This window comes from Amphibalanus amphitrite, unplaced genomic scaffold, assembly GCF_019059575.1.
Source record: "Amphibalanus amphitrite isolate SeventyFive unplaced genomic scaffold, NRLGWU_Aamphi_draft 001747F_arrow, whole genome shotgun sequence".
In the NCBI taxonomy this organism is placed as follows: domain Eukaryota; kingdom Metazoa; phylum Arthropoda; class Thecostraca; order Balanomorpha; family Balanidae; genus Amphibalanus; species Amphibalanus amphitrite.
The window spans coordinates 42,693-113,402 of record NW_024883240.1 but is presented as its reverse complement, the minus strand read 5'-3'; the positions used below and the strand labels follow the sequence as shown (position 1 = coordinate 113,402).

Here is a 70,710-nt window from a genome sequence, read left to right as displayed (position 1 = left end):
AAATAACCGGCATATCACAACAGCCACATGTATGCCGAATGGGATGATCTGCCACGAACCGAGTGTAAACATTTGCTGTGTTCCCTGTGAGTGTGCTGAGCCGCTGTGTTCTCAGTGAGTGTGCTGAACCGCTGTGTTCCCAGTGAGTGTGATGAGCCGCTGTGTTCCCAGTGAGTCGAGATGAGCCGCTGTGTTCCCTGTGAGTGTGTTGAGCCGCTGTGTACTGTGTAGTGCACAATTTTTGTCTGACTCCAGATAGGTGAAGGCGGCGTAGGAACGTGGTTCCAGTTTCAGAAAATGTGTGTCCGATGTCCGTTCACAATGTCCGATATTTTCGTCGACTACCCGTCCAAAAATGTCAACAGTCAAAGCAAGCCATCTGTCCAAAGATGCTGGAAAATTTGCAATAATTTACACTTAACACCGTTGTTTTCTTTCGTTTAAAAGTATTTTTACTTTCAATGTAGCCCAAAAGTGTTAATCATATGGAGAGCTGAGCTTTCTACAGCTTTGTATTCGACAATCCATGCTATACACGATTACTTACTTAATGAAAATGCTGAGATGTAGCAAGGGAGTGTCCAATGTTGTTCAAATTCTGCTGCCTTTGACCAGCCGAATTTCGCACTGGACATTGGACAAAATAGGGATTCCGAAAGTCCAAGTTCCGATTGGCACCACCAGTGACGACGTAGGAAGTAACTCGTACCGTGTGCCGTTCGGCAGACGGTACGAGCCACCAGTTCCCTCACCGGTAGACCCGCCGGGTGACCTGCCACACTGCGGCCGGAGAGTGGGGCTGCACAGTCCACCGGCGGGGAATTTCCAGGCGCCGTTTCGCCACCTCTGGCCGGCGCCGTTCTGTGTGCCCACAGCCGGCGGCCGGTGGGCGCTCGGAACGGGCACTCGCGGCGACCCTGGCCCCAGCCGAGGCCCGCTTCCCGGTCATCCCAGCAGCCATTGTGTCCGTCATCACCTTCGCACCCGCAGGGCGCCTGCATTAGCATTCACATTACATACTGCACACTGCGCGAGCCGTGCACGAGCGAGGGCTGCGCTCAGGAGACTGCGGTCGGCCACCTCAACTGTGAATCACCGGCGCCGCTCGGGCAGGGCTCCTTGGGGACGGGGAGCTCCGGCGCCGCTCGGGGAGGGCTCGTTGGGACGTCCAGCAGCTCTGCGGCGTGTCCCAGAATCAACCGAACGCTTATTTTCTGATTAAAAGCACGACATCAAGCTTGGAGACTGTGTGCTTTTGGTGACTGTCACGACTCGAGTCAATTATCATCCCGAGTCAGCAAGGAGTAGTCCCTTTCCGCTTTTAGCCTAAGTCGCCAGAAGGCAATCATGGTGAATCCTGTGTCGTTCTCAGCTTCGTAAACGGACTTTCGGCATGATTTTTACTGGACAGCTCCAGCAGCTTATCTGCAAACAGGCAGGAGTGAGCAAAGTGCAATTAGCGAAGCCAGAGAGAGCTAGAGCTAATATGATTGACAAGCTTGGGCGCGGCCAGAAAGGTGCATGTACCATTCGTTGCAGGTGGTTGCCATGGCATATAGTCAGCAAACGTCACTGATCTATCCAAAAGCTAGCTATTCTATACTTCTTACCACCATATTTGACAACATTTAGGAATTTGGGGTTTTTGACCTTCAATATATGGCAAAACTGACGGAAAAGCAGCGCAAATCGATGTAATTCAGCCAAAAATATTAACATATGCAACATTCAACAAAAAAGCAAATTGAAACGCACTTTGTGGTCTAACGAGGATATTCTGTGCTTTGAACCACCCTAAAAAGGCGTGTGTGGACGTCAGATGGCGACAGCTCAGTCAACAAGCCAAACATAGGAGACGGCCAGACACTCGTCGAAAATCACAGAGTGAAACATTTTGAGACACGGTGCACTCATTCAGCTTCATATGATGCCCCAGAGATGCCCGTTAACACAGAGTACTACTGCGGTAATATTCTAGTATTACAAAAACTGGATGCCGTGTGAACCAAAGGCCATGAACAGGTTTGTTTTGGAAACAGACTCTGCTGGAAGCCAAAGGCCGCGCCATGCTCAGACATGGATATTCTGCAATTCAGATGTCAAAAACAACGCAACGGTAGTGTAGGCAGTTTTTTGTTTTGTTTTTGGGGAGAATGTCTTATGGCCAGGGAACATTTTGAGTGTACAGTCAGTCTTAAAAGTACCGCGCAACAGTGCGGGGGATCCATCAAGCCCGACCATGGAAGGGCCTTCTAATTTGAGTAGCCGAAGCAATTGACATCCTCGTCCATTCCCCAGGTCAATTGGTTCGGGGACTTTCAAATTATAGCGGGTCCTTCCTCGGTCAGGCTTGATCATTGGATCCACCGCGCTGTTGCGCGGTACTTTTAGGACTGACTGTACAGCCCTCAGCAGACTGCGTGGTAGGTATTCTTTTTTCGACAAAACCGATAATAACTCAGAGGCTATCAGTCGGTCAGAACTCGCTGCAAATAGATGCGTCATGCTCCACTCCTTCGATTAGGTGTATCACTAAACAAAGTATACGCCTTGTGTGGCAGCGAAATGCAAAAGTTTGTTTTGGGGGCAAATATAAACTTTTGGATTTTGTTGCCGAACTAGAAGGAAAATGAATACGGTGATGATGCCAATCTAAGGTGCGGAGTCTCGCGTGTCTTCCTGTTACGATTTGCGAATGACCGATAGCATAGTATTCGCATTATTCTCGTTTTTGTCGAAAAAAGAATACCTACCACGCAGATTGCAGAGGGCTGTACATTTATGTAGGTAATATAAATGATTGTATCATCCTAGTGAGTGATCCTCCTGCAATAGATCAATCATTGAACCGGGCCTACTGCAGCCAGTTTCGAGAGACTCCAAAAACAATTGAAACCAACATCGGCTTTTTCCACAATTGTCGGCTAATCTCTTCATTAACTAGCGTGTCCACTGCATGCACCATTCCATATCTAACCTAGAATTTCAAACACCGCTAACATCTTCATTGTTAAAGGAATCAAGACGTAACAAAAAGGGTTATACATGATTTTACTTTGTCTATCAAATTGCTATCTCGATTTTTTGAAAATTTTGGATTTTGGCCCAAATGTTTTCAATAAACAGACTTTTTTGGAAAATAATCCTAAAATCCAAAATATTGAGTGTATCGAAAAAATGAATATATGTCAGAGCAGTGGTCTATATGCACCTACATACCAATTTTTAGAAGAATCGATTCAAAAATTTGGGATTTATTCAAAATGTAATGACGTCACGACACACACAATTTTTGAAAAATGATTTTTTGGAAGTTCTAGAGCTCGTACGGAAACAAGAACAGCACCATTCGATTTGCCGTGAAAAACTGTATCAGCTAGACACCTTTTTAGGCCTTAACCCGCGCCCGGCTGGGGGTCCTAGATTTCCACGCCCTGCTGGGGGGGGGGGGGTGTTTGAACACCCCCCCCTTTCTAACTCGGCTCCTGGGCCACGTAGCGATACGCGGAGGGCGGCGTTCGAAAGAGCGTCAAAAATAATGAGGAAATCACTTCGGTCAATTTTTTGGTCAGGTCAAAGGTCAGGTCACCAGAGGTCATTGGAGGCAAAATTTCGCCGATTTCCAAGTCGAATGTTGACAATTTCCAAGAAGCCAACGCATAACTCGGGAACCAATAGAGCTACAGCGCCGCGGAAAGGCGCATTCGATAGCCCTATTAACGCTCTTTCTGAGTAATTTTCTCAGATTTGACCTAACGTCAACGGTTTTGCCTGCAGGGGCAGGGGTGGAGAATTGTGCTGAGTTGGGGTAGCACGAGTCTTCCCAATTCCACGCCGGCTGCGCCGGCTGGGCTTTGGAGCCGCACCAGACGGCGGAGGTCAAGGTCACCGCTAGGGCGGCGGCGGATTTGCTGCGCCCGTGCAACCCCAACTCGGCATATTTCTCCACCCCTGTGCAGGGGGCAAAAACTGCAAAAATAGCCGATTTTTTCGGAAACAGTTTTTCAGCAATAACTTTTGACCCAAGTCTTGTACGAGCTTACCTTTACCGGCATCGTGTTCCTCTCGTCAAGACGCATCGAATGAACTATAACTTGACCTTGAAAGGTCAACTTGAAAATTTGACCTCAGGTCAAGGTCATGACCTGACCGGAGAGGGTCAAGTTGCATATCAGTTGATCCGTATCGTCGAGCTGAACACATCTAAGGCGTTTTCATCGCTCTAGCATGCCTCTATCAAAAGTTATTTGCGAAAAACTGTTAGATACCATTCGTGACCTAAGATGACCTCAGGGCATAAACAGGGGGTCACGGACACCAGCTTCGTGTTCAGTGTGTCTAAACTACTTGTAATTCAGTGTTTGGGAGTGTTTATAATGTCTTTCGTCTAAAAGAGGCGCATTTTAATTTTCTCCCAATGACTTATAATGGGGAGGTCGCAAAATTGACCTGACCTTAGGTCATCGATATCAAAATTCTGAGATAAACATTTTGTACATGCTGTTGCTCTTAGCAATCGCTGAAAGTTTCAAAGCGATCGGTCACTCGGTGTAGCTATGACAGACATTGAAACTTTTTATGAGGTGAGGTCACTTCAAGTGACCTGGTGACCTGACCTTGAATGACCTTGGTCTGAAATTTTACAACATGTGTAGAATTGATGTGTGATAAGGTGTACCAAAAACGGCGGCGCTCCGCGCCGCCGTTTTTGAGATATTCGCAAAAAACCACAAGGGGGGTGTTCAAACACCCCCCTAGCAGGGCGCGGGTTAACAACCAACTTCAAAATTTGACCTAACTTGACCTGACCTTGACCTGACCTCGACCTGAAGTTCATCCAGATGTGGTCTATAACACTTATTGAGTGTGTCTATTGAATTCTATGAATAGAATGACCCATAAAACATGTGTCGCACATGTCCTTTTCTATATTTCGTTTTTGGTGACCTGACCTGACCTTGACCTTGACCTTTGCATGATATTGTATGCAACGAATATTGTCTTGGTAGTCTAAGAACACGTTTTGGGCAATCAGTCTCAGTCCATTCTTCGGCACGTACGGTGCAAGGCCGATATTGTAGAAACTTGCATTTTGTACCCTTGACCTGACCTTGACCTGACCTCTGACCTACTTAAGCAAAACAATTTGGCCTTCAAGATCCGCCTTGTTGAGAGCTTTCGATTGCCGTTTGCCCCGTCTTTCTACGACCATCGGTTCGGAAGTTAAACAAGGGGGCAGAATCTGCCCCCCCCCCCCCACACACACACCCACACACCCATCAGGGCGCGTATGGGTGAATAGCCCAGCGGGGCGCGGGTTAAAATCGGGTACCAATCTCTGCGTCTTGTAACGGCACACACGCTAGTTTTTTCTGCGACGCGCTAGCTCCACCAGAGACGAAACGGCGGGAGGGGGGTCGTACCTGCCTCCCCCCTCGGCCGGCGCATATGTAGAAAATCAATAGGTCCGGCGAGGACTAAACTCTAATTAACAATATCCGGCTTATTCTGGAACACCATAGACATAGACATAGACATGTATTTGCGACCCTTCCACATCCATGGTGGCTATTCCGAGACGCGCGTCAATAAGATAGAAACTTGATATACATAAAACACACCTGAGGTAAAATGAACACATTTACAATGCAGCAGGGTACTCACGAAAGACGATTGTACCACACACACAAACTGTTCAACACCCGCTCTGACATTCGCCGGCAGCACCTAACCAGTGTCACGCAGCAGCCAGTCAGTCACTCGAGTCTTAAATCTGGTGATTCCCACTTCGCGAATGTCTTGCGGAAGTTTATTGTATGCATCAATGTATTTCCAAACTGAAACAAAGCTTGAAGTCCTATGGGAGCTCTGGTTACCGAGTCTTTATTTGAAGGTAAGTCGTAAGAACCACTCTCGGTTCCAGAGAAACGCAGAATGGCCACTAAACCTGTGACCATCGTAACCTATAATCAAACCCTTACCAGCTGGAAACCGATTCAGCCCGTCATCTTTCGCACAGTGAAATCGGAATACCCCGGACCTCATAGCGCGCGCTCGGACAGTGCTAACGACCAAAAACATTTCGCTGTTTCCATTGCCAAACATTGCCCTGGGTAGTGGGTAGTTCCCAGTGCAGAGGGACTCACGCTCGTGGCCGCGCAGTCAGTCGGGCGGGCCACTATCGGCTGGAAAACCCGGCCGGCCGGGACTATAAAGACATGCATATTGTCAGAGGTGACCAGTCGCCACGCCCCTGTCCGGATAAAACCGGTTTCGCCGCGGCATACGGGGGCGGCTGACGCTGATCTAACCCGACAGGTGCTGTAGGAAGGGCGAAGACGTCCGCCGCAATTTAGCAGCTACTTTACAAACCCTTCGGATCAGGCAATGAATCGATAGTTGAAGCAGTTATTTTTCGGCTACTTCCACGACTGACGTGCCTATTGCCTCGTGAGTCCGTGACTAAGTCCTTCATCACACCTTCCACTTTTCTAATATAGGTATAACTACCTCGGACAAATTAGGGCAGATACAACGTTTCGCCGTTTTGTTTCTGATTCAGATGCGACTAATTGAAAATAATTCTTCATGCCGTCTCGAGATGCAGGTAATATAGCTAATTTTGACCCAAAATATCGGGGAAATCGGGATCAGCTAGAACTTCTGTGTACGTGAGGTAACCACTAACCACAGCTATCTACCTGTATATGGCGACCCTCAGAGGCGCCTATTGGCACTCGCGTTATCGGATGGGGGCGTTTAACCCGCTCCCCGCGGTGGGCCTCGCTGTTATCCGATGCCGCATTCTCGGTAGCGGTTTTGGACATGGCTTTCTGGTAAACCGCCACATTCTTATTTTTACACGCCACTTCAAGTTCCACTGCCGCAATAAGCGGCGCCCCAAAAGAACAGCCCATCACCATCAGCACAAAGGGTGCTGGTACTCGGGCTCAGTAGTGCGAGGGTATGGACAACTGGGCGTACTTTCTCCGTCCCTCCATCCTTGCAATTGACTGCAGGCCAGTTTCCAGAAGACGCGACAGTGTCTCCGAGCCATCATCTAAGGACAGAAAACAATAAATTGTTAGCCCGCGCCCAGGTGGTCACTGGGCCGCTCATCCAACATCGCCCTGGTCGGAGTGTATTTGGGGTGAGTATTTGGCCACACCAGCTTATCTCGGAACGTGAGAAAGCTAGCAAGACGCGGTAAAAAGCAATAGATAGCTCGCTATAACATCTTTCAGTCATACAGGTCATTTTTTGGATCAGGTCAACGCTGAGTTCACTGGAGGCCACCGACCAAAGGTACCAAAACAAGGCAAAAAATAAAACTTTTCAGAAATCGACGCATAAGTCGGAAATCAAAAGAGCTATACGTACAGCGCCGCGGAAAAGCGCATTCCATAACTCTTTCGAGCGCTGTCTGCACCTTTTCTAAGATTTTATTTAAGGCCAACGGTTTGGCCTCCAGAGGGCAAAAAAGTCTCAAAATTTGACGTTTTTGCGGAAAATGTTTTTTTTTTGTAATAACTTTTGGCAACAAGCTTGTAAGGCGTTGATTTTACCGACGGTGCTTTTCTCTTGTCGAGACGAGTGAAATGAATTATAAATAGACCTGGAAAAGTCGAGTTAAGAATTTTACCTCAGGTCAAAGTGACAGAAAAGGTCATGCTGCACATCAGTCGATTCGTATCATTGGGCTGAACGCATCCATGGTGTTTTCAGCACTCTAGCATGTTTCTATCTAAAGTTATTGTAAAAAGAGACGCTGGAGACGGTTCATGACCTGAGAAAACCTCAGGGGTATACAAATGGTCAAGGGTGCAATTTTACGACGCAATGTGTCACTTTGTTCTATATCACGATGCTTGAGAGCGTTTTCGTTCAAAACAAGAGCAATGTACTTTATGCTTATTTATCTCTCCCGTTGACTTATCATTATTTTCTAATTTAGCTCGAATGCTTGAATGGACGGATTGACAGAGCCGGAGCCCACGCTAAGCAGAGCTTGTTGCGTAGACCCCGACCCCTAACGTCCGATCGCGCAATTCCGGGTAGCGGGAGAATTTAGATGCTTAAGTTTCGGAGACACAGGGGGAATACCCCCCCCCCCCCCCACCCCACCACTACCACAACCAGGGCACCAGGTCGCGTTATAACTAGATCCCACCGGGGCGCGGGTGACCTGGTGATCTGGTGACCTCACCTTATGTGACCTGGGGTATTTTTTCAAACATGATGCCAGATTTATATATCATAAGCCATACCAGGTTTCGCGGCGCTGCGCTCCGCAATTTTCTTTATGCTCGCAACAGTGGCGGCGCCACGAATTTTCGCCAGTGGGGGCAAGCTTCAGGTGACCCGATTGTTGTCTGATAACCCGATCTGCAAAATCCATGAGCTCCTTGCCCCTAGATGTTGCCAATTAGAAATTATCATGGTTTCAGGTTTCATGCATACGTATTGAGCTTAAGCATTAACCCTCCCGGGTCCGGAACGGGGGGGGGGGGGCGTTTTTCGCCTCCCCTGGCGAATATTTGCGATACCACATGAACGCTTAGGAGTAGAAATACGAAACTTGCTGTACCTTATCCCCCATTAACCCGCGCCCTGCTGGGGGGGGGGGGGGGTGTTTGAACACCCCCTTGTGGTTTTTCGCGAATATCTCAAAAACGGCGGCGATACCTCAATTCTACACATGTTGTGAAAATTTCAGACCAAGGTCATTCAAGGTCAGGTCACCAGGTCACTTGAAGTGACCTCACCTCATAAAAAGTTTCAATGTCTGTCATAGCTACACCGAGTGACCGATCGCTTTGAAACTTTCAGCGATTGCTAAGAGCAATAGAATGTACAAAATGTATATCTCAGAATTTTGATATCGATGACCTAAGGTCAGGTCAATTTTGCGACCTCCCCATTATAAGTCAATGGGAGAAAATTGAAATGCGCCTCTTTTGGATGAAAGACATTATAAACACTCCCAAACACCGAATTACAAGTGGTTTAGACACACTGAACATGAAAATGGTGTCCGTGACCCTTGTTTATGCCCTGAGGTCATCTAAGGTCACGAATGGTATCTAACAGTTTTTCGCAAATAACTTTTGATAGAGGCATGCTAGAGCGATGAAAACGCCTTAGATGTGTTCAGCTCGACGATACGGATCGACTGATATGCAACATGACCCTTTCCGGTCAGGTCATGACCTTGACCTGAGGTCAAATTTTCAAGTTGACCTTTCAAGGTCAAGTTATAGTTCATTCGATGCGTCTTGACGAGAGGAACACGATGCCGGTAAAAGTAAGCTCGTACAGGGCTTGGGTCAAAAGTTATTGCAGAAAAACTGTTTCCAAGAAAATCGGCTATTTTTGCAGTTTTTGCCCCCTGCAGGCAAAACCGTTGACGTTAGGTCAAATCTGAGAGAATTATTCAGAAAGGGCGTTAATAGGGCTATGGAATGCGCTTTTCCGCGGCGCTGTAGCTCTATTGGTTCCCGAGTTATGCGTTGGCTTCTTGGAAATTTTCGCCATTCGACCTGGAAATCGGCGAAATTTTGCCTTCAATGACCTCTGGTGACCTGACCTTTGACCTGACCAAAAAATTGACTGAAGTGATTTCGTCATTATTTTTGACGCTCTTTCGAACGCCGCCTTCCGCGTATCGCTACGTGGCCCAGGAGCCGAGTTACAAGGGGGGGTGTTCAAACACCCCCCAGCAGGGCGTGGAAATCCAGGACCCCCAGCCGGGCGCGGGTTAATTTGAAATCTTTTGAAGCAAAACAAATTGGACCTAGCCTTCTTGATAACGTCTCAAGGCCGATTTTTTCTAGACTCCTGCACGGCAAACTTCGGCGTCACAGACGTGAACTTCAACCAGCTGCCAAAATAGAGTTTTAGAGATAAAGACAAATAACGAGCACCGTTGTGTAGCATTTGACCTAAAAAAAATACATAAGTAACTTTGGTGACCTGAGGTCAGAGGTCAGGTCAACGACCCCGAGCTAAGGCTTTAGTTTTTTTTTTCGCAAGTAACGTCAACAAAAACAGTCCTAGAGCTGCGGCAGCGGTAGGTACCTTCGCATTCGTCTCGTCGAGACGCGTCGAATGACATATATATTGTTTGGAAAAGGTCAAGTTTTATGTTGACCTCATGTGACCTCGAATGACGTATGGTTGACTTTGACACATGAAAGGTTGCTAGTGATGATTTCGTAGCCGCGGATCACGATTCTGGCATCCATAAGCATTAATTTAGAGCCTCAGGATGGCAAAACATGTCTTAATTATTATGCCTGACTTAAATAAGTGAAATAGCCTCTAGCAAGGATACTCTCTTGTGACTTTGACCTTGTAGCAGCCTTGTATCGTAAGCTAAAGCACAAATAGGGGCCCGCTAAGCTTCAAAACATTTCAAAACATCTCTGAATTTAGTATACAAGGTATAAGAAAAAGTGCAAAGTTTGTGGTCAATTTTGATCACGACCGTGACCTTGAATTTGAATGTTATGCACTGCACGTCATCGGAATCCCCAGACTCTCTTCTTTTGTTTAACATCCATTTTAGCCGGTTTTATGCACCATGTCGTCCTCTGGAACACGTACTTTGAGACCACTACAAAAGTGCCGGTTTTTGCCTTGGACCTTGGCTTTTGACCTTGAAAATTGACCTGAGGTCAAAAACTTAGGGTGTTATAAAATCTTATCGTAGATACCTTTCGTTTGGTACCATTTTTGTTTCCGTAGCTGCCTTATTTCCTTATTTAAGTACGGAGTTAGACAGGTGTGGGGGGTACCCCGGGCTGCGGTGGTTGGGAATACCCCGGGCCCGGGCAGGTTAAGGTCGCAAGCAAATAAAACTATAAAACTAAATTGCGAGACAGAAACCTGTGAAAACGTTATGTTGAGATGTAAAATGGTGTATTCCTCAAAACAGTTATCAGTACCTAGTTCTCTTTTTTACCGTAGTGCGAATATATGCGATTCTCTCACACACGATTGATACCAGAATAAGCTCTATTAGGGCGATCCACATACATTTCCAGATAACCCAGATATACATACCTATTACCTACCTATCACATTTTGTCATACCTCCCTGAGCTCAGTCTCAGTCTGAGGGTTCCCAAAAGAGGGTGAACTCTTCTCTGGCCGATTTTGACAAGCTGCCTCTCAACCTCCTCGAGGTCAAGCTCGATGGCAGCCTTCTGGTGAATGAAAATGAGTAGGAGAATGAGTGGGGTAGGAGATATGCGACAGATGCAGAGGTCGAAAAAACTGTTAGACTTTCTCCAACCGACCTTAAAATTTGCTTCACAAGAAAAATGATTTGTTGCACAGCCTAAAGCACGGGTCAAGAACTTGAATCCCTCTCGCGTTTCTATGCACACTGAGCACCAATACAGTTAGCGTCAGACAGCTTCAATGCGCTAAAGCAAAGGCGTGCAAGAGTTTATGCCGTGCCCGTGCTTCTAAGTTCTTACTGTTCGGCGCGTAGATGTCGCTGGATATCGCGGCCGGACCGCAGCGACATCTATTCCACGGACTGCACGCTCTAAAAAACTGCCACCTTCTACAACTGCTGTAAGGGCGAAATTCCGTTCGTGATAACGGGAAAAGCAGCCTTTTTGACACCGACTTGCTTCAGGAAGATGGAAGCAACTGGGAGCAAGTCCGCCAGGCCGTGGGTAGGTTAGAAGGTACCCACAGTGGATCATTGGCTGAAGCTTGAAATTGCACATGGATGCAAGGAATGGCCATGCAGGTAAAATATTGATCATTGGTGATCGATTATTTTCCGTTTGCATTGATATTCAGTCAATTATTTGCTCCAACACCGGTTGGAGGGATGGGCAGTTTTTCGACCTCTGGACAGATGGTCTGAGAACGAACGTTCTGCTGATGCACTTGATACGGGGATCGTCAAAAACAGGCGTACTATTAGGTATAACCGCCTATCATGAATGTTGCACCGGTCTTCTGTTCCCATTTCAACATCAGCCAAATTTTGTGGGGGCAAAAACATAGTCTTGCCCCCACGGCCTCCTGCCAGTGGGGGCAGTCTGCCCCCACTGCCCCCACGGTGGCGCCGCCCTTGGCTCGCAAAAAAACTAGCAGAGAGATGTGGCCAAAAACGCCCCTGCCCCACCCGGATGAAAGTTAACGCCCTCTTCAGAAAGTGGTGTGTGGCGAAATACCTCAGCAGCTGCCGGTTTATAAATGTGTTGATATTCAACTTAGCTACGTTAATAGCCGGTATTTTTGGACTAATAAAAAACATTTAGAACAAACTAAAGTTTTTTCAAGCTTCTGAAACTAGCAGTTGGCACCACTATTTTACATACCCAGCTTTCGGATCATTTTTGGAGAAAACAACGCACGGGACAGATTTCGTACTAAAAGGAGTCAGGGTTTTGGACATTGGACGGACATTGAACACACAACCCTTTTCTGAGACTAGCTCAAAAGTCAAATAGTAGTCGGCACGACCGTACGGTGAGGGAAGCGCGAAAAACGCACCCTTTCGGTTTCAGGAGCCAGGGTTTTGGACATTGGACGCCGGACGGACATTGAACAGACAACCTTTTCTGAGACTAGCTCAAAAGTCAATAGTCGGTACGGGCCCAAAAACCGAGGTGAGGGAAGCGCGAAAAACGCACCCTTTCGGTCCCCCCCCCCCCCTAACACACCAAGAGTCAACGGCGTCACCAATCATGCGATGTTCTGGTCAGTCAACCCATGTCAACTGACCTTCGTGTCGGAGCGCGCCGTCGAACTTAGGGAGTGAAGTATGTGTATTTTTTATGTCCGCCCATAGATGGCTCTAGCTAAGGCGCCGTAAAGTAGGCTGTACCGCATATCTCGCGACTTAGGCCATCTGCACAAGCCAGAGCGCCTCAAGCCCTAGGTCTGAAATATAACAGTACATTTCATTGTTCATAGATGGCAGCACCCATTGTGATGTTTACATACTGACTGACCTTGAAGGGGCGGTACCCCGATTGGTTCCAAAACAGTGGTAGAGCTGAAATATTTGTGATAATTGAACAGTACATTTTGTAAATATTGATTACAAATAACCCATAAAAAGACTTCTTAATCTATAATTATTGTTTAAAAGTAACTTTTTACTGTAAACTGACAAGAATATTGAATGAAACTCTTACAAAGCAGCAATCGCCGGACCTATTGATCGCAATAATACTTACGCTCCATGCCGTACGGGCTGCGCCGGAACCGTCGCGACGCGTCGAGATCAGAGAGCGGGCGTGGGTCGAGGTGGGCGGAAGCGGATTTGAGGATCTCATACACGAAGTACGACAGAGGTATTTGGCTTGGGACTTGTTGCCCTGCCAAAGAAGATTTAACATTTTGAAGCCCTTAGGCCCATCTGCGGGGCTTGGTATTCTTTTGCGTCCCCGTGTTTCTGGTACTTGCATTTTGCCTCCAGATCGTATCGCCTCTGTACAGTCCCCGTTTGGTGCGACCCCATAGGAGGGTTTATTTTCGGCTGGTTTCAATACCAGTCAAAATTGATACCATTCTGATCAAGTGGAGAGGAAGCTGTTGTTGTAAGGTGAGTTATTGCTTGATGACTTGGCTACCTGTCTGTGTTATTGATGTTTTTGTGTATCTCTGGTGTGACTGCACTGGCACCCATTTCAATGGTGGCTGCCATATAAATGGTAATTTAGAAATAATCAGTGTTGATATGCACTAATTTTTAATTGGTTGCATGGTCTACTCCATTTTACCTACCTGAATGCCAAGGATGTGCAATTGGGTACATTCAAATGGAAATGATAAATGTTGACCCAAGTATTGACAGATTTGCACTGCCATCACTGCATCTCCTGAGGGCTGTTCGGCTGCGCAGCCAAAATGAAATATGCTGCAGCACGCATGCGCAGTGAGGACTGCGTCGCCCGTTAGTCCCGCCCACACCACTGCGTCACCGCCTGTGTGACGTCACCTACTGAAGCATGCTTCGTTTTCCTGCAGCACGAAATTCGGTGCTGCAGGAGGCGAAAGTGGCGCGGATTAAAGTTTGCCATCCAATATTTCTTATTGCAAGCGGTTTGTATGCTGGTTTTTGGGTATCATTATCACTCTTTTCGGTGGCACATTGCTATTAACCACATTTGAACGCAATTTAACTGTTATTCGAGCGAAAATCACCAGTCCACCCGCGCAACGGTTCGCCGCGTTTGAAATAGGCTGCAGCGACGCTCGGCCGCGGCGTGCCGGCGGAGAGTGGGCGGAGCCAGGCGGTTGACGTCACCCAAGTATGACGCACGCAGCACAGATCTATGCTGCAGGGACCCGAACAGCCCTCTGTTCTTTCCAGCCCTGCAGGCGCATACTGTGCCGCCATGCCCGAGTCCCAGGACGCATCCTGCGATGGTCCGACCGGTCACTTGGAGCTCAGCCAGGAGCTGGACCAGATCGACCTGTGCCCCATCACACTGGATGACATCAAGGCTGACCCACATAGACCGCAGATCGATGAAAGGTATGTCGGGATGAAATCACTGGGATCTGGCCCTTACAGACCCCAGGGAAATGGAAGGCAGCTGTGTCAGTTATCTTTTGACTTGGGATGCTCTGTTCATCTGTTGAGTTTTTACCTACTATGACTGCTGTGATGCTTTCCCAATGAATATCACTCTTCAAGTGTTATTGCTGGGCAGGGTGATCAATTGCTAGGCAGTAAAAGGGTAAATGATTATTTACAGGCAGTAGGTATGTGCTCAAACCACTGTTGATTCCATGTTGACCTTGCACAATATGCCTATCCCCGCTGTTTCCTGCCAGTTTCCTGCCCTGCAGGCTAGTGTCTGTCTCTGTGCCGCCCTGCCGTTCAGTGCCATTGTCGCCCTTATGTCTCGCGTCTGCCCTCACGTGTCCCCCTGTCTCCCCCAGTGAAATCATCGAGTGGAAGCAGCGCGACCACTTCGCCACGGGGAAGCGCAAGCGGCCGGTGCCCATCGTGATAAAGACGCCGTCGACCCGGCAGCTCTGGAACCGCGCCATCTCCAAGGTGAGTCCCCCCGCCGGCGGTGCGGTGGGAACAGCGCTTTGAGCCGCGATACAGCCGGGGTCTTCGGACACACGACAGCTCCAATAAGGCATCTCTGTGCAGTGGGCTGGTCAGAAGGAATGTTTCAGGTGAATGAAGTTTGCAACCCTATTTGAGGTGCTGCTCTGTTCATGGGTATTAATGTTTTCTAGTGTGTTGTTTTTAGCACATTTGGTCACAAATTTATCCGAGATAAGTTTAAGACGACACCATGATTTCTCCGTCTTTGTTTTCCTCCCATTGGGGACCGGTCTTTTCGGCCACTTTAAAGTGGCCGAAAAGTGGGCGCTGCACCGTCTCAATTGAGACGGTGCGGCGCCCCATGGAGGACGGAATAGGTGAAGTGAAGGTTCTCCCCAGTGGTAGCTTCAGTCCCGGATTTGGCAGCTCTCGCAGTGTAGGCCGTCCGTGCTCCGGAGGTCGCCACTCGCATTGACGACCGTCTGTGCCCAGGTCGCCTATTCTTGCTGTCGCTGGGTGTGCTTGAGGTATTTTCATAACGTTATATCGACACCTTTTTTTAACCCCACATTTGTTCTCCCGTGAAGTTCAGACAAGTTGTTTAGAAACCTTCAAAAAAGGTACAGTCACTCGATTTTTCTCAAGTTTGTCTGTCTTGGCAGATCAAGCAATGCCAGAGCAAGCTTACGAACACACAAATTTGATCAGGATCGGACGATTGGACACTTCTAAAAAGAGATCTTTCGTGCTTCCCGGAAATTCACCGGAGAACAGATGTGGGGTTTAAAAAAAGGTGTCGATATATTAGGACGACTGCGTGACTGCTTAAGGTCAAACATTGTGCGTTCGGGGTCAGCAATGAGTCTGACACGCCTTGTGTGATCCAAGCCTGCCCAAACTGAGTGCCGGCTTAGTATCACTAAATGCACCAGACGGTGTTATACTCTGTCACCCTTTCCTCCGGAACCCCCGGTGCTAGCCGGCTGGTAACGGTCGGCCCGGACTGCGCACTAACGCCGGGCTGGGCGTCGCCGGGCCGGGGGCGTTGGGTTCGACCGTCGCTCAGACCCCGTGCCGCCGCCTGTTGTGGTGCGCGGCTCTTGGGCGCTGTTTCGGCGCTTTGTTGTGATTGTTCTAGAGTGTAGACCGTGCCCGGCCGGTTCGCGTGGTAATTGCGCCGTTGCCGAATTTCCCAGCCTGTCGAACCTCCCTCACCCCGCCCCGCCCCCTGGTGGTGGGCGGTGAAACGCCGGCCGGCCAGCCGGTCCTTGGCCCATCAGCTGACGCGGCGGGAGGGGGAGGGGGAGCGATGTGCGTAGTTGGCGGAGTGGCGTGATGGTTTCGTCAGGGCGGGTCGTCGCACGCGGTCTGGGACATGCGAATGGGTCCGCAGCTGTTCCGACGGCCGACGGTCGTCGAACGCGTCGGCTGCCGATGCTCAGCGCCGGACGTGACAGCGATTTATGGAGGCCGAATGTGGTCCGCTCGGACCCCCGGCCCGGCTGTCGGTCGGGCGGTCGGTCAGTCGGAATGGCTGATTTCGTCAGACAGCCGCCACCAGTGGTGTATCCGCTCGATCAGCGTGATTTGGGGTGATTGATTTGTCCAGCTATGTCCAGCTAGCTGCTAACTTAGTTGACACTGAGACGTCTCCCGATTAACTTTTCAGGCCCTGCAGGCCTTCTAAGGCCGCCTTTCCATCCTGTCTGGTTACAAGCTTGTCTCCCATCTTGCGACCTTTGATCTCCACTTCACAGCCCTCTGTTCCGCACAGTCCCCGCCTTGTCCCTTGTCCCCCTCTGCCCCGTTCCTTTGCTGTCCCCCTGTCGTTTTCCCTTCATCTCCCATTGATCCGTCCTCTGTTCTTCCCGTCCCTCTCCCTCCCATGTTGATCCGCTGTGCCCGTTACTACAATTCGGCTTCTGCCCGCTGACTTTCTCTGTGCCGTCTCTCCACCCACCTGTTCATGCCTGTTACGGGTGACCTGTACCGTACCCTCTGCCCCTGCGCGTGTGTGACGGCTCAGCCCCGGTCTAATGGACACGCACGTCTATGACAAATAGACGCAGTCTATGTTACCGTACGCTCTGCCCCTGTGTTGTGGCGCCGCCAGTCCCGGTCGGTGATAGCGGACGGGCCGGCCATTGCAGACAGTGACGTCACGCGGCGCCGCAGCCAGTGACGTCACGCAGCGCCGCATTCTGCGCCGCGGCCATGAGTGTGCGACCCCCCCCCCCCCCCCGGCTCCGGTGGAGGGTGCGTTATTTGGGACAGGGCCGTCCGCGCACCGTCGCGCCGCGTGATTGCAAACGAGGCTACTGCGTTTGATGCTCGGAAGTGAGTGGCGACGGTGCCGAGAGTGGCGATTGCACAGCTGGGGAGGTCTGTCCTAGTATCTGACCTGATCTTATCTGACTGAACTAAATTTAACCTGCGGTTATCAAAGCTGTCTCCCACCGCCGTCTGATGCGACTGTGTCAGAGTTCACTGACCGGCGGATGATTCGGCGCGCGGTGCCAGGAGGACGTGGTTTGCCGCGCCACTGCATATTGCTGCCCGGGATACTCATTGTGACCTGTCCATTACACTCATTATCAGCGCCGCCCGCCGCCGTTACCGGGTTCCCGGTAACTTTCCACCGGCACCCTTCCACCGCGCCGGCGCCGCCGCGCGGACCGGCCCGCCGTCTGAGGATTCAGCCGGCTCGGGAGCCTTTCCACTCGGCCGGCTCGGGAGCGTTCCCACTTCCCACTCGGCCGGCTCGGGAGCGTTCCCACTCGGCCGGCTCGGAAGCGTTTCCACTGGGCTCCGCTCAGTCCGGGGCGTTCCGCTAAAGCCTTGGACTACATAGATCTGCAGTTAGTGCGCCCGAGCCGTTTAACTAGCTGACCGGGATGACTGTGTGTTCTTCGACAGGCTGCCTAACATGAGCGATTAGGCCTGTTCTACATATACCTACCGATGACCTGTCCTTTCGTCCTCGACCTCCCGAATAGACTTTCCGAACAGCTCTCCTCCCAATCAGCCCAAATGCTGTGACTTTGTCCCTGCTCCGCCTCCATCTCACAGTCAGTTCAGATCGGTTTCTTACCCAGCTTTGCCCTGAAATTCTCTTACACATGCTCCAGCGTGTTTTTGTGACCAGTTTTCTGTCATTTCCGCTCCTCAGTAGGTATGTGTTAGGCACTGGAAATCTACCTCAGTGAATGGGTGACGTATGTCGACCGGCCACCGTATCGACTCTCACATTGCTCAGTCCTCTCCCACCCCACTGTGGGCCGGGAGTGCCACACACTGCTCAGTCCTCTCCTCTCCCACCCCACTGTGGGCCGGGAGTTCCACACACTGCCCAGTCCTCACCTATCCCACTGTGGGCCGGGAGTTCCACACACTGCTCAGTCCTCTCCTATCCCACCCCACTGCGGGCCGGGAGTTCCACACACTGCTCAGTCCTCTCCCACCCTACTGTGGGCCGGGAGTGCCACACACTGCCCAGCCCAGTCCTCTCCTATCCCACCCCACTGCGGGCCGGGAGTTCCACACACTGCTCAGTCCTCTCCCACCCTACTGTGGGCCGGGAGTGCCACACACTGCCCAGCCCAGTCCTCTCCTACCCCACCCCACTGCGGGCCGGGAGTTCCACACACTGCTCAGTCCTCTCCTACCCCACTGTGGGCCGGGAGTGCCACACACTGCACAGTCCTCTCCTATCCCACCCCACTGCGGGCCGGGAGTTCCACACACTGCCCAGTCCTCTCTTATCCGACTGTGGGCCGGGAGTGCCACACACTGCCCAGTCCTCTCCTATCCCACCCCACTGCGGGCCGGGAGTTCCACACACTGCTCAGTCCTCTCCCACCCCACTGTGGGCCGGGAGTTCCACACACTGCCCAGTCCTCTCTTATCCGACTGTGGGCCGGGAGTGCCACACACTGCCCAGTCCTCTCCTATCCCACCCCACTGCGGGCCGGGAGTTCCACACACTGCCCAGTCCTCTCCCACCCCACTGTGGGCCGGGAGTTCCATGCCGGGAGTTCCTCTTTACCCCGCTCCCCTGCCGAGTCGCCTGGTGCCACTACAGGCCGTTGGACGGTTCGGAGCCGGCGGACGTGGAGTCTGCACTCTGCAGGGAGGGACGACTGGGCTCAGGTGAACGCTCGGTGGAAGGCCGCCCGCTGCCCGCCCGCCGCCCGCCCGCCGCAGGCAGGCTGTCTGGCGAGCAGGCAGGTCAGGCTGGCTGGAGTGGAGAGAGAGAGAGCTGGCCGGCGGAGGGAGGGAGGACGGTGGAGAGAGGGCTGACCGGCGGAGAGAGGGAGGACGGTGACTGGCACTCCCTGGCAGGGCTGCGGAGTCGGAGTCGGAGTCGGAGTCGGAGTCGGTCGGAGTCGACAGTTGTGACCGGAGTCGGAGTCGGAGTCGGAGTCGATTTTAGAAACCCGAGCCGGAGTCGGAGTCGGAGTCACCGAAAATCTGTCGACTCCGCAGCCCTGCTAGGTCTGCGGAGTCGGAGTCTGGAGTTGGAGTCGGTCGGAGTCGACAATTCTGCCCGGAGTGGGAGTCGGAGTCGGAGCTGGTTTTTGAAAGCCGGAGTGGGAGTGGGAGTCGGAGTCGCCGAAAATCCATCGACTCCGCAGCCCTGCTCCCTGGGACAGCGGCAGAGCTGCGGCGTATCTGGCCAGTCCCTCTCTCTCCAGGACAGATCCACGAGCCTGGCTGCTCAGTGCTCACTGCTGAGTGCCCGGGCTCTGAATAATGGCTCGCTGAGCTGTCTGTGCCGCTCGTTTTATTGCCAATACAGGTGTTTTTGTTCCTCGCACAGCTGCTGCTCTGAAGAGCGCTGCACATTCCAAAAAATGGACTCTTTCTCTGCTGGCTGGCGATGGTCTGCTGCGGCCGTGACCTTGGTCTCGTGCCGGACTGGGAAAGCGCCATTCAACCGACGCTCTTCCAGCTTCCGCTCCTCAGGGCGGCCATCGCTGGCCACGTGGCAGTGTTTTCCTCCCTGAGCTTCCGTTCAGTGTGGGACGGCCACGGCTGACCGCGTGGCAGCGTGTTTGTGTTGACGTGGCGCGGGTCCGCTGGCTGACCTTGACAACAGCTGGCGTGCGTCCCCCCCCCCCGCCGTCGCCGGGGAGGGGGGGGGGGTGGTCGGCGTTGTCGCGCAGTAGATTGATCCGGACCGGCGACTGGGACGTTCTCACTCCTCAGCCCCTGGGTCGGGACGGGGCGGGGGATGGGACCGGACGGGACAGGATGGGACGTGGGACTGTGAGATGGGAGATGGCACACCGCCGTTGTCGGTATCGCTGTTGGTGACGGCTCATTTCCGCAGTCCTGGCGTCCCCTGCTCCCACCATATGGTCTGTCTGCCGACGACCATATGGTCGGGTCGGCAGGTTCGGCGGAGCGGCGTATTCTGCACGGTGAAGGGCACATGACTCGTGTAGGTGATGCGGCAGTGGTAACGCTGCGCAGGTAGACACACCCGTAATGATGGAATCTAATACCGGCAGAAATGTAACAGTTTATATTAGCACGGGGCAACCATCACGTGGCTGTTATTTGTGATCGTGACAAGACATGAGCCTGCTCAAATGCTGTGCTTGTTTTGGCTCCATGTTGAGCTGGTGCTTCACATTTGAGCTCGCTTTGCCTTGAAGAGGCCCTGGATGGCTGCCCTATACCTACTCTGCGAATTCAAGCCACTCCTCTGCTCTCCGTCTATCCACTCCTCCCTGCCGGTGCCTAAACGAGGCCTACCTCTATCCCTTTCCCTCCCTCCCCCTCTTTTGACTCCCCTCTGCTCATTCTGTCGCCGCCGATACCGGCCCGCCCGCGCCCCAGTCGGCGATGGCGACCGCCCGGCTCGGCCGGTCCTTTGTGCGGGCTGTGGGCCACGCGGCGGCCCGCCGCGGCGCGGCGTCCTGTTGCTAAGGTCGCTCTCCGCCCGCCGCCCGCGCCGGCTGACTGACCGCCGGCTGGCTGGCTGCTGGTCGCCACTCCGCTCAGCTGCCGGCACAGGCTGAGCGAATGTGGTGACGTGGGCCCATTTTATAAACCCGACGTCCTGTGCACACTGTGCATATGTGTGACATACTAATCACTATGTCACCGAGCTGAGGACGAGGGAGGCGCTGTCTGCCTCAGACCCAGTCCTGTGACATTTAGAGCTGAGTGGGCTCTGTTACCAGCGGGCCAGCCTAGCTCCCAAGGCCGCCGGCTCACTGCTCACTGCTCACGGCTGCCGGCTGCACCGAGCGGTGCATATCCAGACGGGAGGAATGGGCACACCGGGCGGCGAGGACTGTGGAACGAAGCTCGCTGGGCACCGGACCGATCCTCCGCTCCGCAGGCTGGCTGGCAATGGTGAATCACAACCATTGGCAATTGGTGATTCTCGCTTGTGCCGTCCAAGCATCAACTCAGCACCTTATGTGGTCCTGGTCGAAGCGTTTATTGGTATCGACATCTGTAGAAGTTAGCAAACACATGTTGATAGCTAGAAGTTTGTCTTTGCTCATTTCTTGCCTTGCCAGTTCATGGATAGCCACTTTGTTTTGACACTACGTTCCAGTGAATGAAGCTGAACGTTCAGCAGCTGTGTTTCGCGGAATTCTTTTACGCTCTGGCCCGTGTCCATATCGGGAGATGTCCGTCTCTGAGAGGATCGTTTTCACGATCCGCCGCAGCTCCGCGGGCCAATATTCGGCTATCGGCAGTCGTGATTGCCGCCGTGACGTCAGCAGCCACCGGCAGTCAGCTGAGTGCACGACTGCATGGCGTGATCGGGTTCAGGGAATTTATTGCACAGAGACCGCCGTCTGGCCGGCCGGCCGGCCTGTGCCGCCTCTGGGCGAGCTACACTGGCGGTCGCAGCCGCTAGCAAAAGGGGGGGGGGGGGGCCAAAGTCACACTCGCGGGACATAACATTTATCCGTCACCGGGAGGGGGGGGGGGGGTGATCGGCTAATTTTTTACGTCCACGAGGCGCCGCTCAGTTGGCATTACTTTGCTTCATCCATCTCATTCTTGCGTGAAATCTTTGAGCTCAATTTAAGGCAAAATCACCAGTTCCATTTACCGTCTCACGGTGTGCCCACCGGTCGGGCCGCTGCACCATGGCGACGGATCGGTGTAGTGTAGCATAGGTATACTGGAAGGTCAGGTACGCGGATTCATGACCTTACCACTATAAAACAATTCGGAAAAGTACAGATACCTCTTGCTAAAAAGTACAGATACCTCTTGCTTTGAACAAGCATGTGAAACCCAGAGAGCATTTTTAGACTATGACATTTACCCATATAGGTACCTAGTTGTGTGGCGGCGGGAGAGAGTAGGTACACTGACCTCTGGAGACCCCCACAGGTTCCGAGCTTTCAGAATCGGCATCTGAGGGCCGCGCGCGACTCCTGCGGGGCTTCGCAACGGCTCTGTTGGGGCTCACTCAACCTGCCTAGTCCTACTGCTGAAAAGACTGGCCCTGAGCCCTAAGGACTTCATCAGTCTCTGCCAGCCCCAGGACCCACACCGGTTCATGGGGCCCCGACGTCGAAATATGAGGGAATCAGCGCGGGACCATCAGGACGTAAAGCAATCTCGATCAGGACCAACGTAAGGCTGTGCCGGAGACTGCGTGAGCCCTCTGATCTTCAGAAACCCACCCATGTATGTTTTCATGTAGAGGCCAGTTTAGGGCCCTCAGAGACCAGTACAGGGCCTGCAAACTACAAAGGCCAGTAGTTTGAGACCATCAGAGACCGAGTTGGGCTCTCAGAGGCTAATGTGGGTCCTTACTCATTACAGGCCAACATGGGCCCTCAGAGGTCAGCGTGGGGCCCTAAAAGACCGGCATGAGCCGTCGTTGGACCCCAGAGGTCAGCAGAGGGCCCTCAAAGGCCAAGATGGCCCTCCTCAGAGGCCAATGCAGACCCTTAGAGGCCCGCATCGGGTCTTCAGCAGCCAGTGCGGGGCCCTTATTGGCACCTAAAGGTTCGTCTTGGGACACCAGAGACAGAAATAAGGCCACCAGAGACCGGTGTGAGACCCTCAGACGCCGGTTGGGAGCCCTGAGGCCGATTAGGGGCCCTTATAGGCCAGATGTGGGGCCTCAGAGGTTGATGTAGGCTCTTAGCGGTCAACGTGGGCGCTTGACCGCCACTGAAGTTCCCTCAGAGGTCAGTGTAGGACGCTCAAAGACCGGTGTGGGAGCTATATTAATAGCTTGGCGTGTTTTTTTTTTTTAGCCTCGTGACGATCGAATAATTGCCAGGGCCCCATACACCTATATGGGAGCCCATTGGTTGTTTGAGGGGGGGGGGTCAAATGATATGATGGCCCCCTTTATTCACCTTTGGGGGCATGGCCCTGATGCCCCCCCCCGGCCCCCCGCGAGTCGCGACCGCCACTGTGTACACATTACACACATGCCTCTGAGATTACATACTAGCTCAGGCAAACTCTATGCAGGCCCCGAAGGTCCCACGCTAATCCTTAAGAAACCAAGCAGGCATACGGCATCACCACCGGGCTTCTGAGGTGCACAGCACCAACCCATGAGGTCTTACTTTAGTGTCTTGGAGCCAATCTCCTTTAGCAGGGCCCACCCGCCACTGCCGAAGAGGGTCTCATGCCAGCCATTGCTGAATGCTGGGCCTACGAGAGCCTTAAGTAAACCCACGCTGATATTCCATATACAGGGTGACACAAAAAAACGGTCATCACCAAATTTCGAATAACTTCGGAAGTTTTATTCAGATCATCACCAAACTTCGGTCACTTAAGGTCACACCTATGTAGCATACATCCACTAAGTTTGAAGTCTTCACTACGAATACTTTTAGTACAGTGTGTGTTTTACTGACGCTCCACAATGTGCTCCAGGTGAGCGCCACGGCGCTGCAGGGCGTAGGCACACTTGCATCCGGCGGTCAAAGTTGTCGATAACCCGATGGCTGTGCACTTTACAGAGTGCAATGGCCTCTGGAGACAGTGCTCAGGGGGTGTGCTACCCCTGAAACGTTATTCTTATCGGGTTATCGGCAACTTTGCCCGCCGGATGCAGGTGTGCCTACGCCCTGCAGCGCCGGGGCGCTCACCTGGAGCACATTGTGGAGCATCCGTAAAACACACACTGTACTAAAACTATTCGTCAAGAAGACTTGAAACTTGGTGGATGTCTGCTACATAGGTGTGACCTAAAGTGGCCGAAGTTTGGTGATGATCTGAATAGAACTTCCGAAGTTATTCGAATTTTGGTGATGACCGCTTTTTTTGTGTCACCCTGTAAGATCCGGCCATACTCGTGAACCGGTGCCAGCGACGCTGACCGCCAAATTGACAGAATGCGAAACTGAGCCCACTCATGAGTGAAATTTACGTCCTTTGATGGCGCAAGAAAGAAAATGAAACATACGAAAAGCTTTTCTAGGACTTTTGTTCGATCTGAAAGGTGGGGCCAAAAGATAGTATGGCCCCACCTTTCAGCACCAAAGGGGGGGCCATGGCCCCCGTGGCCCCCCCCCCCTGCGACCGCCAGTGGCGAGCTATTGCGGCGCTCCGAAGCATTGGATGGTTACAAATACCAAGTCATGAGGACTGAGGAGCTCGGTCGCGGCTCTGTCTCCCAGAGAACGCTTTTTGGACAATTTTGTAGCCTCTATCCAATGTCCATTGCTCAGTGTTGCTGAGATTGGCGCCCTGTGAAGCAACGGTCAGCCCTCTATTTATATACAGCTGGCGTGCCATCGGGGCCGGCTTGCGGCGAGGCTATCACGTGCTGGTCGTGTTTGTTGATATGTAGCGCCGCCGTGACGTCAGAGATGGTCTGGTCAATGCAAAACGGAGCGGTGCAACACATATTTGCTGGACGTTGGACCTCTGACGCAGGCCCCTGCTGTTTAGCCACCGTCCGGGGCTGGAAGATACGGAATCCGTATCATTTGGGTAGAGTTGTCGATGGGACTACGATTTCCAGCCAGGGGCTACCTCGGAAACAGAGTTGGGTTTTGATCGCCGCACGACACTGGAGCGTCACGTAGGTATTGGATGTTCTGTGGTTGGAGGCAATCTTAGGGGAGATATCAGATTTGAAGAGCCGCAGCAACAAAACAGCGGAACTCGGACAGTGGACGCTGTCGGCCTTAGCCGTCCTTCTTTTTCCGACTCTTCTGTCCAAATACAGGTGCTGGCTGACACTGTCGATATACCTACTCGAGATGCGCGGATCTGGATGGCTGTGACCGGCCCTACTTTACCGCTGCGCAGTACGCACTGCAGTGAATGTCGCAACGGGCCGATTTCGGTCACCGGGGCCACGCACACGGCGACAGATCCCGGCAAATGAGACCGAATTAACGCCGACTATTAAAAGTGGACGGCTGACGGGCATCAGTCGGCTTACCGCTTACCCGCTTTTTACCAACGCTCATAACGGCTATTCAGGGAAATTAACCTACATACCAGTTGTCAAGGTCTTTGCTGTGCGGCCAGTGGCTATGTGCATGTGGTGTTGTAAGCCAATACACTGACGTTCGAGAATCACTGAACCCCAAGACATCTTTTTAATATCTCGTGACGCTGAAGTGCGCTGCCGCCTGCCGGTCTGTCGTGTACCAGAGCCTGCCGGAGCGCCTGTTGTCAGTCTTGGCGTGCTGACTGAGTCGGTCAGCTGCCGGCTGCTCAGAGCCTGACATCTGGGTCGGTCTGAGCTCGGTTAGCTACCGCCACACTTGTGCTGCGCTGTCGGCGGCCGGGCCAGTCTGCACTGAGGACATACCTACAGCTGACACTGGCGTGGTCTTGACTTTGGTCGCCGTGTCTTTATGTCTGTCGGCGTCTGTGTGTCTGTTGTGTTCGTATCGTTGTTGCATCTGTGCGATTGTCTGGCTAGTCTTGTTTACCTGTGGCCGGCCGAGTATCGCGCGTGCCACGTGGCTTGGCACCCGCCGCACACTGGTCGGAAACGCTCCAGCGAGAGGCCAGCGGCCTTTCCGCAAAAGTTTTTTGCTTGTTATTCCACAACTAGTGAAGCAAACTTCATAAAACTTTGCATACCTTCTCTGTCATATGTAAGCTATCATTTGGATGTCAAGCACTAAATATATGACATGAATCTGTTAAGTTATGACGTCATAATTGAGTATAATACAGGATCTAGCACCACTTTAAGTCAACAAGGGAAATTGGGAGCTGCTATTCGGGCACCGGGAATGGTTTCATGCACTCCTTGCAAGGTCCAGTGCTTGACTTTAGCATTGTTGACTTAACGTGACGTCATTTATGACGTCACTAAGGCCATGTAAGTTTTTTGTCAATAACTCCTGATCAGATGGAGCTAGAGAGTCGGGAAAGCCACCATTGGACTCAGGAAGACCTGCCGAATCGAATGATATGCGATATAACCTCCTTCAACCATTTTCGTGACCTGAGGAGCTCCGACCTGACCTTGACCCGCGGTTAACACCTTAACCCTCGCCGGCACAGGCGAGGGTTAATTATTAGGGTGGGTGTCAAGGTTGATGCAACCCCCCCCCCCCTAAGGTTTTTCGCGAATAACTCGCGTAAAAAGCGGCCGATCGCGACGAAACTTTCAGTACCCTCGCATTGATCAATTATACACGTTCCCTGAAAATTTCATGACCCTGACCCCAATGACCTTTGACCTGTGACCTCTTTTCCGTGACCATGTTTGGCCGAAATCGCGATTCGGCGTATGTCGGCTCGCATTAGCCGCGCGTTTGCAAGCTTTTCGTGGTTTCAAACGTTCGAACATGTGATTTGATGTTGCTCCCATACATTAGGGTGGGTGTCAAGGTCACCTGAAGGTCAGGTCAGGTCATTGACCTTTGGTGACCTCGGGTGACCTCGGTTCACTTTTTCGAGTTTTTCATGTTTCTAGGCTAGTTTTTGGAGCGGAATTCGAATTTAGCAACCATTTGAACATTTACGAAGTAGTTTTGGTGCCTTCGTAACATGTTACGAAGCTGTCACAGGCGGTTGACACGTATTACGAATACCCGTCACAACCCCTACCGGTTGACCTGACCTGACCTGACCCGACCTGGTCTAAATGCTTAAAACATCATCTCTGATCAAAACTAACACGATATTCGTGATCAGCACCCCGGAAAACCACATAGCAGCCACACTTTACGACTTTCTTACAGGTCCCGATTTTCCCGGTTTTCGGGTCATTGACCTGACCTGGAAGGTCAACCGATGACCTAGGACCTTAAAATTGGGTATCATCGGCTTTGTCTCGTGACGGGCAACACGCTCGTTTTTTCCGCGAAGCTCTAGCTCGATCAGGGGCCAAACGCGAGGGGGAGTCGTACCAACCCCCCCCCCCCCCCCCTTGTGCCGTCGAAGGACGCAAAATGGCCTGTGCCGACGAGGGTTAAGTTGACTTCACCCGAACACCAAGCATAGCATTCAACGCGCCTGAGCTAGACAAACACGATTATGCCAAAATCGCGGCAGTGCGACCATTTTTGGCAAAGAAATTAACCTAAAGCCGAGCCCGTGCCTTGTGGCACTTACCTGACCTAAGAGGTCACTGGCTGACCTAAGACCTTAAAATCGGGTAGTACCTAATTTTTGCGTCTTATAACGACACACAAGCTTGTTTTTTTCGCGAGGCTCTAGCTCAATTAGAGGCGAAACGGCGAGGGAGTTGTACCAACCCTCCCCGGTCAATGTAGAAAACCAATCGGTCCGGCCAGGGTTAAATACCGGAATTGTGATCTAATGTAAAAAGACGGCCCAAGGTAACCCGACGTCAGTGACAGGTGTCCTATATTTGCAGCGTCTTATATTCACGAAGGTTTCAATTTCCACTTTCTTCAGCCGAGTGATGGTTGTCAATAGCAAGGCTCTCTAAATGCAAGCCGTAATCGCCACGCAATATGTGGAAGGCTTTTGATGTCAATACATACATAAGTGCATACATAAAACGCGCTTTTCACAAAATTCATAAACTCAAGCGCATCTGTTTTTAATGACCAGTCAACTACGCATGGATGCGTGCAGGCCACACAGGTCAGCGTAAGCCGGGCGCGGCGGCCGAGCCGAAACTGGGGCGGGGCGGGCGGTAGTTGGGTAGGAAGAGCGGCTCCTGCAAATTTTGCGCAAATATGCGCAATTAGCTTTTATGTTGCCCTGGTGTAAATTTAAATGCTACTTCATCTCACAAAAAATCAGAGTGGAACTAGATGGGACTACCTGTTGTTTCCTTACCTAAACTTTGCAGTTATATTCCAGAATCACTGTAGGAGAGCCTTCATAAAAAAGCTATAGTACATCTTAGTAAGGGAAAAATTATGCCAACAATTTTGCACTGACCAGTCGGCAACTTCATAACGAACATTTTGATGCATAATATGTGGGATTTCAACTTGGTGTCTATCAGCAATAAGACTCTGAATATCCGGCTCAAGAAACCTCTTGCTCCGCGTCAGTTTCCGAGTTCTGGGATACTCCATCTTCGGGGGCTGATTGCAGCTATTTTTGGTCACCCGGATTAGTTTTTTTGGCCTAAGTATTATAATTTGATCAATTTCAAATCGATCTATATAAAAAATAATCCGAAACTCCGGAATCGCCCGTGGCCTCTCGTGAGGGCGTTTCCGACCAGTGTGCGCCGCGCCGGTCCCTCTCTCCCCTGCCCAGACTGTAGACCCCCCCCCGTCCCTGGCAGGGTGCCAGCTCGCACCGCCCACACGTTAGAGCCGGCCGCCGCGCCGTGCGCAGTGGGGCCGTGGGCAGGAGCAGAGGGGCGGCCCGGAATTCGGGCATTGATCGGGTCCAGCCGGTGGATGGATGGTCCATGGTTCCAATGGCTAGCGTATGCTCCCCAGGACCAGCAGTTGGGACAGCGGCTGCTCCAGACAGCCCCACCAGCAGCAGTAGCGGCAGCGCCTGTCCGGTCGGGTGATGTCACCGGGACCGCTCGCGGTACTGATCAGATGGCCGCCGAGCCGCTCCTGTCGAGTTCAATCGTACTGGCTACTGCTGAGTGCTGACCGTCTGCTGATATCGGTATTGGTGACGAGGCCGGCGAGGATTTGCGTTGTTATCAGGAAGGCTCTGTTCTTTGAAGAGAATGGCGCCGCATGTTCTTTGAAGAGAATGGCGCTGCACAGATTCTTGCAATATCACACACACACTCGTTTCCATATGACTAATGACATCTAACTAGGCATACGGTTATGAAGCCGCAATCGTAATCGCCTAGATGTGGGAGGCCTTTGATGTCAATACATACACAGAGGCGGATCCAGCTCAGAGTTTTAGGGGGGGGGGGGGCAAACCATAACAATTTATCGATTCTTTCCATGCCTCGTCCATAGGCGTTATGTTAAAATTATGCCGTTTGGGAGGGGCAAATGCCCATTTTGCCCCCCCCCCCCCTGGATCCGCCAATGTACATACATGCTTAGTATTATTCAATGCAGTGTCCTGTCATACGTGCGTGTCGCTCGTGGTGTTCGGATTTCGAGATTGATTCCGAAAAGCCAGCGGGCGATTCGTGACAATATTTTTTCTCCCATATGTGTTTCATGGGTAGTGATAGCGTATTTCCTCGCTTTCCTTTAGCATGCCACTGAGAAATGTATTGACGATCCGTTGGCTCGTCTGAAGTTCGGTGGCTAATGCCATGCAGCACACCGGGTTGCCGCGTGTGTGCCGTCTGACCTAACCGGCGAGTCATCCTCACCCGCTCTCTCCGCCCACTCCCTCCCTCTGCCCTGGTCACCTGACCGTGCCGGGTTTCCGGCCGCCGACCCCCCCCCCTCCTCCCCTACCTCTGACCGGCCGGTGGGGGGGGGGGGGAGGGTGAACGCAATCGGCGCAACAACTGCGCAGTTGTCTGACCGCAGCCGGCGCAGTCTACCTGGACATGGTGTCTGGGATTGGGGACGAACAGAGGGAGAGAGTGATGGGAGGAGACGTGACGTCACGGAAGGCTCTCGTAGCTTTCCCGTTCGGCACTGGAAGAAATGAAAGAGCTGTGGTCGTTGACCTGAACGCCCAGACATCCATGGTCGTCCGCATTATTTTTAGACATTGTCAGGGGATTAGTTTCGGCAAGCAAGCGTTTGCTTGCCGAAACGGTAATGTATTTTTTGACTTTTTTTCGTCTCCTTCCCGGCTGAGCAGATGTATGGTCGCCCCGTTTTGGCTTACCTAATCTATGGCTTTGTTTTCACGCCAACCATCAATGTGGGCGAATTAAGCGCTGTGTGCACTGGGTAGGAGCGAAGAGTAAGACCAGAGGGTTATTTGGGGGGGGGGGGGGGGCTCCCAGGCTACTCGCAGTGATTCGCTCCGGTTGATTCTGATGGATCTGACGGGCTCGTGATCCCCTACAGTGCTGATCTTTCCGGAATGTTCAAAGGAGCGAAATTAGAGGGACTGCGTTCGCAGTATTCAGCGAAACCCCACCGATTTACTGCCGAATTGGAACGGACATCTGCGCAGCTGACCTTTAGATCTTGGATTATTTGACAGCAACTGGGACGAGGGTTCCGGACCTCTCTTCCTAGGCTCGCTTTTCTGGTGACCTTGCATATTCTGAATATGGCATGGCAATCCTCTGGGAATCACATCATGTGCAGGGAAGCCTTTCTGTGACGGCACGGGCCGTCCAAATGTGCTGGGAGGGACGCCATGCTGTACGAACAGTCCGGCCGGGCCGACACAGCTGACCTTGACACGTGACCGGTGACGTCACGCGCCACAGCCGCGGGGTGTTTGCCGGCCGGCCGGCCGGGGGTGACCTCTGCTCCAGGCGTTGTGCGCGACTGCCGGCGCGGCGGCCCAACTGCGTAGTATGCGCACCGTGCGTGTGTGCGTGTGCGTGGGGCCGATCGATGGGGTCTGGATAGGCGCCGCATATTTGCGGCCGAATGCCAAGGAAGAGTGACTGCTCCTGGGAGGGTACGGTTTGGGTGATATGCGACCCTCCTGTAACCGGCCCCTCACGTCTGTCCACGTGCAGCAGCAGTGACAGAGCTGGCGCTGCGCCGTACAGTACAGACACAGACCGACTGGAGCTCGCTTTCCCAACTCGTGCGGTCGTCAGCAGAGCCGCCAGTGCTGCTTGCAGCGTTCTGACGATAACCAGTCGCCCTCCGCCGCTGAGCTGCGGCCGCGGCACACTGGGCCAGGGGTCCGGAAAAGTGCTAGAAATTATTTGTGATTGAGTTGTTGATCTCAGTGACAAGCAAACATGCTAAAAACGAAGTGGGGCTGCTTAACCCTCGCCGGACCTATTGTCGGACCCCCCACCCCCTCGGCCGGCCGAGGGGGGAGGGTTGGTACGACCCCTTTTTGCCGTTTCGCCCCTAATGGAGCTAGAGCCTCGCGGAAAAAAAAAACAAGCGTGTGCGCCGTTTCAAGGCGGAACGATTGATACCCGATTTTAAGGTTCCAGGTCAACCGGTAACCTCTGAGGTGATGTCAAAAAGCCCAAGGTAGGGTTTGGTTTTTGGCAAATAATTTCGCAAAAAATGGCCGCAGAGCAGCGATTTTGGCACCATCGTGTTCGTCTGGCTCAGGCGCGTCGAATGGTATACTTTTTGTTCGGGTGAGGTCAACTTAAGGTATTGACCTCGAGTCAAGGTCAGTTCAGAGCCCATCAGGCCACGAACTTAATCGAAGGAGGTCGTATCGCATATCATTCGATTCGGGAGGTCTTCCCGAGTCCATTGGTGACTTTCCCGAGTCGCTGGCTCAATTTGATCATGAGTTATTGACGAGAAACTCCTATGACCGGTGTGACGTCATAAATGACGTCACGGAAGGTCAAAAATGCAAAAGTAAAGCATCGGATCTTGCAAGGAGTGCACGAAATCACGATTCCGTGTGCTTGAGATAGTTTGAAATCATTCCATGCGCAAAAACAACAGTTTCCTTATTTCCCCATTCACTTTTAATGGTGAGGTCACGTGACCTCGAAGAGTAGCAGGCATTAGCAAAAATTGCGAGTAGGGCATGACAGAAAGATGATTGGTGGTTTGTATGGCATGGCCATTTTTAACGGCTCGAAATAACATTTCTCAAAAAGTCTAACTAAAGAGCAAGTTGTTGTTGATTATCACTGACTTGTGTTTAGTGGTTAATAATGACTGAATTTTTTAGTTTGGCCCAGAAATGTTGACAGCATTGTGTGCGTTGATCAATTCTGAGCTCAGGGACATATATTTCATTTAGATTATAAGCATTTGTTTTTCACAACTTCCAGCGTTTTAAAGAGCGCCGGGCCTTCAGTAGAGCGGCGAGGTGACAATTGCCCCTACATCATGTGGTTTACTGGCGCATATCTCGAAAAGTAGCAGGGAAAAGCAGCAAAGCACCTATATGGAACAAAAGATGAGTAATCAGAGGCTAGTATGAAATGTTCATTTTTAGCTGCTCGAAATAACGTTTTTATAAAAGTCTAATTGAAAAATTGGATATGATTTTAAATTACGTCTTGCAGCTGCTTGCAAACAGCTAGCTTATCTTGCAGAAAAGCGATGCAATATGTCAGAATGATGTTGGCACAGTGAACAACAGTTCCCTGAACTAGTCTGACAGGAAATTTCGTTCAAAACGACGATTGGTCAACTAATAAATTACCACTAAAGTTCATCATTAAAATCGGTAAATGTGGTGGCCTATAGAGAGTCTAAATTGTCTTGTGTTTGGTGACAACTGACGACCTCAATTTTGACCTTAGGACAAAACTAGCATCGGAATCGTATTCTTCAATCAATTTGGGATTAAATGATACCTATTTTGTTCATATTGCGGACAGTCAATTTGGGGGAATTTCTAGCGCTTTTTCAGGCTGCCGGCCTACAGTGCGCGGGGGCGTTATGCAGAGTTCCCGGTAGTTCGCCCCTGTACGGGAGCGGTGGTCAGGGGCGACCAGTGACCACCGCGCCTGCCGGTGCGCGGGAGTGGGGAGCGAGTGGGAACGAATGGCTGACCGGGCGGGTGTCGGGAGGTGGCGCGCCGAACATGCAGTGCCGTGGGCCGCTCCTGGGCGAACCAATATCGCACACTGTCGCACCTTATTGCGTCGTTTTGTGTTATAGCCTCTCAGGTAAGCAGTTCCGTACCGTACTCTGTATCACATTTTGCCGTATTGTTATGTTATTTTTCCTGAACCATACCGTCCCATGAATAAGTACCGTTTGACCCCTGCCCTTGCCCTGTCATGCCTTGCGTGCCGTGCCATACGGTCCATATCTTACCTTCCTTATTGTGTCGTGCCTGGGAAGGGGCGGGGCGGGGCGCACAACTGCGCACTGCAGTTGGAAGGCGTGCCACCAGCCGTCTGGCCGCGTATCGAGCTGAACCAACGGAGTCGAATCGAGACAGAATCGAGCATAACAGCCAACGGCAGGCCGAACGGCAGCCGTCGAGCTTCAAATGAAGAAAGGGCTAGAGAAGATAGAAAGTTGAGAAACGGATGGAGAGACGGGTGCAGGAGGGTTTGAGTTTAAATGTCAGAGCCTGAGAAAATTCTAACAGCCGAAAAGTCGTCTGAAGAAGGAGGGCTAAGACGTTCTGTCCAGAAAGGGTGAAACGGACGAAGGGCAGAGCATGGCTCCAACCGTGAGACAGACGGATGGCCGAAGCCATGTCAGGCTGGGAATGTGCTGTTAATTCAGTCATACTACGAGCTATTTATATTTGGATGTAGTTGGCGACGTTTTCGGCGCCGCCTCCGCCACCTTTGTCATCTACTTTCTCCGCGGCGGCGCGGGCGGCCGCTTTGGCGCTGGCACTGCTCCGGACACCTGTGCTGGTGCAGGTGCTAATGCTGGTGCCGCTGCCGGCGCTGAGGCTGGTATCGGTGGTGTGCTGAGACCAGCGCCAGTCTGGTGTCTGTGCTGAAATCACCCTCAGTCTGGTACCGGTGTTGTGCTGAGGCCAGCGCCAGTCGGTACCGGTGTTGTGCTGAGGCCGTCGCCAGTCTCGGCGCCGACAGGGTGTTCCGACCCCGTCCGAACCACCGAACCCCGGGTGCCCTGCCAACAATGCGAGTTGGCGCCGGCCGCGTCCGCACGCCAGCGTAAACAGCGTGCTCGGCGGCCGGCCCGCGGCGCGATGTAGGTCAGGGGTGGCACTGGCACGTGATTATAGCAGACGGGAAGCTGACAGACGGGGATAGCGCGAAACTGCAGAATGATTGCGTTTTGGCGGATCAATCGACGTGATTCTGGCGCCATCGCTGAGCTATTTTCAGGCTTCCAAAGTTTCATAAGGAGGTATCGCAGGTCTGGTGGGTATCTGTTGTTGTCTTTGGTTGCAGACAGACAGACCACTGGTCTGGGTCTGGGTGCTGTTTATTTTTGTCGGGAGCGCGGTGTGTCGCGCGCTATCTCTGTGAAGCTCGATGGCTCTTATCCTGGTTGGCCTTGGCAGGTCTCCGACACAAACACGTCTGACCGCGGGTCTAGGCTGCATTATCACCCTCAGGCCTCAGACGCAGGATCGCCTTCCGCTGACGTTTCTCCCATGTGCTGGTCACTCAACGTCAGCCCTTTGGGGTCACTATTGAGTGCACCGGTGACCTGCTGACACCACGTACGATGACCTGTTGAGTGTTGATGCCATGCGCACTGCTCAGAATGACTTCCGAGGTCGGGCAATGATGTGGTTCATACATTTACGCTCTCAATGGTTTGAATGAACTCGCCTAAGCGAGTTCATGACTACGAAGCGTTTGATGTGCTATTTTCATTATTTACGCGATGGTAAGTCGAACGCCGCTGGAAACGCTGGTATGTTATCGCCTTATGGTGGCTGTGGCTTGCGCTATGTCGAGAAGCCATTTCTCTTTCCTCATTCAGCTCTTAGGCTTCTAGTTAAGATATAAACTATACATAAGCGTCCTCAGCGATACCACTGTTGGCTGCACAGTGCACAAATATGTTGGCCTCCAGGCTCCAGCTGTCCGTGCCCGTTGGCCTCAGCTGAGTGTGGTATAAACAGGCGGGCTGGCCCAGTCTGTTACCAGGGCGGCCGGCCGGGCGACTACCAACACGACACCCGGCACTGGGCCGGGTCTCGGGCACGAGGCTTCAAACCGACACGGGGCATCGGGTGGCCACATTGGTATCCGGGCTCGACTGCAGGGGCGAGGGGACGGCCGCTGCAGATAGCGAGACCGCAGCTCTGGATGAGCGCGAGCCGCGGCGGGTAAAGACAGGGATGGATGCAGTTCTGAGTATCGGCTGAGGCCGGCCGGTACAGCCGGCCGGCCGGTCAGTGGGGGTGGGGGGGGGGGGTGTTCCCCGCGACCCGTGCTGCGTCACAGCGCCGCCAGCCAATCAGAGACCGCCGTGACCCGGGTTGATGGGAAGGGGGAGGTGGGCTACTGAGTATTTTGGGTACCGACGGGGACCGTCGGTTTTAGACGGGACTTGTCTCGATAGAGAACCTACGCAGTTTGATAGGACGAGATGGCGTATCGCTGCTCCTATCTAGACGTTGGATTCTTATTCCCGCAACTAAGGTGGCTTGTGAAGGAATCCGGGGTTATCTTGACGGGACATGTTCAAACTAGCCTGTGAGTGGCTCTCCAATATCGTACGCCTCTGCGTGCATGAGCATGCTATCAGGTGCATATATCTAGGCATCGTTTGAATAACCGTATATTCGTCATCTATATCAGCCAGGCCTGTGCCTGTATTGTGTGATTTATCACACAAAAGTAGGAATCCATCATTCACTGCGGAGTCCGTGCGTCACCGAGACGGTTTTGGCGACCGCCCGCCCGGGGGGGGGGAGGGTAGGGGGGTCGGAATCGGCACAGGGATCTTGTTGACCTTGTCTGATGCAACAGCGGGTCCGACGCGCCGCCCTGAGGCAGACCGGGTATTTATAGCTCGGCGTGTTCTTACACTCGGCTGCTTTTGGTGGTCTGTCGGGCCGTGCGCCGTGCTTTGAATGATATCGATATTGGAAGACTATAGAATGCAGGCTTTGGTAGCTGGGCTCGGTGCAACGTCGATGAACATGCTGATAGAATTAGGTAGGCCGGCACGGTCGACGAAAATACTCGCTTCAGGCCGTCCCGACTGCCTTGTTGGACTTTGTGTTAGAATTGCGCACAAGCTGTAGGTAAATCATTTTCCAATAGGGAAAGAGTCGCTCAGGGACTGGGTTTCTTCCGTTCTGCTGGTGCACTTATGGTCAGTGACCTGTTGGCTGTAATCGAAAATTGGCCATTTTGTAGTTCGATACGGTTCTCGACTCGGCCGCGAGCCGCACGAATTACCCGCTGCGCCAGTTTTCCTCGGCTTAGTCGAACCTGTTCACTAATTAAGGCTGGGTGTTTTGTCTTGGTGTCAATGCATCCAAAGTGTTTGTGATAAATATGTCGGCGCCTAAGAACGTAATGTGTGTGGCCTGTCTCTAGGTTATTGAGGATAACTCGTCTCCATGTGTCGGGACAGCCTCTCGGCGGTGGTCGCGCCAAAGGTCCGCGGTTCGAATCCCGTGCTGAGTGCGTGTTTGCCCGTCTGACAGGTCCTGGCCATGCTGAGGGGCGACTCAAAGGTACCGGTCCCGGAGCTGTAGCCTGCGCGTGGTGTGCGTTTGCCCGTGTTGTTTATCCTGCCCGTGTGTGCCTCATATTAACTAGCTCGCAGTTTGTCCCTCTCCGCGCGCGTCTGCCTCTAGCTGAGCAGTTTTTGCCCCGTGATCTGCCCGCCCGAGCTGCGCGCGCTAGTCCCCGCTCGGGTGAGCCCCTGCGTTTGAGAGTTTGGTCTGTCGTGCCCCTGTGTCGGCGTGCCGTCCGCCGTCTGCAGAGTTGTTTGCGTTTGCAGGATTGCCGTTTGTCGAGTTTTTAGCCGCTGTCTGGCGATATCCTCCTCCATCCCCCCCCGTGGCCTTTTCTGCACTACCTAACGCGTTTTAGACCCCGTAACTGCGCCCCTCACCCATTCCCTTACGCAGTTGCCGCGCGCAGTTCGGTTTTAGAGCTGCAGACCTCGGTTCTGAGACGAATCGGTAGACTTTTTGGATACTGCGTCACTGCGTGGGCTGTTTGGTTGTCGGCTTGACCAACTGACACATAACATACGAGACCCGGGCTCTCCCACAACGCTCCCCGCCACCTTCCTTTGTCTCACAACTGGAGTGGATTAATTTTAACCCTCGCATGTGTGCGGCGTTTGCCAGCTTCTAATGTGTAGGGGGGGGGGGGTCGGTTGGACCCCCCCCCCTTGCCGTTTGGCCCCTGATCGAGCTAGAGCTTCGCGGAAAAAACGAGCGTGTTGCCCGTGACGAGAGGAAGCCCATGATACCCAATTTTAAGGTCCTAGGTCATTGGTTGACCTTCCAGGTCAGGTCAATGACCCAAAGTCGGGAAAATCGGGACCTGTTAGAAAGTCGTAAAGTGTGGCTGCTAAGGGGTTTTTCGGGGTGCTGATCACGAATATCGTGCTAGTTTTGATCACAGATGATGTCTTGAAGCATTTAGACCAGGTCGGGTCAGGTCAGGTCAGGTCAACCAGTAGGCGTCGTGACGGGTATTCGTAGTACGTGTCAACCGCCTCTGACAGCTTCGTAACATGTTACGAAGTCACCAAAACTACTTCGTAAATGTTCAAATGGTTGCTAAATTCGAATTCAGCTCCAAAAACTAGCCTAGAAACATGTAAAACTCGAAAAAGTGACCCGAGGTCACCCGAGGTCACCAAAGGTCAATGACCTGACCTGACCTTCAGGTGACCTTGACACACACGGGAGTAACATCAAATCACATGTTTGAACGTTTGAAACCACGAAAAGCTTGCAAACACGCGGCTAGTGCGAGCCGACATACGCGAAATCGCGATTCCGGCCAAACATGGTCTCGGAAAAGAGGTCACAGGTCAAAGGTCATTTGGGTCAGGGTCATGAAATTTTCAGGGTAGGTGTAAAATTGAGCAATGCGAGGGTACTGAAAGTTTCGTTGCGATCGGCCGCTTTTTACGCGAGTTATTCGCGAAAAACCATGGGGGGGGGTCCATCCGACCCCCCCCCCCTACACATGCGAGGGTTAAATCAAATACTGTATTGAATGATGGCGATTAACTGATAACGCCTGGCATGCTGCTTGTTGATCATCTGAGTGATATGAGCGACACATTATCGCTGTTCAAAGACCAACCACGCGATCACCCTAAACCGAAAATAGAGGCGGTTCTCCGACAGTAGCCGTGACAAGGTGACAGCAGCCATTCTCCCCCATTTATCCATTGCCCCTTTCGGAAGAATCCCTCAACGCTATGGACTTCACTGACACCGTTTTGTTAGCGAGAACTTTCACATATCAACGGATTTCCACAGCCGCCTTAACCGTATTACTCCCTTCCAACTGTCTCGGACCGAGCCCAGCCACCGTCTAACACCCCGCATCTAACAGCCCTTTTCTTGCCTTTTACAGGCCAACAGTCTGGGCGACTCGTGGGAGAACTTTGACGTGGAGGGCCTGAAGACGGAGAAGGCCACGCGCTACCGCTACAAGGCGCTCACGGGCACCTGGGTCACCGACGAGGTCTCCATCAAAATGGAGCCCGAACACTTCAACGCCGGAGCCATGCGCCGCTGCTTCCGAGCGTGAGTAGTGCTGGGCGGACGGGACGGAACGGGCGGGGAGGCGGAATGGAGCGGAATGGGCCGGCACGGGGCGAGGAGACGAAATGGAGCGGAATGGGCCGGGACGGGGCGAGGAGGCGGAATGGAGCGGAATGGGACGGCACGGGGCGTGGAGGCGGAATGGAGCGAAATGGGCCGGGGCGGGACGAGGAATGGGCTGGGACAGTACTGCCCCACTCACGCCCCGTGAGTCTCCACTCAGGCCCCGGTGGGGATGGGGAAGGGTTCGCTGAAGGTTAGCCGGGCTCACAGGGTCGGACAGGCCAGTCACGTAGGTCACGACAGGCGTTACGGCGGGGGCGGAGTGCGGGAGGGGAGGGAGAGCTGTCAGCTGTCTGGGGGTAATAGGGAAACGCCGGCTGTCTGTGTGCAGTCCGAGGTAGTTCGTGATCTGCGCTGTCGTGTATGATCGCTGACAGCGGATAATATCTGTCTGGGAAAGTCGCTGGAAAAATGCCTACCGCCGACTTACTATTCCAGGCACCGATTGTGCGTAGTTACAATACAAATGTCTATATGTGTCTGGTAGATGCCCAGATGGGCATCACTTAGCTAACAACAGAGCTGTATTGGGTGACTTCAGTTTAGGCGCAGTTCCAGCTCGGCCCCATGCCGGCGATCTCTATTCTTTTGGGAATGCTCCTGGGCCCGGGTCGCTACTCGCCATCGACACTACAGCCACTACAGCAATGGCGTGAGCTATGAAATGGCTTAGAATAAAATTGTCATGCCGGGGCTCAGTCTCAGACGCCGAGCTGAATTATTCAGTCGTCAGACTCTAAGGGTCTGCTTTTAGCATTCGTCAGTCAGCCTGCCTCTTTCTGAGGCCCCACACCGTTTTTCGGCTGTTTTGGTGCTTAGATGCAGACGATAACACCCGTGTAGCGGTCCGACTTAGATGATGTGATCCTGTCCAGCACGGAGTGAATGCCAGGGACGGGATTAGTGAATGGCTGGTAGATCTCGCAACGGTTCCACAATCCGCATGTCTTCAGTAAGTTAGGCGTCCTGCGCCGGTCGCCGCTGACTATTGCCGGGCGTCTAGCAGAGTACCCCGGCGGCTGGCGGCCACTGGGTCGGCCGTCCGGGGTTAGGCAGACCTACCCCCGGCCGCCTCCAACTCTGCCCCTGTTACCGGGGTGTCTGACGGAGTACCCCCGGCGGCCGGTCGTCCGGGGCTAGACAGACCTACCCCCGGCCGCCGCCAACCCTCCCCTGTTGCCGGGGTGTCTGACACGGTCCTCGCCGGCAGGCGCCCACTGGGTCGGCCGTCCGAGGCTAGACCTACCATGGGACGCCGCCAACCCTTCCGTCTGCATGTTGTTCTTGGACAGTATTTGATAACATACCGTCACGTGCGTCACCCCTCCTCCACGGCTGTTACCGGGCTGACTGGGCTGTCGCTGTTAGTTTGTGGGTCTGTATTGAAAGGGAATCCGACTTTGGTTGGGCATGTTTGACTAACGAGAGAACTGATAAGCTTCTGTAGAATAAAGGGGTGCGAGTGAACACAAATGCTTCCTTTTTTTATCGGCGTTACCGCGCAGTCGCTTTCACCTCCTTACCCTGCCTTTCCGTCCGTCTAAACACGGCCAACCCTTTGCTCAAACAGGAAGAAGCTGAGCAACTTTTGCCACCACTCGTCGTGGCACCGCGAGAGTAACAACTACGTGGCCAAGGCGTACATGGTACCGGTGGACCGGCGCACCTACTTCGACGACGTCAAGCTGCAGATGGAGGCCAAGCTGTGGAGCGAGGAGTACAACCGGCACAACCCGCCCAAAAAGGTACGGGGGGGGGGGGTACAACCGGCACAACCCGCCCAAAAAGGTACGGGGGGGAGGGGAGTATAACCGGCACAACCCGCCCAAAAAGGTACAGGAGAGTACAGCCGGCACAACCCGTCCAAAAAGGTACGGGGGGGGGGGGGGTACAACCGGCACAACCCGCCCAAAAAGGTACGGGGGGAGTACAGCCGGTACAACCCGCCCAAAAAGGTACGGGGGAGGGGAGGACAACAACCGGCACAACCCGCCCAAAAAGGTACGGGGGGGGGGAGTACAACCGGCACAACCCGCCCAAAAAGGTACGGGGGGAGTACAGCCGGCACAACCCGCCCAAAAAGGTACGGGGGGAGTACAACCGGAACAACCCGCCCAAAAAGGTACGGGGGGAGTATAACCGGCACAACCCGCCCAAAAAGGTACGGGGGGAGTACAACCGGCACAACCCGCCCAAAAAGGTACGGGGGGGAGTATAACCGACACAACCCGTCCAAAAAGGTGGGTTAGAGGGCGGGACACAGCCGGCACAACCCGCCCAAAAAGGTACGGGGAGGGGAGTAAAACCGGCACAACCCGCCCAAAAACGTGTAGGGTGTGCGCGGTTGTCAGTGTCGCTGCGTTCTGTCGTCCTCCATGTCACACACGCTGCTGTCCCTCCGTAGGTGAACATCGTCCCGCCTCTGTCAGATGTGAGTTGAGTGTCCACTGCTCCCCCAAAGGTGGACGTAATGCAGGTGTGTGGACTAACACTACTGTCCGTCCACAGGTGGACATAATGCAGATGTGTGTGGTGGAGATGACGGAGCGCCCGGACAAGCCGCTCTACCACTTCGAGCACTTTATCGACGGCAGCTACGTCAAGTACAACTCCAACTCGGGCTTTGTGCGCGACGAGAACCTGCGACTGACACCGCAGGCCTTCAGCCACTTCACCTTCGAGCGGTGAGGACCGGGACGAGCCGCTGGCGGGCGCAGAGTCTGTCCCGTACTGGCTGGGGAGGGACTAGTGAGGGAATGGTGAGCTGGGACGGGAGGGTGGGGAGGGACCAGTGAGGGAGGAGGCTGTGCGCGCTATAACATACCGTGTCTGTCATGACAGTTGGGAGAGGATTTGGGAAGGCGGACACTCAGTCATTGTGCTTGCTGGTAAATGATGGCTGTCCCGCTGGTCTAACTTGACCAAACGTTTGTGCCTCTGCCCCCGAGCGGTCTATCTGACACTTTGTGACCTGCTCTGTGACCTGCCATTTGGTCTGTGACATGACCTCTGACTTGTCACCTGACCTGTGGTCTTACCTGACCTGTGTACTGTGACCTGTGCCGCCAGGTCGGGTCACGAGCTGGTGGTCGTGGATATCCAAGGAGTGGGCGACCTCTACACGGATCCGCAGATCCACACCGCCGACGGTGAGTCGCCAGGGTACACCCGATGGGGGCGGGGGTGACCTCTACACAGACCCGCAGATCCACACAGCAGATGGTGAGTCGCCAGGCTACACCCGATAAGGTGGGAGGGGGGGGACCTCCACACGGACCCGCAGATCCACACCGCCGACGGTGAGGATGGGGGGGGGGGGTGAGGGGGTTCTAGTTAGACTGAGAAACAGGATAGAGTTCGTCATTGGTTGTTGATTCAGCGAAAGGGCTTTGTAACATTTTGAATTGCTAACTTCAGTGTATGTTGATGTGTATTGAAGTGCAAGAAAGGCGAGTCCTAGATTGCAGGATTATTCGTCGTGAAGGTTAATATGGTCACCTTCGCTATTCGCCTACCCCTCATTATGAGTACCAGGGAATCCAATCGTTTTGTAACATTGTTTGGTGTCTTGCTGGCGAAATGTTTGAGCGTTTCCCTCTAGCTCCCGATAACCCGTCCGCTTTGCCCCTCTGCATTTGAGAGTTACGGAGACCTTTTGACCTCCCCTCGCCCTCTGCCCACCTGTACAGGAGAGAGTTACGGAGACGGCAACCTGGGCACGCGCGGAATGGCGCTGTTCTTCCACTCTCACGTCTGTAACACCATCTGTCACTCGCTGAACCTGACCGCCTTCGACCTGGCGCCGACCGAGAGCAAGGAGCTCTCCACACAGATCAAACTGCAGGTAAGGGGAGCAGACAGACGACAGACAGACAGACAGAGAGACAGAGATAAACAGAGAGTCGGGAGCTCTCCACACAGATCAAACTGCAGGACAAGGGAGGAAGAGAGATACAGAGGGTCACAGACGAGAGATCTCTCTGAGATCTCTCTCTGAGAGAGATCACAGAGAGAGATACAGACGGACAGACAGAGAGTCAGAGTTACGAGCATTTTCATTATATTTGTTTGTCTTCCTTCATGCACAGCTGATAGTTGCATCTCCATTTAACGTCCGTTATCTCCATCTGACCTCCGTTACACCTCTATCTTCTCCCCAGCAACGCAGTAAGACGCTGTCGCGGGGTCTGGAGGAGGTGTGCGCCTCGCCGCGGGAGCACGAGTTCGACCTGCACGAGTACATGCGGCGCCGCTCGTCCAGTTCGGGCCACTGGAGCGGCGACGAGGTCACCAGTCCGCTGGTGAGTCGGAGGAAGGGGAGGGAGGTCAAAATAGGGGGAGGGAGCGACGAGGTCACCAGTCCGCTGGTGAGTCCGCCGACTGGACTGGGAGAGTGGGGGTCTCCACTGGAGGGAGGGAGGGAGGGGGGTCTCCACTGGAGCGGCGACGAGGTCACCAGTCCGCTGGTGAGTCCGCCGACTGGACTGGGAGAGTGGGGGTCTCCACTGGAGGGAGGGAGGGAGGGGGTCTCCACTGGAGCGGCGACGAGGTCACCAGTCCGCTGGTGAGGCACTGGGCTGGGGGGGGGGAGAGAGAGGGTCACCACTGGAGGGAGGGAGGGAGAGGGGCACCACTGGAGTGGGGATGAGGTCACCAGTCCGCTGGTGAATCCGCCACTGTCTCTGTCAGTGGAGTAGGTAGGGAGCGAGGGAAGCAGTATGGTGGGTTGGGAGATGTGGCGAGTGGATGACTGGGTGAGGACTTTGAAAGTTTGCTGGCGTTTTTTTTTTTGGGGGGGATGAGAATACCGGCTGCCATGTGTTCCCGTTGGCTGGTACGATTGTTAATTAGCGTCATTTCGTCCTAGGCTGATAGCTCCGACCAGAGTGTCATGCTTGCTTAAGAAACTAATAATAATTTGAAAATTTCCTTCCCTTTTGAAGTTTGACAGGACTGAAAAACAAGATCTTTGTCTTCCCATAGTATCGTCAGAGCTGTCCATAAATGTAGGTAGACGCTGCCTCCCATCGGCTCTCTGCGCTTCGCCCGACTGTGCCGTGACCCGGGCTCCCAGACTGCGCTGCCGTGAACTGAGCCGTGAGCAACCTCCTGTTCTATGAGCGCGCGGTGACCGCCCCCTCGTTTTCCTGTTCCCAGGAGGCGTCGTCCCCGCCGCAGTTTTATAACGAGCTGTCAGACTCCGCGCGCGACTCGGCCTTCATCGCCAAGCGGACCCGCTTCATCAGCGAGAGCTCGACGGGCTCCACGGACGCCAACGACTGCCTCCGGTTCCAGGTGAGAGCGACAGACCCCTCGCCAACGACTGTGTAAGGTTCCAGGTGAGAACGACAGACCCCTCGCCGACTGTCTGCGGCTCCAGGTGAGAGCGACAGACCCCTCGCCAGCGACTGTGTAAGGTTCCATTTCAGGTGAGAACGACAGACCCTTCGCCACCCTTCGCCAGCGAATGTCTGCGGTTCCAGGTGAGAGCGACAGACCCCTCGGCAACGACTGTGTAAGGTTCCAGGTGAGAACGACAGACCCTTCGCCAGCGACTGTGTAAGGTTCCAGGTGAGGACTACCCGTTAGATGGCGCTGCAGGGCGGCCTAACGGAGTCTGATAGGCTCCGACTCCGCGCGTAAGGACTTAGAGCTGCCACCTCTTGATGACGCAGTCAGTTGACCCAGCACTTACCATTAACTGTCATGTGACCTGTAACTTGGGTGGCCTTCGATACGCGCTGTCACTTCTATCCTACGTGTCCTTGCACCCCTAGCTGTTCGTAACTCGTGTCGTGCCTTCTGATCCAACCTGTCGACCTATCATCTGATGTTCAGCTTTATCCTTTTCAACTGACCCCTGGCCTGTCCCTCCCCCTGTTTTCCCGATCCTTCCACATTGTGACTTACCCCTGTCCTCCCGCTTCCCTCCTCCAGTCCTGCTCCTGCCCTGAGTGGTCCTGCCCCCGGCCGGCCGCCGGCTCCAGTCCCGGCAGCAGCGGGGACGGCCTCTGTTCGTCGCCCTCGCTGCCGGAGCGGCCCCCGCACACGGTGCCCTCGCTGCACCCGAGCGGCCGCAGTCACCCGCTGCTGAGCCAGGGCGGCGGCGGCAGAGAGGCCGAGAGGGCCCTCTTTCAGGTACAGAGAGACGGGCCCAGAGGGCCCTCTTCCAGGTACAGGGGAGGGTACAGACGGTACACTGTCTAGGTCCGCCGGGGGAGGTAGGGCACAGCCCGTCATCGGTTCGCCGGTGGGGGAGCGATGGTCAGGCGCTGGGGCTCGGCGTCACATGCTCATGTATTGGCGTAGTTGGCTTTATTGTGAGGAAGCTGTATCGTATGAATTTAATTGTGCTGCGTTCCTGTTATCAATCTTCAGTTTCTGTCAAACTTTGGTTCATCCATTACCTATGCGCTTAGCGTTTTCTGAGCATTTTCCTCCTACAAATCTGCTCTACACACGAATAAGCGAAGCGGTGTGCAGTGTCCACTGATCACTGACTTATCGTCTTACCACTGTGTGTCCCCGCCTGTTCTCTCAGGAGGTGATCAGTAACAAGCAGCGGCCGTCCAACATCGAGGCCGAGGTGTGCCGCATCTCCACGGCGGAGGCGCCCTCCATCCTCGGACAGATCCACTTCGACCTGGCCAAGTATCACGAGGTGAGAGTACGGCCGGGTCGCTCGGGTTGCGGACTAGAGGACCGTTGACTCTGGCCCGCTGGTATAAAGATGAAGAATATCCTGTGGTGGGAGCAGGTGTAGCGTTTACCTAAGCTACCCAATAATCGGACGATCAATACGTTTCCATGACACTTCTAAATCGATTTATCAAAATTTCACGCGAGTTTTTTCTCGGATACTATTCACCTTATGCAAAAAAAAGGCGTATATATCGCTTTAGCTAGCACCTATTCCTACATTTACAATTTTAAATGTCTAAATGATAAGGAGAAAAATCATTTTGCAAAATCGGCATAACTTGTGCCATGGAAACGTAGTAAATATGTGGTAAGGTATCTCACTCAAAACCTGTGCTTTGTGTGTTACGTGTATATCGCTCCTTCATTCAACACCATCACCATCAAAGATCTATCGCCATCTCCTCTGTTGATCGAAAATTTCCGCACCCAGTGTATTGTGCCCCGTCTTTTGGTCGGTAACGTTCTCTGACTCTTCCCCTCTCCCTCTCTGCCGCTCACAGGTGGGTCGTTTCCTGGGCGAGGACAAGACGGCGGCGTACGACCGCTCTGCGGGCATGTTCCACCTGGAGCGGGCGGTCGACTGCGGCGTCCGCGAGGCCATCATCACACTGGCCGACATCTGCCTGGGGCGGCCACACGACCTCCTCTCGGACGTGCAGGTACGGGCGGACGGGGTACAGTTACAGGGACGGGTGGTACGGGACGGGGTGGGCCGTACGGGTACGGGGGAGGAGGGCCTGCTCTCTGACTGACATGCAGGTCCACGCCAACTGGCAGCGTGGTGGGATATTTGTGGAGAATACAGCACAGGATGGTGGCTGTTTTATAGAGTCTTATGTCAAGATGGAATTTTTCTTACTTTTCGATGTCTGGAAATGTTTGTCGATGGTTCCGCTCCCTCGGAACGTTATTTCAGTACCCTCAGTTCCGTCAATACGATTTGTTCTAGTTCTGGTGTCATTGTTCTACTATTGTTCCATCACCACCGCCACCCAGACCTGCCGTTGACCCGGCTCGCCCGTGCCCCCAGTTGGAGGACAGCGCGGAGACTCGGCGGCGCGGTATCTCGCTGCTGGAGCGGGCCGCGCAGGCCGGCGACCGGGCCGCCATGGTGGATCTGGCGCGCAGCTACGAGCTGGGCACCTACCTGCCGGCCGGCGAGAAGGACATCGACTGGAACAAGGCAGTCCACTGGTGAGCGTCCCACTGCACGGGTCAGGAGTGGTTCACGTGTGGGCCGAGCGAGGGGACAGAACTTATGGAGAGGGAGACTAGAATAGAGCCATCTGGGCAGCGCTGCAGAATGCCTGTGCTGCCTTACTGTCTATTGTTGGGTATTGCAATTTCTCTGTCTGTGTCTATCTGTGTGTATCACAAGTACTATGACTGTGGTTCCTGTATCTCCTATCTGTATGTCTGCCTACCACAGGTACGCCCTGGCGGCTCTGTGACTGATATCCATGTGCCTCTGTCTACCACAGGTACTTTGCGCAGCTCTGTGACTGATATATTTGTCCCTCTGTCTACCACAGGTACTCGCTGGCGGCCCTGTGACTGATATACCTGTGCCTCTGTCTACCACAGGTACGCTCTGGCGGCGGACACAGATGTGGACGAGAGCGCCGTGGCCGAGGACCCCACCTACCTGCTGATGGGACGCTGCGCCGAGATGCTGAAGGCCGGCGGGCCGCGCCTCGAGCCCGACTACTCGCGCGCCGCCGAGGTGTTCAACAGCGCCGCCGAGAAGGCCTCGGCGGCCATGAAGGGGCGCGCCGCCAACCGCTACTTCATGGAGGCCGAGGAGTGCTGGGCGCTAGCCGAGGGAGACGGCGAGGGAGAGGGAGAGGAGTAGGGAAGAGAGAAGTGGAGAGTGCTGGGCGCTGGTACAGGGGAAGACGGCGAGGGAGAGGGAGAGGAATAGGGGAGAGAGAAGTGGGGAGTGCTGGGCGCTGGTACAGGGGGAGGATGAAGAGTAGGGGAGAGAGCGGGAGAGTCGTCGCTCAGGAGCGGTGGACGTCCCACGTCGTCCTCCTGCAGTCGTTCCTGTTTCTCGGTGTGTACAGATGTGTAGCTATGCCTCTGACCGGCCGCCGGGTTCCAGCGGTCCGCCCCGCTCCCGCTGCCCCCGTGTGACGGTGTGTGTGTGTGGTGTGGTGTTTATGTGTTCCACAGGGCTGTGTACATAGTTCGGGCGCTCGGCGGCGGCGGCACGCCGTTGTAGTCGCGCCGGGCCGCCGCCTCGCCCTGCCGTGATATTGCTGTGTTCGACTGACCGCCGCCCCTCAGGTCAGACTGTCAGTGTAAAATGTACAAAAAAAGTTCAACGACCAGCCGGGCCGGGCCGCCGACGTACGGTGTAGTGGTGAGCGGCTGGACGGCCGGGGTCTGTCTGCGTGTGCGGGGACTGAGATGTTATTTAGGTGGCTGTGTTGGTCAGAGACTGCTGTCTATAGTGCTACAGACTGTATAGTGTCAGAGACTGCTGTCTATGGTAGTATGTGGAGCCAGAGACTGTCTATAGTGTCAGAGACTGCTGTTCTATGGTGTGTGTGTGTGGTGTCAGAGACTGTATATGGTGATCAGAGAGTAGATATTACAATTCTATGGTGTGAGGCCGGACGTGTCGGCACGAGCAGTGCCGCCCCGGTATATCGCTCTCCGTCTGTGTGTAACTGACGGCGGCCGGTCGCGCCGAGTGTGATAGAGGTGCAGGGTTCGAGTAGTTTCCGTCTGGGCTGTACGCTGTAGATATGGAAAACCGGACCATACGGTGCCCACCGCCGGCCCACAGCGGCTAACCGGGGGCTTCTGGGTCCGACGCTTGGCGACTTACGCTCGGGGATTGGTGTTTTGCGCTATTAATGATTTGTATCAGCTCGCAGCACGTTACTAATGCTAAAACGTTACGATATGGGCGCTACCTGTAGTATGAGGAGGTCGCCGGCAGTGCGCGAGTTACCCGCCGTGGCGGATTTGACGTGTACAAAGTAACGACGACGAATGGCCCTGTGCGGCGGGCCGGACCCAGTGCACACAGGCGACTAACCCAGTACATGCAGTAACCTCAGATCTACGTCGGCAGTGTTGTGCGGTGTGCCGGGACGCCCGGCTTGTGTGGTGTCGGCGGGGTCAGTGCGACCCTGGTGTACCGGCGACTTACGCAGTCGCCCCGGGCTGTGTGTGAACTGTGTGTGAACTGTGTGCTCTCCATGTGTGTACTGTGCCGGGTGGGACGACCCCCGGGCCGCGGGGCGGTCCCCCGGCGCACAGTGGTCCGCGCTGCTCGGCGCACGGTGGACGCCGGCGCCACGCGCGCTGAAAAATAAAGACATCTCAAGTGTAGCTGCTGTGTCTGCTGGGGTGGAGTCGTGGAGCGGGAGTCGTGATGTAGCCTGGAGTGGCCTAATGTGTGTTCTCGGGGGAACGGGAAATCGAGAATAGCGACAAACACTCGCCAGATCGCGCGCCATTCATTTCCACCACGACCGTGAGTATTGGTGTGGCCGGTTGGTCCCAAACACTATCGAGACGCCTCCGAACTCGTGTATTGACCACTCTTGGTGTCAAGACGGACATCCCACACGACAGTCCATACCCAGCGCCGATCTCGGAGCTGAGCTAGCACCGGATCTCGGGGCAGCAGTGCGGGTAGTTGACGGTATCATTGGATACCAGCGTACACCCCTCGGAAGGGATGAGCACACCGCACCTGAAATAGCACAGAAAACACTTAATTTGTTTCCAATGCTACCAACCAAATTAAGTTGCTACCTTTTTTCTCAACGTCGGTCTCGGATGGCCTCACCAATGCATAGCAGGAAACACTGCCTGCTGTCATGGGTACGTACAGTGGATCTTATTAGGATCTCCAGACGTAACTAGATGGCGTTGAGCCTTAGTCGAGTCCATGTCAAATTCAAGGAGAGGTCACTACCGAGCTGGGCCCGATAGGGAGTTGGGCGGGGGGGGGGGGGAAGGCGGGGCGCGTGGCGAGATCACGGTGCGGGTGACCTGTCAAACAGCCCCGGCGGCCGGCGCGGTGGGGCACTGCCGTAGGCAAATGGCGCACTCCAGTGTTGTTCCATATCGCGGTGGTGGGCCGGGCGGCCGGTTAGCTTGGCAGCTTGGAAGGAAAGGATAATGAGGCATGGTTTTGCGGTGGCCGGTTCACCTACTGTTACTTATGATGCACCCAGAGTAATGCAAATGTGGCGTTGATAATGCAGCTGGCAATGGAATGCTAGCGAATGCTCCGAGCGCCTAGCTATTAGGATTAATATTATTCATGTCTCCTGAAATTTTCATTGAATATAATTCAAGCACAACGTATTCGTTCGCCAGTTTTTTTTTTTTGACCGGCTGGCGTCCCTTGGGCAAATATTTAGGTATAACGCAGGTGATTTTTTTTTTGCTGGTAAGACGCCTTTAGGGTCAAATCAAGCAGTGGCGGTGGAACACCTTTAATGAAGTGGGGGCACTGCCGACTTTTGGTCCCATTCTTTCCATGCAACGCCCATAGGGCTAATGTTAAAATGCCAAAAATGCCAAAATCAAACGGGGGCACGGTGCCCCGATGCCCCCCCCCGTTCCGCCGCCACATGAAATCAAGTCGCTAAGAGACGACGAGGAAAAGTGGACGAACGCCACATTTCTGTGCATGAAGTCTCGAGTTAAAAAAGCTAAAAGTTATTAGACGTGTAAGCTTAAAAACAATAAGATCAGATAATAAAAATAATTGACCCGAAATTAACTTCTGTTTTGTCTGACCATGATTGCATGTATGACCCCGGTCCAGCCTGGTTCAACTCGGCCCAACCTGGTTCGCCCCCCCTTTTTTAACCCGCGCCCTGCTGGGGGGGTGTTTGAACACCCCCCTTGTGGTTTTTCGCGAATATCTCAAAAAGGGCGGCGCGGAGCGCCGCCGTTTTTGGTACACCTTATTATACATCAATTCTACACATGTTGTGAAAATTTCAGACCAAGGTCATTCAAGGTCAGGTCACCAGGTCACTTGAAGTGACCTCACCTCATAAAAAGTTTCAATGTCTGTCATAGCCACACCGAGTGACCGATCGCTTTGAAACTTTCAGCGATTGCTAAGAGCAATAGCATGTACAAAATGTATATCTCAGAATTTTGATATCGATGACCTAAGGTCAGGTCAATTTTGCGACCTCCCCATTATAAGTCAATGGGAGAAAATTGAAATGCGCCTCTTTTGGACGAAAGACATTATAAACACTCCCAAACACTGAATTACAAGTGGTTTAGACACACTGAACATGAAAATGGTGTCCGTGAGTGTGACCCCTGTTTATGCCCTGAGGTCATCTTAGGTCACGAATGGTATCTAACAGTTTTTCGCAAATAACTTTTGATAGAGGCATGCTAGAGCGATGAAAACGCCATAGATGTGTTCAGCTCGACGATACGGATCGACTGATATGCAACATGACCCTTCCCGGTCAGGTCATGACCTTGACCTGAGGTCAAATTTTCAAGTTGACCTTTCAAGGTCAAGTTATAGTTCATTCGATGCGTCTTGACGAGAGGAACACGATGCCGGTAAAAGTAAGCTCGTACAAGGCTTGGGTCAAAAGTTATTGCAGAAAAACTGTTTCCGAAAAAATCGGCTATTTTTGCAGTTTTTGCCCCCTGCAGGCAAAACCGTTGACGTTAGATCAAATCTGAGAGAATTACTCAGAAAGGGCGTTAATAGGGCTATCGAATGCGCTTTTCCGCGGCGCTGTACCTCTATTGGTTCCCGAGTTATGCGTTGGCTTCTTGGAAATTTTCGACATTCGACCTGGAAATCGGCGAAATTTTGCATTCAATGACCTCTGGTGACCTGACCTTTGACCTGACCAAAAAATTGACCGAAGTGATTTCCTCATTATTTTTGACGCCCTTTCGAACGCCGCCTTCCGCGTATCGCTACGTGGCCCAGGAGCCGAGTTAGAAGGGGGGGTGTTCAAACACCCCCCCCCCCCCCAGCAGGGCGTGGAAATCCAGGACCCCCAGCAGGGCGCGGGTTAATATAAATTTGGCCCGAACCTTTTGAATGGAAGGAATCACAAGGACAGAGTCCCCGCTAAGCTGAGCTTGTTAAGCGTTGACCCTGCCATCTACCCTCCGATCAAGCAATTCCTGGTCTATTGCAGACTATGGTTTTGAGGTTTAGTCTATGGGAAAATGGTCTATGGCTTAGAGTCCAAATTTTAACGTGCGCACATAGCCGCGCACGGCCGGTCCCCTCACTGACTTCGCCTGGCAGCGGCCTGCCGGAGTTTTATAGCCTTGGGCCTGCCACCAACCACAACCATACCCGTCAGGAGGCTAAAAAACGTCAAGCACACGTCGTGTTTCGAACCCGGACTTTTGCAACCGGGACGTGTGCCTTCACCACATGGCACATGGAGTCCAACGCTCTACCGACCGAGCTACCGGGACGGAAATTTACCTTGGGGTTTCGCCTCGTGACATTGACAGACGTCAGACACTTTCGCCGAACTTTAGCCGAAACACTGAGCAAGCTGCGCAGGGCGATAGGTGCTCGTAGCGTTGAGGTTGGGTAACCTGTGAGCTGAACGCGATGTCGTGAGTTCGAGCCCCACTCCCGGGGCTGGTTTTATATAGACACAACCAAAACCTTTCCTTCTACTGCAACACAGCTAAGCACGATGACATCTTTTCCCAATATCTTTCCCCAATATCCTCCCCAAAAGCCAAAATTATCGCTTATAAACGTTTAGCTAAGTTTCATTTTTTAGGAAAATATTTTTGGTCATTTGTCTGGAGCCATTTCAACTCTTCTTTTTTTTTTCTTTTCTGAATCTTTTCGACCCGATAAAACCCACCAAAACTGAACGTGCCAAATGAAAAATATCTAACTCAAATAACAGTTTAGAAAAGCCTCATGCATCATGAAAAGCATCATGCAACTATCGACTGAAAAGTTGCATGCTATGAATACGTCCTAGATTTCAATTATCATTGTTCAACATTTTGGCTGGAACTGACGCTGCCTCTCGCTTGCCCGTTTGTTTGAGATGATGATTCCCTTCAGTCGCGTTCTTGCCGGTTCCACATGAACAGGATACCACCATACCGGAGTGAACGCACCCGCAACCATCATCCCCTCCCCTCAGCCTCGGCGCAGTGGCGGGCGGCCCTGGGCGGCCCACTCCCGGCGCTACGCACGCCCCATGCGCCGTGATACCGCGTCACTCCCCCTCCCTCCTTCCCCCACAATGACCGGTGACCTCACTTCCCTCGGGATTTGGACTCGCCTTACCCCGACCGTAGCGCCACGTGGTGGCTCTGGAGATCTTAAATAGACCCACTGTACGTACGACCGTTCAACTACATATTGGAAGGTGTCACCCGTTCGTACATACTCGGCATTGAGTAAATAAACAAAGGATTGAGTAAGTTCAATGAACAATATCTCCATACGAACTGAGCAGCTGTTGAATGTCACAGCGACTCACGAATAAAAGCTGAGCTCCAGACCTCTGGAGGACTCTCTGCACTTGAAGACCTCACAGGCGGCCGGGGAGCGGTAGTAGTCCTGACCCGGCTTCAGGTAGATCCCGCCAGGTACGTCCACATCGTCCTCCGAGACATAGCACTCGCCCTCCCGGCCTGCCGAGGGGCGGGGGAGGGGGTCACCGCCGGTGGATGAATGCGACTAGACGGACTAGGCTAGTCCTATCGGAGCACTTTGAGGCAGAGCGGGGACATTCGACACTCGATATGTCATTCTATGTAAGTAGTAGGGGAAAGTGGGTGTATTGCGCCCTCCTAACCAATTGCGCCCACCAACATTCCCACGGATTCAATGGCATGTTTTGAATTTTGTGTTCGAAAACATTATTTTCCCCACTGGATAGTTCCTTTTATGGCCCAAGCTCCCCGAGGAAGCCAATCAGCAAGGCTCATTACGCCATCAAAGATGTTACGGCGTTTTCTTAGCTTTTTTGCAGTGTTTTGAACCGTTGGCTATAAAAATGTGTGATATTTGTGTGATTTTCAGAGTAATATTTAAAAAGAAAACCCCTTTTTTCATTATATTTCACTAAAACAGTTAATTTCCTTCAACATCTTTATGATAACTTCCACGCTTTTATTAAAAAGTACCTCAATTTTAATTGCGCCCATGGCAATTGCGCCAGGGGGCGCAAATAGAATAACGGTGTAGCTATTGTATATCACGACAGCATGAATGCATCATTAACTGATTGCAATAAAGAAGGAGTTTAATGTCAGGCAGGGGAGCAACCCGCTGTCGTCAGTCCGCAAATTATTTCTCTCGTCAAACTTATAATGCAGCTGCCATTTAGGCTACGAACTTGTGTAATTGACAAAATACGACATTTTCAACATGGACTCAGGCGTGAGAGGTGACAGCTATGATAAAAAAGTAAAAACTGATGTCATAAAACTGTCGAAACAATAAAAATTATTAATTTTGAGAGAAACGATTGGAAATATAACAGTATAGGCGCATACGTTCACATATATCTAGTCGGTTACAGTAAACGTTTTCGTTGCACTTTTACAAGCGTACAAACACATGTAAAGTTATCTACCTGGGCAAAAAAAAACATCGCGATTTACACCTACATTTATTATTTAACCCTCGCCCGTATAGGGGGGGGGGGGGTCGAACGGACCCCCCCCCATGGTTTTTCGCGAATAACTCGCGTAAAAAGCGGCCGATCGCGACGAAACTTTCAGTACCCTCGCATTGATCAATTTTACACCTACCCTGAAAATTTCATGACCCTGACCCCAATGACCTTTGACCTGTGACCTACTTTTCGAGACCATGTTTGGCGGGAATCGCGATTCGGCGTATGTCGGCTCGCATTAGCCGCGCGTTTGCAGTCTTTTCGTGGTTTCAAGCGTTCAAACATGTGATATGATGTTGCCCCCATGCATAGGGTGGGTGTCAAGGTCACCTGAAGGTCAGGTCAGGTCATTGACCTTTGGTGACCTCGGTTCACTTTTTCGAGTTTTACATGTTTCTAGGCCAGTTTTTGGAGCTGAATTCGAATTTAGCAACCATATGAACATTTACGAAGTAGTTTTGGTGCCTTCGTAACATGTTACGAAGCTGTCAGAGACGGTTGACACCTACTAGGAATACCCGGCAGGACCCCTACTGGTTGACCTGACCTGACCTGACCCGACCTGGACTAAATGCATAAAGACATCATCTGTGATCAAAACTAACATGATATTCGTGATCAGCGCCCCGAAAAACCCCATAGCAGCCACACTTTACGACGTTCTAACAGGTCCCGATTTTTCGACTTTCGGGTCATTGACCTGACCTGCAAGGTCAACCAATGACCTAGGACCTTAAAATTAGGCATCATCGGCTTCCTCTCGTCACGGGCAACACGCTCGTTTTTCCGCGAAGCTCTAGCTCCATTAGGGTCGAAACGGCAAGGGGGGTCCAACGGACCCCCCCCCCCCCTTATACGTTCGCGGCTGGAAAAACACCAATACGGGCGAGGGTTAACCAGCGTGAATAATATTATGAATGTTAAAGTAAGCCGCAATGACATTAGACTGCCGGGGGGTATGCATTCCGTCTCATTCGCTTAGCCATGTTAAAGTATAGGGCGCAATTGGGTTCTAATTGCGCCATCCCCCTGGCGCAATTTACAGCAGTTGTTGGCAAATGCGCCCTTTTACATGTTTCTGAAAAAGCAGCTGTCAGAAGCAAACGAAACATTCTTAACCCTAGAACGCCTAGGGGGGGTTGTATCAACCCCCCCTGAGGTTTTTTCGAAGTGCACGCTAAACGGCTTGTCGTAGCGGGCTGAAATTTTCAATACCCTCTGGGGCAACCTTTGCGCATCTTTTGCCGAAAAAAAAATTGATCGGGTCATGTCAGGTCACGGAGTTATGACGTCATAAGAGGTACAGCCTCCGGCCGGATTTTCACAAACTGAGTGCCAACGCCCGAGGTTTCCTGCCGGTGGTACGGACATCGGTTGATGGATCGTGATGAAACTTCCCATGCATGTTGGGGCAAGTATTGGCTATCGTATGGTATAAGAAATTTGACCGGGTCAGGTCAGGTCACGGAGCTATGACGTCACAAGAGGAACAGCGTCCGGTACTATTTTTGAAAAGCGCCCGAACCACTATTTTGCTAATTCTTGTCACCTCAATGGGAATATGCAGCAATATTAGCTTCTATAGGGAGCAAATGGACCTCCCAAATCCAAAAATACAATCAGATTTCAAAAATTTAAATTTTGATTTTTCGAATTTCTGCCGCCGACTGTGACCTTGCCGACTTCCGGCGCTCTCAACGCGCCATTTTTAGAGCTAGGGAAACGAAATACATACCAAACGATAGAGAATTTATCAAGGAACACGATAGTGAAGGTTTCAAGTCGATATCTCCCACCGTTTTGCCGCAATCGCCGCCGAAAGTTGAAAAAAGTCTATTTTTCCGAAAATTTGACCTTTGACCGGTCAAAAGTAGGTCAAATGTTGACCTAGGACCAAAAAATATACCACCAATCGCGAGATCTCGTTGAGAGCAATCCGTTGGTTTTTCCGCTAAGCTCTACGACCTTCCGTTTCGAAACGCCAGGGGGGGGGTCGTAACAACCCCCCCCCCCTGGTCTTTCGTGTTATGAGAAATGGCCTGGTCGTGCGAGGGTTAATTGATCGGGAGGCTCTTAAATCGTAGCCAATGAGTTCCTCTTTGAAATGGTCACCAATGCATGCTTATATCTCAAGCGATTTTCTTACAATTAGCGTTTTTCCTTATGGTGGCGCAATTCACCCTCCTTCCCCTACCTATTTCCTAGTTTGACCTAGAGTAAAAACAACATCAAGTGAGGAGAGGGAGGGAGGGGACTGAACACCCCTAACGGCACGGGTGGAGTGCAGTTGGCATACATTTCACCTCGTCTCTCTCTAGGCACAGCACCTCCGTTCCGTCGTTTCCATCCTCAGCATACTGAAATCCTTCTCCTCCACGCCGCAACCCCCACTCCGGGCTGGACAGGCACCTTTATCTCATGCGGGCTGCTCCCTTGGAGCGGCACCGCTGCTCCCGAGGGAGCGCACCCCGTAGCCGGGTGCAGAGAGTGCTTGGGGGGGCTGGTAGGCCTGTCCATTCGGACCGGCTCAGCCCCGGCGACTCTTTAAGGGTGCCTGCCAAGACCAATGTCTCCCCCTATATCCATCATCCTCCCGGCTCTGAAATGGTCTCATTGGACCGAAAGGGCCTAACTAACCCAACAAAACAGAAACAAACAAACAAACAAATAGGCACAGCTAGGTGGGGACGGAGCGTCCTGCGTACCGGGGTGGACGGTGGCCGGTCGAGTCCAGGCTGCTCCGTGGCAGAGCCGTACCCAGAGCAGCAGCCCCAGCAGCAGCAGCGGCAGGGGGCCGGTACAGCAGCGGCGGGCGGCCATTGGGGACCGGCTGTGTACTGGGAGTGTATCGTATCGCCGTCCAGGCGGCACTGTCACCGCCGACCGCTGTCCTCCCAACTCACCGCTGACACTTGGAGCGGTGACAGTGACTGGCGGACCTAACGACCTCAGCTCAGCTCGCCGACACCTGCAGGGGGTGCCTCTTCTGGGGACTGGGGAGGGAGCGAAATGCGAATGTTGTGGAAATGGCACAGGGGGGCCTTGGAGGACCTTCAGCCGAGTTTTACGTCAACATTTCCCGATCATTCGAGGTTGGGAGTCGAAAAAGGCACCTCATATTGAATTGTAATGAACTAGCGGATTGAATGCTGCTCACTATGACCCTCCAAGACATTAATTAACCCGCGCCCCGTAGGGGGGGGGGCGAAACGCCCTCCCCCCTGTCCTTTTCCGTCGATATCTCCTAAACGGCTGGAGATATCGCCACCAAACTTTGAGAACCCCTCTGGGCATCAATTCTACATATTGTGACAAAACATTTTTCGAGAGGCTATGATAGGTTCGCCAAAAATGACGTCAGAATGACGTCATGCTCTGCCATTTTCGACCGAAAAAAGACCTTCGCGAGAAGAGCTGTCAGGCCTACAGCTTTAACGATAGAGAAAAATGATGAGACATAAAAGGTGTAGAATTGACAGAGCAGAGCTACAAAACTGCTATCTCGGATTTTGAAATTTTTGAGTTTTGATAAAACATTTTTTGGATATAGATACCTATTAGCCAAAAAATCAAAAACGTTTTTTTGAGTTTCAAAAAACCGGAATATATGTGATAGTACCTACCGTCTTCTATCTACATATCAAATTTCAGATCGATGCCTCGTTTTTTGGCCAAGTTATTGCGAAAAAAACTAAAAAAAAATGATGACGTCAAATTTTCAAACTCATTTTTTGGCTATTCTAGACCTCGTAGAGCAAAACAAAACCACCATTAGACGACTCCCCGTGACGAGCTGCATCGAATCGATACCCAGTTTATGCAAAAATATCAACTTTGAAATTTGACCTAATTTGACCTGACCCCAGCCAGCAATTTTGTTCCGGGCCCAAGCAGGCTCAAGTGCGGATTGCCCGAGATTTTTAGTCGGGCTAAAGTCGGCTAGTGCTTGGGCTAAAGTCGGCGTATGAGTATGACACAAAAACGCCGACTTAAGCCCATGCTCTGCCGGAGGTATGTCCGCTCTGCGAGCTCCGGACAGCCGTAGTTTAGCCCTAGCTGAGCGACGATTGGCGTTAGCCCGATTTAAGCCCGAGCAGTGAATCCATTTATATAATGGAGATTACTCTGGGGCCGAGCGGGCTGAACTCAGTGGCGGATCTAGGATTTGAGTTTAGGGGGGGGGCAAACATTGCGCCGCCAGGCAAGTCGGCGAGAATTTCAAACGTCCAGTCTTAGGAACCAAAAAAAAAAAACGAGCTACCCCTATTTTTCTCCTCGGATTTCGGGATTTTTTTTTTGATTTTTTACATTTTTGTCAGTCCGGCTAAGCCAGGGCAGCGAAAAAAAAATTGCAGCCACCCTGACTCCGGGAGATAGTTAGAGAATAGCTCACCGGCGCTATGGACGGTCCGTCCTCTACCTCCCGCATCACCTCGGCAAGACCTCGTCCGAAAGGTCCGCCCGCGCCGGTTCTCAAGGGCTTCTGTATCCGGAGACCGATAAGGGTCGCAGCAGCAGGTTCATGTGTAAATGCCCACGACCAAAGGCCACATCAGCGTACCTGCGATACTATACGCAGTCAGGGTTGCCATGTAGTTAAACGTATTAACAGTTGTTTCCGGTAATAGAAAATGAGATCAGTCGATTAAGAATCCCGACAAGAAATAGACGAAGAACAGCGCATTTGTTTTCGGTCCTGCATTTATTGATGCAATTACAATGAACATTCCTTAGCTTTGGGACTAAACTTCGCGAGCTAGCAAAATTATACAATAAGTGTTACTTTCGAGAGGAGATAAACGATGCTTCTACAGACTACATAGGACCACAGCGCAACAGCCAACGGAATCACACTGAACAGCGTTAAGTTCCCACAACATACTGAGCTTCTCCAACACCTCGCAAACCAAAAGCTCTGACTGAGCCTTTCTGTGTTTGTCCCCGTTAGATAACGGCATGGCTCATGAAAAAGCCGCGATTGGTAATCTTCTTTACGTTATTCCTCTCAGAAACCTATCTCGCACTTGTTCTCAAAGGCACGCAGTACACCGTTCTTTCTGGCCATCACTTACCGGGGTTACATGAGCAAGTAAATGCGTATCAGGAACGGATTTTCCTATTCGCTCACCATTGTAGTCCGTTTGTAATGCGTATTAACTCTGCTCATGTAACCCCGAGCACTGAGTGACACAGCGGCAGTAGCTCAACCATATCGTTCACTCAACCAGTTCTATCTCGCCTGCCATGTTACAGCTACCACCAGCGCAGCTTTACTTCACATTTCACAGCGTCTGACTGCCACATTGTTTACCCATCACTACACTTTTTTTCAGCTCCTACACCCATGCTATCTAGCAATAAAATACCAGTATAACGCCTTTTGGGGCGACTAACGGAGCGAGCGAGAGGGTGGGCCTTGCACGTGCGAAATTGCGAGGGGGTACCTCCAACTGACTTCTGCATGGCACCCTACTAACCGGTCTCTAGCGATGTGCCAAATTTGGGCACAATCGGCCCACCCGTTCTTGAGATCTGGAAGCGGCACCCTGCACGTGCGCACGTGCAAAATGGGTCCCAACTGACTTGTGCACGGCACCCTACTAACCGGTCCCTAACTGTGTACCAAATTTGAGAGTAATTGGTCGAGCCGTTCTCGAGATCTGGAAACGACCCCTGCACGTGCGCACGTGCAGCAGCGCCCCAACTCTGGCACATGGATATGCAGTGCCTAGTGGGTGCCCAACTACATGCCAACTTTCAGCGCAATCGGCCAAGTAGTTACCGAGATATTGCAACAATTACAAAACGGACACCTCTTCGTTTTGCACGTGGCACGTGCATAAGGGGTCACCCACATGCATCAGGAATATGTAGTCCAATACTTGGTAGAAGGAATGAAGCTACCCAGTGGCGTATCCAGGGGGAGGCCAAGAGGTCATGGCCTCCCCCTTTGGCATCAAGCATGTAAGTGGGCCCTTTGGGTCACTTGAGTGCAGTGACGTACCCAAGGGGGCCATGGGGGCCCTGAGGGGCGCCCTGGTTACCTGAGGGTCCCCCTGGTCACCTGAGGGGTCCCTGGTTAGCTGAGGGGCCCCTGGTTACCTGAGTGACTCCTGGTTATCTGGGGGGCCCATGGTTATCTGAGGGGCCCCTGGTTATCTGAGGGGACCCTGGTTACCTGATTGGTCCCTGGTTATCTGAACGACTCCTGGTTACCTGAGGGACCCCTGGCTACGGGGGCCCTGGTAACCTGAGTGGCCCTTGTTATCTGAGGGGCCCATGGTTTCCTGGGGGCCCCTGCTTACCTGAGGGGCCCCTGATTACCTAAGGGGCTCGTGATTGCCTGAGAGCCCCTGATTTTCTGAGAGGCCCCTGGTTACCAGTGGGGCTTCTTGGTATATGAGGGACCCCTGGTTATCTGAGGGGCCCCTGGTTACCTGAGGGGCCCCTAGTTATCTAAAGGGCCCCTAGCTACCTGAGGGGCCCCTGATACCCTGGGTAACCCCTGGCCAGTGTTCTGAAGAAACCCTGGTCACCTGAAGGGCCCATGTTTACCCGGGGAGTACCTGATTATATGAAGGGCCCCTGCAGTCTCAATAAGGCCTTTAGTTACCCGTGGAGCCCCTGGTATAACCGTCCCCTGGTTATCAGAGGGTTCCCTGGTCACCTGGTGGGCCCCTGGTCAATTGAAAGACCCATGGTCAATTGAAAGGCGGCCCCTGGTCACCTGAGAGGCCCCTGATTACCTGAACGGCCGTGATCATTTGGATTCAATGGTGTGGCCAGGGGCGAGGGGGCACGTGTCCGTTATAGGGTTTAGGGTCCCCTCGGGTCCGAGAGGACCTGCGGTGCCAATTGGCGGCAGAGGGCCCGCGCTGGCAACGCTTCAACTGGAAAGGAGACCACAGGGCATGTGAGAACACCCCATGGGCTCTTCTGTAGCCACACTTATCTCCAGAGGGGCCTCACGGCAGGTTCTGAGGGACCTTGCCGGCCTCTGAGGGTCCTTGAAGGCTAATGAGAGATCAGCTATAAGGGCCTCATACCCGTTTGCTATGGCCCACGGCCCACACCGGTGTTTCTGAGGGCCCTCACAACGGCGCCTGCGAGGGCCTCCACTGCCACCTCTAAAGGCTCCACACCAGTGCCTTTTAAGGGCCTACTTCGGCGGCTCTGAGAGCCCCCACACCGGCGCCTCAGAGGGCCCTATGCAGCGCATCTGACGGTCACTTACAAGCGACTCTGAGGGCCTCTTACCGACCTCTGATGGTCCCTTGCCGGCCTATGAAGGGCCACCAGTAACTTTCAGGGCCCCACACACGCCTAAGTGATGGCCCCCACCAGTGTCTCTAAGCCCTAAGGCCCTCACAACGGCGCCTTTGAGGACCCCACACCGGCGCATCTGATAGCCTTTTACCGACACCTCTGAGGGACTAACACAGGTGACTCTGAGGCGCTCGCTCGCTTCACTTCGTCATAAAATACCGTGCATTTTATGCATACTTCTCAAGCAAGAAATGATATTTTTACCTGCCAATTTTGCACATTTTCTCAGGACTTAGACAGACAGACAGACAGACAGACGGACAGAGGGGCCCGTCTGCAAGGGGGAAGCGGACCCACTGTGCCCAATCCCCTCATCGAAAGGTTCTGGATACGCCCCTGCCTGGGTTGACAGCGGCATCCGGGTGACCCGTGGGCTCCTTTGAGAGCAGGCGCCCCCCTCCTGGGCGAAATCCTGGGTACGCACTACGTGCCTGCTTGAGTGTCCCAAGAGAAACGATCTTCAGGGCCTCATCCAAAGTACTGGCCCAAGCATAACTTAAGTCAAACTGCGTCAAAGTATCTTAAAATGCCATTTGATGGCGCTCATAGCCCATAGGCCCTCAGAGGCCAAGGCCGAGCCCCCAGAGGCTAGCGTGGGCCCTCAGAGGTCGCTTTGGCGGCCATAAGGAAGCTTATACTCAAGCGTGGGATCCTTTGAGGCTGGTGTAGAGCCCTAAGGAGTCAGCGCTCAGCCCTCTAAGGCCAGCGTGGGGCCCTCTAAGGCCATTGTGGGGTCTTCTAAGGCCAATGTGGGGCCTTCTAATGCCAGTGTGAGGCCTTGTAAGGCCAGTGTGGGCCCTCTATGTCCAGCATGGGGCCGTCTATGTCCAGCGTGGGGTCTTTTAAGCCCAGCGACATGGGGCTTTCTTAGGTCAGATTGAGGCACATTGGCCACCGAGACTAGCTTGGGGCCCTCTGAAGACAATGTGGAGCCTTTTTAGGCCAGTGTTGGGCACTCTGTGACCAGCGTGAACCATCTGAGGCCAGCGTGGGGCCATCTGTCATCTGACTTCAGATTTCAGAGACTGGTGCTGGGCCCTCAGAAGCCAGCGCGGGCCTTCATAGGCTGGCGTCGGGCCATTAGAGGCCACCTCGAGGGCCTCGGCAACCACTTTTCAGATCTTATGCATGTTTGGGCCCCTTGAGGTAGGAGTGGCCCTTATAAAGGCCGGCGTGGGACCCTCAGGGGGCATCATGGGCTTCTAGAGACCGACGTGGGTTCGAGAGCGGCATAGGGTCCTCAGACTGACTCAAAGACTCCGAAGAGCCGGCGGGGGAGGGGTTATGAGGTCAGCCACAGCATGGGTCTACTGAGGCCATTATGGGGCCCGCAGGCCAGCGTGGTTCACTCTGTTGCCGGTGTTGGGCTTTCAGAGGCCAGAATGAGCCTTCAGAGGCCGGAATGAGGCCAATGTGGGCGACATAGAGCCATCAGAGTCTAGATCAGAGCTCAACCCGAGTCGGGCCCTGCTAAAGTTAAGGGTATCAGCCCTCAACCAGCGCAAGACACTAAAAGATTGACATCTTCCCTTTGAAAAATGTTACAATCGTTAAAAAATTGACGAAACATTTTGTTTTTGATAATCTTTAGTGGCCCCGGCACCGACTTAAGGAAAAAAACTGTATGCCTACTGCTGAAATAAATTGTACACCTCATACAGAGCTATCGATGTCGATGGCTTTTTCACGTTTTTCTTTTCTTTTTTAGATTGCCGAGTGTGCCTAAAAAGGCTCCCTCACATGGTAAAAGTGGCAAAGAACCGCACCTGGGCGTGGGTTAAGTGCGTCACTTCTGGGACCCCTAAGGTAAGGGTGGGGCCCCTTGAGCAGGTTTGGCCTCCCCCTTTTCAAGATCCTGGATACGCCACTGAAGCTACCCTACAAAAATTACCGCGTGTAAATCGGTCAAGTGGTTGCTGAGATATAAGCCTCGCAAAAGCGTGACCACGGCCGGCCGGCCGCTCATACTCAGAAATTTCCGTTAATCTAAGGAAAGACTACGCTCGCTTCGCTCGCTCCGTAATTATGCAAACACTTCTTATATACCCATGCAAACCCACCACTGTCCAACCGCTCACCAGTGTGGTGACCCTTGACCCCACTGGCGTCTGGCGGTCTGCTGTTGACGGTTTGTTTACTTGGTTCAAGGTTTCAATAAATCGCGTTATTTTTTTTTTTTTGGTAGCAGTAGCAGTAGTAGCACTGCTGATGGATGATGGACTGACATTCATGGGGCGGAGGACTTTTTATCAGCTCACAACTTAACCCATTTATGCCCAGGAATATTGACCATCATGAAAATCGACGAAATCAAAATATGTTATGCTCCTACCAGGGCCTTGTATGGAATCGAAAATAATTTTTGCCTGCAGCAAAAGTTTCTCGAGAAAAACGTAAAAAACATGCGTTGCGAAATCGCAACGAAGGGCACACCGGGCGCCATCAGCGTTGCGAAAACGCAACGACGGGCACATCAGACGGACATAAAGTACACTGAACTGCCGTATATGCTAATATGTTTTGACAAAACATCAATCAACTGTTGACAACTATTGCTTGAAAATGCGGAACCCACATCCGTCATGCTCTATAACCCGCCTAAGAGCCTCAGTGAGGAAGCATAACTTCATGATTCGCGAACGGGGAGATGGCAACACGGTCATTATAAACCATTTACGTTGTCCATTGCTGTTCATTTAAAGTTGTGGTCGACACGTATCCAGGGTGATGCTTTCTTTTTGGAAGCTAGACAGATCCATTACCTCCACCTATCAGACCCTGCACAGTGCACACTGAATACAATTAAACGGAGGATTGGGAGTAAACCAGTGCCTCTCGTATGCGCGTATATCCGCAATCATTTTTAACCACCCTCCTAGGAGTAAAGTTAAATTCCATTGCAGGTTAGTCGTACCCACTCTCAGCAAAAAGAAAAAAGGACCGATCCGGCTCTAACAAATTACCCGCGTAAGGCGAAGCGCATCACAACAAATCGACTCCCAGTTTATCATGTTTACACCTAATCCAAAATTTTCATGGCCCCACTCTCAGCGACCTTCACGTGTAACCTCTTTCTCGAGACAATGCCAGGACAGAATGGTGATTCGACGTCAATCCGTCCTTTCCATCTTCAGGATAGTTGAATCCTCCTCCACGCCTCAACCCCCTGTTCCGGGCTGGACCGGCAACGTATATCGCAATCGGGCAGCTCACATAGGAGCGCGCCTGTAGCCGGGTGCAGTGAGTGCTTGGGAGGGGGGAAGGGGGTGGGTCATGGGTGGCGGCTGCCCACTGGCTGGGCTCAGTCTCCAGTCTGCGATTGACCGTATCCGGTCAGACCAATGTCTCCCCTAATTCCAATAATCCTGCTAGCTCTAAAAATGGTCTGATTTGATAAAAAGCCTATCAAAGTAAGAAAACAGGCGTATACTCCACATCAAGCAGCTTATGAATCTATGCGAGTTATGAATCCTAAAAATTAATATTTTCCCATGGGTCCGCCCTCATTACCCCTGCCGAAGGGCTCAGCTACCCTCAGAGGGGGCCTATCCCACTATTTGCCGACCCTCAGTTATCTTTTCTAACGTAAATGCTGGTAGTCAGCAGATTCTATCCAGAGAATGGCGATGCCTATCTGCCGCCTGATACCAGAATACATCCCCGTTATTTATTATTTATGCACAATGTACATAGTAGATCCAATTTCCAAAGGACCTAATTATCTCTCAGCTCCGTTAGCATCGCCGACCGTTTGATGCATGGGTCCTTTTCCTACCATGCGATTTTCAGATGCATGGGAACACATTGCTTAGTGAACGAACAGCCCGAGGCCGAAAATCTGCGAGAGAAAAAGAAAGGAGTGTTTGTGGCTGTTTGAGCCAGCATGAAATGTGTCGCAACATTTTACGTGCGAACGCACCTTGCACTAAACATACCTATATACGTCCCTCATGGCATAGGCGGCGGAGCGGGGGGGAGGGGCACCGGGGCACCGTGCCCCCCTTGATTTTGCCATTTTAACATTATCCCGATAGGCGTTGCATGGAAATGGAAATGGAAAGAATGAGACCAAAAGTCAGCAGTGCTCCCCCCCTTAATTGAAGATGTTCCGCCGCTACAGCCTCATGGCTACAAAATGAGAGAGAGAGAGAGAGAGAGAGAGAGAGAGAGAGAGAGAGAGAGAGAGAGAGAGAGAGAGAGAGAGAGAGAGAGAGAGAGAGAGAGAGAGAGAGAGAGAGAGAGAGAGAGAGAGAGAGAGAGAGAGAGAGAGAGAGAGAGAGAAAGAGAGAGAGAGAGAGAAAGAGAGAGAGAGGGGGGAGAGAGTTGGGGAACGAGGAGGAGAGGAAGGAAGATGGGGGAGAGAAAGAGAGAACCCACAGCGTATCACGAGTGAAGTCTACTGTTGATATTCATACTTCCGCTACCCTGCCAATGTGCCCATCGTTGCGTTTTCGCAACACCGCTGTCTTTCCGATGTGCCCTTCGTTGCGTTCCCGCAACGCGACCGTAGTCATATTTGAAAATAGTCACAAACCCTTTTTGTAGCATTATTTCTTAACAAAATGCATATCTATGCTATTGTAGGGACTCTGCAGAATATGTTTACACAATTTTCATTACGATATTATTAAGCACTTAGCCTACTTATCTTGGTTTTCGTGACGTCATCACTCACAAAACCTTCGACTTCCTTCTGGGAGCTCTAGGCAGTAACTTACCGGCCGCACAGACTTGTAACTGCGTAGTATCATGCGCACAACCATGCTACACACGCTGAAACTTGTCTCATCGGTTAGTCTCTTTTACACACTTCTCAAGCTTCGATCACGTCGACGCTTGCTTGCGTTGCGAAAACGCAACGAAGGGCGTAAATGGGTTCACGAATATGACAACCTTCTAGTCCTCCATTTATTTCACATTTTCTTTTCAAACACCATATTTTTAGTATTCAAGTTGTAGTTTTTTTTAGGGGGGGCAAAAAGATATGTTTGCCCAGAGGTTTTCCGTTTAGGGGGGGCAATTGCCCATTTTGCCCCAACGTAGATCCGCCACTGGCTGAACTCCGGCAAGCCCACTCTGTGTGCCCTGTCTATCCCGACTTAAGCCATAGAAGTGAATGGGGTTTATACATTGCAAACTGCTGTGGCTTTGATCGGGTTCGGCTCGAGTGACGGTTCCTGTTTTTTCAAGTCTCGATTTGACTTCATCTTGCTTTTGCTTCACACTGGATCAAGTAGCAAGGAGCAGCACTTTCAGCAGGTTGTGCGGTTTCAAGGCATATCTAAAATTGTTACGGTCACTCATATGCTCTGTTAACCGGTCATCGAGCATTGCGAAAGGAAAGTAGTGGTTGACTTTGATTGAATGTATATTATAAACGATTACAGACACTCAAATGAAACACAAATAGGGTAAGTGGCTCCTATGACGCACACTTCCTAAAAGCGCACACCAAGAACTTTTTTAATGTAGTTCCTTCAGCAGAAGCCAGGAACGAAAAATCAGCTGTCAATCACTTCCAGCGACATTTTTGCTGCGTGTGGACGGCGGTGGGGTGTTGTCGGCTCAAAAGGTGAGTAGTTATGGCGGATATTGTGATTGAGGTGCAATGTTTCTTCAGCAAAAAAGTGCCTGAAGCAATAATGCATGTTTTAAGACGCATGCACTTCTCGCGTAAACCCAGGGCCTCGTCTAAGGAATTTTCACTGGGGGGGCCAGAGACTGAAGGAGCCAAACCTAGGGTACCCCAAAATCCTGTTTTCTCACCGGATTTAGACCACTTATTTTTCATCACAGCCCTGACACCATGAATATTTTTTTTTTGAAAACTAAAAAAAAATAGTAGGCCATCCGACCCATGATTGTATATTAGTTTATAGCCTCCTCACATTGCCTCATCAGACAATAATAATCACACTTCTCGTTGCTGAGCGTGTGTTTGAGTGGCAGTGCCGTCAGCCGTGTCTAAGGAATTTGCATGCCGAGCCTTATGTCGAGGGCCCATACGCATTTTTTTTTTTTAGAACCACATCGGTTTCTGATGGGTCCCTCTGAGCGCTCGATGCCGATCTCTGAGGGCTACTGCCAGCTTCTGGACCTACGTCGGCCTCTATGGTAGCCCACACTGGTTTTATATGATCCATACCAGGCTTTAACCCTCGCCCGCACATGGGGGGGGGGGGTGGTTGCCAGCCCCCCCCCCCAGGTAGTCTTTCTGCTCTGCACTCAACATTTTTAGAGCTAGAAAGCTGATTTTTCGTATAGCTGCTCGTCTATTCTTTCTTGATGTTCGCTGAAAATTTCAAGTTTCTGTGACTTTTGGTTTCGGAGATATGACCTTGTTTTTCAGGTCATGTCATGACCCAAATGGCCAATTCTCAACATCTTGCGTTTGCCATGGGCCTTGTGAGCTTTTGACACCCTGATTTCGGCCTTTTTTGCCAGTCTTACCTCCCACCTATCATGGAACATGTTGTTCGACGATGTCCAGGGGTCAAGGTCAGGGTCAAGGTCAACCTAGGTCATCTAAGATAATTGCGTTTTAGGCAAGCTGAATTTACTTTTTGTGAAGTTTTTTGATTGCATTTTTGGTAAAAGCTTCTCAGATCATGATTTCATGTAATATGGACCCAAAAACAATCGGTGCACACATCAGTATACACACAGACACACACAGACATACAAACACATATAATTGACCTTGACCTAACTTGACCTGAAATGACCTCAGCAGCAAAATTCTGGTCGGGTAGTGTGACAAAGAGGTTCTAGCTGGCTTGGCACCATAAAACAGCATCGTCATCGGTATTTGATAAGCAGCGCACTTGATATCCAGCGGTGACCCAAAACAGCAACATTTTTTAGTTTGACCTGACCTGGAAGGTCAATGACTTACCTGAGAAGGTAAAACTGGGTATCATTGGATTCGTCTCTTCCCAAAGAATCTTTTTGGTCTTTACCGCTAAGCTCTATCTCCAACAGGAACGAAATGGCGCGGGGGGGGGGGGGTGGCAACCCCCCCCCATGTGCGTTCTAGGATGGGAAAATGGCATGTGCGGGCGAGGGTTAAGGGTCAATCTGAGTGGAGACCGTATTTTCCCACTAGGGCCCCCTCAGACCAGTGTAATGCCTGTGTAATGTGTATCAACATGGAGACTGATGTCTTCTCAGGTGGATTCTCCGTAATCGCCGTGGATCTTCGAGACAACCTTAACCCGGCACCGCCTGTAACTCTAGCCGCACATCGGTGACCGTCCAGCCAGAAGTTGGACGCCGCTAGCGAGGACGACGATAGGCAAAAACAAGAGATTGACGCCCCGAGGGGTGAGGACAGAAACAACAGATTGATACCTAAAGGAGACATTTTTGCCGGTAGAGCCTTGGACTCCGCGTGGTGAGGGCACGCGTCCCGGTTTTAACAGTCCAGGTTCGAAGCGCGACATCGCACGATCTTTATGAGCCTCCTGGCGAGTATGGTTACGGTTGGTGGCAGGCCGTAGCCATTCGAAGTAAGTGAGGGGACCGGCCGTGCGCGGCTATGTGCATACGTTAACCCTCGCCCCGTTGGGGGGGGGCCATTTTGGCCCCCCCCTGTGGTTTTTCCTGAATAGCAAGAAAACGGCGGCGCGCAGCGCCGCCAAATTTTCAGTACCTTTCCGGGCATCAATTTGACACCTTCACACCAAATTTCAAGTCTTAGGTCACCTTAGGTCAGGAGTTATTGAGGTCAAACTGAGGTCATGTTCGAGCAAAAATGAGCAAAAAACATGCAATCTTGAAACGCTCACCAAATCTACAGTTATCAAGCAATTTCAAAGTTCTTTATATGGTCTAATAGACAAAAAGCGGCGCTACAAAACTGCTATCTCGGATTTTCAAAATTTTGGGTTTTTGACCCAAAAAATTTCAAAAAATTGATTTTTTTAGAAAAACTAAAAAAAAATCCAAAATTTTTCCGAATTTCGAAAAAACCGGAATATATGTGATAGTCCCTGCGCTCTTCTATATACATACCAAATTTCAGATCGATATCTCGTTTTTTAGCCAAGTTATAGCGAAAAAAACTGTTCAAAAATGATGACGTCAAATTTTTGAACTCAATTTTTAGCGATTCTAGACCTCGTACGGCAAAACAAAGACCACCATTGAACTCCCCGTGACGAGCTGCATCGATTCGATACCCATTTTATGCAAAAATATCAACTTTGAAATTTGACCTTATTTGACCTGACCTTGACCTGGCCTTGACCTGACCTTGACCAAAACGTGACCTAAGCTGGCCCCAAAGGCTGCCTGACCCACATAATCGCATTTGTCATGTAAAATGGACCATAAAACATGTATCACACGACACTTTCATATTGTGACCCCCCAGTGACCTGACCTCAGTGACCTGACCTGGTATCAGTGACCTAAACTAGCAAAATATGTGTTTGAAGAACATTTCCCAATCGATGATTTTCAATGAAATGCATTTTACTCGATTTTACAACGCATTTCTTGAAATGCCTGTAAACGGTGAAAATTGGACCTTTGACCTGACCTGTGACGTCATCGGTTTGACCTAGGTCAATAAAATTGGGTCACAAGGTAGTTCCCTGATAGGGCTATCCAACACCGTTTGCCGCTTGTCGCTACGTTGCGTGGTTCTCGAGATCTTAGGGGGGGGCCAAAATGGCCCCCCCCCCAACGGGGCGCGTTGCTCGGCAGAGCCCAACGGGGCGCGGGTTAAACTTTGGGCTCTAAATTCTGTCATAGATCACGAATTGCGCGATCGGAGGGTAGAGGGCAGGGCCAACGCAAAGCTCTGCTTGGCGGGGGCTCTGTTTCTGTACTTGTGAATCCTTCCAGTCAAAAGGTTCGGACTAAATTAATGAAAAAAGAATATCCGGGACACGGAGTTGGTCGCCTGAAAAGACGAAATGTAACGCATTGCTGAGCGAAAAAAAAGGTTATGGGTAAACAAAATAAGCACATAACAGCCCTAGGTAATGGGGCATTTCAATGCGGTCACATTGCATCGTTTCGTTTACGCATTTATTTTTATGTGCACTGACGCCGCGAAATAAAAATTCGTTTGCCTTTTGACTATTGCCGGCCCCCCCAGTAGGGACTTTTTGCCCTGACTGGGGGGGCCAGGTCGATGACTGCGGGGGTTTGCCCCCCCCCCCCAGTTAACATGTTAGACGAGGCCTTGCGTAAACCTGAATAGGCCGGAAAGATCGATGGGCACTGACCGGATGGCAATGAAACGGGACTCAGTTTAGGCGTGCATGCTTTACCCAGAATGCGTCAGTGCTGACGGGAGGGGGCTGAATGTCAGGT

General features: G+C 52.3%; 2 protein-coding genes across 5 annotated transcripts; one reads left to right on the top strand and one right to left on the bottom strand.

Annotated features, from left to right (window-relative positions):
* Window positions 1–13,243: 13,243 nt before the first annotated feature.
* Window positions 13,244–48,769, top strand: LOC122374959 (eukaryotic elongation factor 2 kinase-like). Of its 4 annotated transcripts, XM_043354059.1 has the most exons (16): window positions 13,247–13,576; window positions 14,348–14,512; window positions 14,923–15,040; window positions 36,569–36,598; window positions 38,472–38,644; window positions 40,296–40,470; window positions 41,234–41,409; window positions 41,795–41,874; window positions 42,415–42,569; window positions 42,886–43,026; window positions 43,883–44,020; window positions 44,663–44,863; window positions 45,267–45,386; window positions 45,928–46,086; window positions 46,458–46,621; window positions 47,012–48,769. In XM_043354059.1, the coding sequence occupies exons 2-16, from the start codon at window positions 14,373–14,375 to the stop codon at window positions 47,277–47,279; spliced, it is 2,238 nt and encodes a 745-aa protein (XP_043209994.1). In that variant the 5' UTR covers window positions 13,247–13,576; window positions 14,348–14,372; the 3' UTR covers window positions 47,280–48,769. The 4 variants fall into 4 exon arrangements, with proteins under 4 accessions (XP_043209997.1, XP_043209994.1, XP_043209995.1 ...); XM_043354060.1 differs by lacking the exon at window positions 36,569–36,598; XM_043354061.1 differs by lacking the exon at window positions 44,663–44,863.
* Window positions 48,770–48,960: 191 nt separating this feature from the next.
* Window positions 48,961–56,935, bottom strand: LOC122374960. The gene is made up of 3 exons (XM_043354064.1): window positions 56,766–56,935; window positions 52,918–53,071; window positions 48,961–49,136 (listed from the first exon to the last, which is right to left on the bottom strand). The coding sequence occupies exons 1-3, from the start codon at window positions 56,878–56,880 to the stop codon at window positions 49,046–49,048; spliced, it is 360 nt and encodes a 119-aa protein (XP_043209999.1). The 5' UTR covers window positions 56,881–56,935; the 3' UTR covers window positions 48,961–49,045.
* Window positions 56,936–70,710: the final 13,775 nt, after the last annotated feature.

Coding starts and splice junctions, on each gene's coding strand:
- LOC122374959 (XM_043354059.1), top strand. CDS start 14,373: ATGCCCGAGTCCCAGGACGCATCCTGCGATGGTCCGACCGGTCACTTG. Junction 15,041..36,568: donor GGAACCGCGCCATCTCCAAG/GTGAGTCCCCCC, acceptor CCCGTCTGACAG/GTCCTGGCCATGCTGAGGGG. Junction 46,622..47,011: donor TGGAACAAGGCAGTCCACTG/GTGAGCGTCCCA, acceptor TGTCTACCACAG/GTACGCTCTGGCGGCGGACA.
- LOC122374960 (XM_043354064.1), bottom strand. CDS start 56,880: ATGGCCGCCCGCCGCTGCTGTACCGGCCCCCTGCCGCTGCTGCTGCTG. Junction 53,072..56,765: donor ACCGGCCACCGTCCACCCCG/GTACGCAGGACG, acceptor GCCCCTCGGCAG/GCCGGGAGGGCGAGTGCTAT. Junction 49,137..52,917: donor CTGGAGCTCAGCTTTTATTC/GTGAGTCGCTGT, acceptor GTGCTATTTCAG/GTGCGGTGTGCTCATCCCTT.